General features: G+C 45.6%; 1 protein-coding gene and 1 long non-coding RNA gene across 2 annotated transcripts; both read right to left on the reverse strand.

Annotated features, from left to right (window-relative positions):
- Nucleotides 1–26,693: 26,693 nt before the first annotated feature.
- TFAP2C (transcription factor AP-2 gamma) lies at nt 26,694–37,119 on the reverse strand. The gene is made up of 7 exons (XM_076352171.1): nt 36,927–37,119; nt 34,924–35,400; nt 34,568–34,619; nt 32,787–33,009; nt 32,001–32,119; nt 30,432–30,573; nt 26,694–28,567 (listed from the first exon to the last, which is right to left on the reverse strand). Exons 1-7 carry the CDS (start codon nt 36,972–36,974, stop codon nt 28,282–28,284), a joined length of 1,347 nt encoding a protein of 448 aa, XP_076208286.1. The 5' UTR covers nt 36,975–37,119; the 3' UTR covers nt 26,694–28,281.
- Nucleotides 37,120–42,157: 5,038 nt separating this feature from the next.
- On the reverse strand, nt 42,158–51,369 carry LOC143166993 (uncharacterized). Its single transcript, XR_012996479.1, has 4 exons — nt 51,154–51,369; nt 49,945–50,189; nt 48,701–48,785; nt 42,158–42,843 (listed from the first exon to the last, which is right to left on the reverse strand). It is a non-coding gene; the product is annotated as an uncharacterized LOC143166993 (long non-coding RNA).
- Between the last annotated feature and the right edge of the window lie 9,579 nt (nt 51,370–60,948).

A 60,948-nucleotide genomic window follows, 5' to 3' on the forward strand; every position in this document is an offset into this window, starting at 1 on the left:
GTTTCTCACTGTTTTACATAGCTCCCTCGTTTTAAGCCTGTTAAGTGAGTCCAGCCCCCCAGGCAGAAGGGTGGTACCTTCCAACTTTCTGGCTTGCCATGGTCGATTTATCAGATCTAATGAAGACATTTATGGGTTGATGGTCTGACAGATGCTCAATTTTCTGACTGGATGAGGAAGTCAAACTGTTATATAAGAAGCCAATAAGTACCATTCATTCCTAAAGCAATAAAACACTGCCGCATTTCCAAGTTAATTGGCACAACTGAGCCAGTTTGCTGGGAGTGTATTTAATCAAATTTAATATTTAGTTAGGGGCTTCTGTAGCACCCTGCACTATACTATCTGAGGATCTAGAACAGTAATGATTGCTGTTACAATACACTGTTTTCCGTAGCCATATCCAGGATCAAAAAGTATTGCTAACACAGCAAAACATTCCTGGAGACATTTACACCTTTTACCATTTGCATACGTGTTGGGGGTTAACACAGAGGTTTCCTGACAAGTTAAAGTTCAGAAGGTTGTTCCTCTCCTTTACCCAGAACACTTTGGTATTCTTAAAAATTCTGAAAATAGTTGAAGATTTCCCTATTAAAAAAATCCATTCCCTAATAAGGTTTTCTCAGCTCCGGCTGTCCTAGGTGTTTACTAGAGGCACCACTTTGCCATCCACCATACATTAAATTCAGGAGTGTTTTGTGCTAAAGCGCTAAGGCTTGATGGGGCACGTTTTATGGGTTCATTACAGTGTGCCTCTGGAGCATTGCAAGGCATGAGACCAAAGGCTATGTCCCATTGGCTGCCTGAGTCATTTATTAATGGCCCCATTAAACACTCCCTCAAGCTTTCAATTGCAGTTATCCAGTTTTCTTTTAAATTATTTTTTTCCTTTTGACTTATGCTTCCACAGCTGAAGAGTATCCTTAGGGAGTCACAGCAAGGCACCCCAGGTCTGGCATCTGAAAAGCCCTAAGCCCAAGACCTTGCTGTGGAAGTGTCAACTCCACTGCCGGGCTGGAGGCCTCCTGCCATCTGCTCTCCTGCCTTCAATCTCAGTGTGTACTAGCCACAAGAGGGGGACAGAGGCTCACCCTGCCTTACATAAACACAGTATGTGGGTCAGGCAAGGGATAGCTAGGCCACTCTCCTCCTCCTTCCGGAGCTCCAAAATCTCTCCCTTCAAAGACCAAGGAGCCACCTTTTCTCTTGCTTAGCATCAACATTCACACTCCCATGCACAGCAGGAATAAAGCATTATTGTTAATTGCTTTAAGTGAGTGCACAGGAAATCCAGTTCAGGAGTAATTCACCTTTCTTGCTGCCATGAACCAGTGATGCTGTGGGATGCACAGACAACAAGCCACACAAATGCCATCATGTTGATCTTCAAGGACCACCTTCCTCTCCAGAAGATTTCCATCCTCTCTGCCACTGGATTAATTGCATTCAACAGACAAGAATTAATAGCAGTACTGAGCTTTGTGCTACCTCAGGAGATAAGCACCACTACTCGGAAGTGACAGAATAAAGGGAAAACTCATAGACCCCTAAATCACTCCCCCAACATTTACCCTGTTGCTGCTGTATTAGGAAATGTCAAGCCGCATCTTTAAGAGCGGACCTGTCTCTTGCAGCAAAAGCACAGAAAGTTGGCAGTTGAGAAAGCAGAACGGATGACAGTTTTTGGCAGCAGTTTCAGCTGTCTTGTTGGGTTTTTCAGATTAATCAGCCCCTTTGGAACACTGAACAGATCATCAGGACAATCCCTCAATCCAAGATCTTTTGCAGTGGGGGAAAAAAAGTCATAAACTGGGACAGCAGCATAACAGAGGCAGCTTTCTGAAAGGGACTCGGTCTTGGCTCTGAGAAAGGTCCTTATCAAGACAGTGTCTAAAGCCAATGGCATGTCTGCACCGTCATCCCTCTGTATGTGCTCACACATGGTGTGGGTTTTTTCAGTGTGATTTTTTTCAGGAAGTCATGAACTGAAAAAAAGCTTCTCTCCATGCCCCCAAATCCCACCATTCCAAGCTTTGTTAAACACATCTTGTTTCTGCCAGATGCCAAAAATAATGATAATTTTCTTTCAAGGAAAAATCTTCCTTCCCCAATATCTAAGACTACGTGCATATGCTCAACATATTTTGTTTGAAATATTCAGTTTTACTTTATATAGGAGACAAATAATCAAGAACCTTGTATGGTCTTAAAAATCCATCCGCAACAGCAAATTTCCAATATCTTAGTTTTCCCCCAAGAATTCCAAATTCAAGATAGTTATATGCCTAACCCCCCCCCCATCAATTGGTGTTAGAAGTTACTTTCCTGTTTCACATTTTTACTTCTTCAGCACCTAGACGAGTACCTACCAAAAGTCAGTGGGTGTTAAGGGCTGCCTCCTCTAACCTGGATGCAGAACAAGGTCTGCATTTTATGGATCAGAAAAAGTATATGCAATTAAGAGTCATATAAGCTATTTGTTAGATCATGCAACCAATATTTTCTTATTGCCCTTGCTGGTAGGAAGAGAATTCTGTAGTGTAAGAGCAGCAGAGTTTATTTATCAAGTGGTTAAACCGATACATCTGGTATAGCTCTTTATAGTACTTCACAGTGTTGGCCCACAGCATTTGAAATTTAGGCAAAAAAATACAGTAAGCAACTTTGCCAAGGAGTTTCACCCTTCCTCCATTACACAACAAACTAACAATTAGCTGTTATGCAAGTTTCTACTCACCATGAAGTGTGCACTGCTTTCAGTTTGCCTAAGATAGCAAGCATGCAGGAGCAAAAACTGAAGTTATATTAATACATTGTGCTCGACCTAAAGGCTGAGCTCCCTGTACTGATCACCATTGCTTTCAACAAGGATTTTGTATCATCTGTGAAACTGCTGTACATCTGAAGATAACGCTTCGCTTTACCCCTGCATCTCTCTGTGGCTTTCACTTCCACATCACACCAACCAAGTGCTTTAACATTCAGAGTGGAGACGGCCAGGCTTGAGCCATGGCACCTCCAGCAGTTTCTGCCTGCGCCTGGCCCTGCACAACTGCTCACTGCATTACTGGGATAAGGGCACTCGGGGCCAAATCCCCAGCCGTTCCCAAACCACACTGGCATGCCACCTATAGAGCTGATTACCCCGCAAGAATGGATCCCCAAGCACAACTGTATATTCAAGCTCTTTCACTGGAACAAGGGGTTTATTTCCAGTAGGAATGGGCACAACTCACTTAAGGGCCAGCCCAATGAACCAGAACTACCAAACTGCCTTATGCTCTGTCAGACTCCCATGGCATGGCTATAACTTCATTACTCCCACCAATTCCATCCAAACATGCCCTCCATCGAGCACCCCAGTCCCTGCCCAGCGCAGTAGCTCACCAGCAGCAGGCTAAGCCATATAGGTGCTAGTCCTACGCTAGTACAATTCTGCCATCTCCGTCTAATCAGTGTGCGCTTGGCCTGCACGCAGCTCCCCTGCTAACCCATGGCGGTGTCTCAGCTCCTGCTTTTGCCCGATGATCTTACTCGCTATGTCCAGTCACCCACCTGTAGTCTGTGATGAGCCGTGGCCATCGCCCGGGAGCTAGGTGGTTCAAATAGGACATGCCAGGGTTGCAAAACACACTACCAGGGAGATGTTCTTATCACAAGCAGTTTTTACAGCAATAGCCCTGAGAAATCCCATCAGAGAAGAAGAGATGACTCAGTCTCGTACAGACACTTTACACATCCAGACATTCTTGCATATGAGAATCTACTGCATATAAAAAAAATGACCTCTGACTTTTTGTGCCTCTCCTCTACACTGTCATAAACAAGAATATCATTTCAAGAGATGCTGTCAACTTATATTTAGCCCAGTTCTCTCTTTTGTTTAAAAATAAAAGTCTTCTGTAAAGCATAAGATGAATAGAATTAAGAAAACAATTCCTTAAAACAAAACAAAAAATTGTGCTGTTGCCTGTCAAACCCTTACCCTGTAGCACTGAAAACTTGGAATTGTCCACAAACGAATATGAGACTGACGTGATATTTATTATCCAAGCTTAAAATAGTACAGAACAAACAGAATACAAATCATGGCAAGTAAAAATTAATTTTAAAAATTCAATTTAATAATCTAACAGTTTAGGGGCAATATGTGGTTTATATTGGCAGTGGCCTTTTAATTTTGCAAATCATATAATTAAGAAAACTTAATTAGTAAAAGCAGTGTTTGAAAATTAGAGCCGTGAAAATCTCTCAGAAAAAATTACAAGTATTGGCTTGAACTTTTTCTAAGCCTCAATTCTGCATCTGCATGCACTTCTATTAATATAAATAAAAGGCAGGAATAAATAAATGGCAGAAGTATTCAGGAAATCGTGAAGTTAGAATATTCACAAAAATTGTAACTGCTTGCACAAGGGCCCAAGGCGCAGCGCAGCAATGAGAAGCGGCAGCACAGTGTGTCCTGCTTCTCCACGAAATTTCCCCATCACAGCCAGGTCAGCAATGAGAACGGACGATTCCTTGAGCGAGCACAGGCTTCCTCTATCCTCTCTTCCCACCATCCGTCTCAAAAAAACATGCAAACTACTCAGCCATGAAGAGAAACTAAATAAAATAAAGACAGCTGCCTGATTAATAAAAGTTGCATGCATGTCTATTTGGAGAGAGCCCTAACTTGTTTCATACGCCCAAAGGAGAACAACCAAAAAAACAAACAAAAAAAAAAGGCTCCTGGCAATTTTCAATCTTAGAAACCCAAGTTAGCTTCAGAACCGCATTTGAGTTAAAAAGCACCAACACACTATTATGTCTCCCTCTCAGGAGGGGCGCATGAGTTCTCACAAGCTGCAAGTCCTCAGAGCTAAGACATTTATCTCCAGCCCAGCCCAGCCAGCTTTTAGAAGTACGAAAACTATTAAACTCACATTTCCTTTCTCGGCCAGGTAGTCAGGAGAATCTCTACAACATGGAGACTCCAAAGACTTTGTGAATGCAAATGATACAGGCACTGAAATAATGACATCCACAGGCAATATTCACACTACCCTTGCAGCTTTAAACAGAAGGGGGGAGAAAAAAAAATCATAATGCTGTTAAGTGCCAAAACATTCTCATCTATAAAATCCCAGGGAGACATTTCTCTGCCTCAGAAAACCAGAAGTCTGGTTCACTTACTACTGGGCCACTCTAATATTGCAGAAAAGTTACAGTTTGCAGCAAACCATCTTAAACAGATAGAGGGCTTGGCTACATTTAGTTACTTTTGCAATATTTGCTCAAGAGAGCTTTTATTGTTGCTGTTCTGCTTTGGGACACGTACTGTATTTTTCTAAAGAGGTGATTTATCATTGCCTTCAAAAAATAAAGAATCTTTGTTATTATTCTTAAATTGATCCGATTGCTTTGTTTCTGGTGGACAATTCAGTGATTTTCATTTGTTTTATGGACAATTTCCAGTATGGGAATGAAGTCAGGAACCCAAAGCAGGTCCAAATTTTCCACAACAAGCCCCAGGACCTTCGAGTGTTTAAAGTCTCTCTTCTGCCCTTCAAGCTGTGTCCTACTTAATTTGCACAAAACAAGGACCCTCAAAACCCACATGTAATCCAGGGCTTCATCCTGCATCTATCCTTCCCCATCCAAGTTCTTTTCCTTCCAAAGGTGCAAGATAAAATCAGCAGCAACTACAATAAACTGTGGGTTTTTTAAAAAATAAAAATAAAGACATAATAGTGTTCTTGGAGCCCTGATTTTTGTTCTTCTCTTCTCAGAGGTCATTCCAAGTAAATATAACAGAGACAGACTTCTGCTGCTGTAAGTCATACCACCGGGTTATTAACTGTAGCAGAAATCAAGAGTGACTGCTAGGTACCATTAGATGTATTTACTGTACAAGTCACGTGGCATTCTGAGGTCTCTAACAGTAGTGGGATGTTTGTGTATTGGTGGGTTAACCAGCACAGAGAAACCCTTCGTTTTGCCGCTCACTCAGCCCCCATGTCCCTTCGCAGCGCGGGTGCGTCAGGGCTTTCCCATAGATCTTAAAACCCGCCTGCATAAGGAGCTAACGGGCAGCAGTTATTCTCTATGTCAAACGTGCCTTTTCAACAAGCTCCTTTTTTTGACTTGTTATCTGAAGAGCGCGGTGGTGCTTGGCAGTTGACATCCGGCCTGAAATAATGACATATTAAAGGTTTTAATCTCCTGTAATTGGGAAAGGTTTCCAAAGAAAACAGAGGTGTACAAATAGCACCTCCCCATCTTGAACGTGTATTACCCAAACAGATGTCACCAAGTTAATCCATGCGAGCCACTCCGTGCTGCAGTCAGAAAGCAGGGCAAAGTTGTCTGCTTCTCAGACAGACCCTGCTCTGTCGGTCTATGCAGACATCTGTGCTAAGAGCGTATCCTGTTCACTTCACCTTTTTCTCTTCCTACAAGCGCACCACATTTTACAAAGCAAACAAAACAAAAAAGACCTAGTAGTTTTTAGTCGTTGCACATATGCAAAATGCCCCAGTATTAGCTGAAGTCTGAACACTGGGTATGTGCACAAATCTAGTAAGAATTAATTGTGGATTTATTCTCTCAGCTGCAAAACTATCAGTATGCCAGGGAACACCAAAGAAAGGAGAAACAAAGATCTGGTCCTTATTTGTACCTGTCAGAGGACTCAAGGAACGAGGCTGACCAACCAAGAAAATTAACGTTTGTTTCTGACGGGAATCTATGCAAAGGAACAAGGTTTTAATTTAGGGCTCTCTTCATCAGAACGATAACAGCTGTCATCTACTGTGTGAGTGCAGTAATTACTGAATCTCGTACATGGAAAATGAATACCTGATGTTTCATTTACACAATAATATCTCAATCTGCAGTCCCAGAGACAGCCAGCGACATTCCCACAGAACGACTAACATGTACCCCACCTCTAAATTCCTGCAATTTTACAGCCAGCTCCCCCCAAAACCTCAATAGTTTTCATGTTCCTTCCAACAAAGAGCAAAAGAGTCTGTGATAACATTTATGGCCCTAAAGTTTCAAAATCCAGCCTGATTTATCCTATTCTTTCCCAGGCTACTTGAAATAAATCAAGTTTTATTGAGTAGCGTGAATATCCTGTCTCACCTACAATTTTAACCTATTATTTTTAGTCTTATCTGCCACACACATGGAAGAGAGATTTTTGGTCCATTTGCCATTACAATACCAGCACAAGAAAATAAATAGGAAGCCACAGGCTCAGGATTCAGACATCTTTTTGTTTTGTTTTAAAGAGAAACATTTGTATATATTTATCAATCATATTGTAACTGACCTGAAAACAGAGCTTGGTTATAGATCTAATTTTTCCGAAGCTGAGGAACTTTTTTTTTTTTTTAAATAAGCAGTCCTGATCAGCAATTCTGATTTCTTAATAGAAACGAAATTGGATTTGAAAGCTAAGCAGCCTGACGAAAGAATGCAACACTTTTGCTTACTAATAGAACAGTCTAGCTAGCATCATTATGGGAACAAAACTAATTTTAAAAAAAAAAAGTATTTCCATCAAAACACATGTAATTGCACAGCAGAGATCAGTTTAAAAGTATATGTTTCCTGATCATTAAAACAAGGGAAGTAAAATTATGTGTTTTGCAGAACTGCTTGTACCAGCCTGGGCTGTATTATGAGGCAGGGGGCCAAGCGCCAAGTGCTTCCAACCACTGAAAAGTACCAGTAATTCCTGTATAACCTCACACCTTGGAGAGCAAAATAGTTTTGGTGTATTGTGTTGTTTTTTCATCAATTGAAGAGGATGTGGAAAATAACTTTGGATTAGATAAATCACTTGGAAACCTATTTCAATCAATCATTTCCCCCTTTCTAGCCATGCCCTGAAGATGTTTTGCCTACAACTGGTTTGCGTTCAAATGAGTAAGCATGTATCCCTTTTGCATACACTACCATGCAGCAGCATGCTTCAATTTGACAAAAGGTGCCTACCGCTCCAAACTGCCTGCATGCAACTGCTTTCCTGCTTAAAACTACCATGTAGCAGTTTCTAATTTTAGAGTTTGATTAATTGTCAGCACAAAAGCAGGGAGGTGGGGTTCTAAATGATCTTGGTTTGATAAAATCTAATGAGTTTCGTGTTAGGCAGCAAATAAATATGAAGCGCCTAGTTTATCTAAACATTTTAAGGTATGTGCTTAAATCCTACCAATTCCAATGCCTTTTCAGCCAGCTCTTGACTGTCTTGATTAACGTACAGCTTGGGTTTTCAGAGAAGCAAAGGAATTGGGCGTTCATATCCTTCAGAAATCAAATGAAGCCCGGATGTACAGAAAAAAGAGTTTGTATGAAGAATAGCTGAAAGTCAGCCTAAATATAACAGAGATGGCCAGAAACAGGTTTTCTATTTGCAAAATAAAGCCAAGTTTGAGTGAGAGACGGACAATATGATTCTTTTCTATATCAGCATAATTCAAGATTTTTTTTTTTTCTTCTCTCCTTCAGGACAGTATGTTCTGTTAAATGCTTTTTTTTTTCCACCAATAGGTGGTTTTCTGTAGAAGTTGGTGAAGAAATTCTTTGGCAATTCCCTGCCATATTTCATTTAAAGAAAAATGCTTCCACAGAAGAAAAGCTTGCGATCAGGGACAGGAAAATTAAGCTGACAGGCTTGCTTAGAATAAGGGGTGATTTTTCAGTAACTGAAGTTACAACCTTTTAAAATTACTTATTCTAACTCATGGTGCAAGAGTGCTTACAGCAGTTTTTATTTTTTTTTAAAAATACATATAATCATAAAAACAGAAGAACAGGGCTGGAAGGAATCTCAAGGAATCTTCCAGCTACTCCCTTTCTTATTCCAGCTGATGTTTGTCTAATTTTTTCCTCAGCCAAAACTCACAATCTATTACAAATATCTTCTTACTACTAAAAATGTTTTTCCAATGTCTAGTTGTATATTCAAGAAATCGCTTCTTGTGGGTGAATGGATACAGAGAACAAATTCTCTTCCTTCTTTCTGAAGGCTTGTAATGCCTTCCTGGCCTTGCCTGCAAGCAAAGCAACCCCAAGTTCAAGCTTTTTTGTAAACTCTTTTCCCCAAATTTCTTATCTTTTTTCCTTCCTCTCTAGACACTCTTCATCTGGTCCATATCTTTCCCAAAGCGCAGTGCCTAAATCTGGATATAGTCTTCCTACTAATGCTTTACCAGTACCAAGAAGAGTGGAAGATTATCTCTGCTCTTTTCTGCATGGTTTAGTCCATTTATAATGTTTAACTTTTTCTTTTGGTAACAGCATAACGTCAATTCATGCTCAGCAGGTGCAGGTACAGCCACCGCATCCCTTTTTCAAAACGCAGACACAGACAGGTTTTTCTGTCGGGATCCTCTAAGAATAAGATTTGTACTTCAGAGAGCCTTGTCCCCAAAAATTGAGCTGAAAATCTGAATGGATGGTGAATGTCTTTATTAATAAACATAAAACTGTGCATCTGCACGTCGAAGATGATTTCCAAGTGTTCTGCAGAGATGCAATTAAGGAGGTTCACTTGTTTTAAATATAGCACATAACTATTAACATTTTGTTCCTTATTACCCGGTAGTTGCTCACTTTGAGTAAAACACATGGTCAGAATGCTACTAAGTCATCAGTCACTGCTCGTTGATTTAAGTCTGCATTTGGGTCTCAAACTTTAAAAAACAAACCAAAACCACAGTAATGCAAGTGGGATATGATCTTCTAGATTAATTTTCAATGTTACAGACAATATCTTTGCTATTACAAAACAGTGATTTAAGCAACTAAACTAATTTTAGATCACCACTTATGTGCAAGTTTGCCTCTGAAAGCACACCTTAAATACTAGTCATCCTTCAATTTGGAGACTCAAAGAACTATTTCATCAGCAAATGGCTTTGTTAGGAGCACCACTGAGTAATTGCAGGGCCTTCGTAATGCTGTGCTGTGATACTTGTATGTTGTCACGCAATTTACTATCACACCTGGGTGATCCTCGAGATGGACATCTCAACTTTTGGCCTTTCTACAACTATGAAGTTACATATATGTCATATATGACCATACAACTATGGTCAGCATCATCACTTATTTCTCATTCACTCGACATGCAAGATTAGGAAGACAGATGGTAAAGAATGCAGAGTAAGCAGAAAAAATAAGCACGTTTGTCAGCTGCATGAGGAGTTATATACTCCACTTACTGACTATTTTGAAACCCACGGCAAAGGGTGTCCTGTATAGTGCTACATTGTCCATGCTATGCATCTCCAAAGCCTAGAGTTAAGTTTAAACAAGAAAAAATTGACTTAAGAGGTTACATAAGCAAACATTAACAGCAAGTAGTAAGTGTTTTAAACAGAGTTACTTCTTCAGTTCTCCAAACCAGGAATTTTCATCAACGCAGATTCCTGAAGTTTAGAAAATGACACAGCCCTGCTTTGACACCTGTCCTCCCACACTACCAGTCACAGTACAGCACACAAGGGACATTCCCATGTCCTGTTGCCAAATCCACCACTGCCAACGTATCTACAAGCAAAAAAATTTCAAAATAAAACACTGTGTATGACAGGTTGGTTCATTTGCTTAGGAAATGTCAATTTTCCCATTTGACACACGGTTGAGGAGTGATCCCACTTGCAAAGGGAAGGCAATTGCTCAACTGAGCATGCACTGTGGCAATTTTTGCATAATTAGCAGAATACATTTAGTCTTAACCTTCTTCTGATTAATTCAGTCACACCTGTTTATGTGAAATCAATTAAGAGACCTTAATCTTCTTAGACAGTTTCCAGCACTCCATCCACAGGTTCAGGCCTGTTTCTTGTATTGCAAAGTTTAAATTATATTAAAAAAGAAACAATTATCCTATAAACATGAAAACCTAAATTATGCCGTAATAATTAAAACCAGTTATACTTTTAGTCTGCAGCATCTCGATGGCCAGGCACATAGCAAACAGTGCTGTCCACTTTGGCTCTGATGAGCGGAGGACCGAATAGAATAACCCCAAAGCAAGGTCAGCATGAGCATGTCTACGTGCCCGCCCCGTGCAGGTGTGCGCCAGAACACACATTCCTGTGCCTGGATCTGCTGAAGACTTGTGGAGTGATGTAAGGGTAAAGTCTGGTAATGGGGTCATCCAAGGAAAGGGAGCCCAGACTGCCCCCCCACGAGCATCCACAAGAAGCTCGGGTTGGACATCCAGAGTTTGATGAGATAAATCCCACCATTAGTGGGGATGTGCAAACAGCACCGACATCTAGTGAAAGAACAAAGTATATGAATCCCTACTCACCTGTGAAGTCAGAAGCTACCTGATTAGTTGAAGCTAAAAAAAGAATAGTGTTAGTAGTCTCCATTGGGCATAGTTTGTGGTTTATGGCATGAAGAGTCCTGGCAGTGTTTTATGCCAGAGGAGAATTTAAATCTCACATCTGTGTTTGTTTCTTGGATCTACTATGCTGGCAAGTGAGTCATCCTAAGAAACCTTAAATTACTTTTCATCATACATCAAACATTGTAAAAAGCATTGAATTAGTGTCCAGAAATAGTTCAAACTGAAGTAGAAGTATGGTCTTAGGACACACACACATATATATATATGACATATATAATGTGCTTGGAATACCTTGAAGATTTTGGAGCCAAATCCCTGTTTAACCTACAGAGCTGCACAAGACTGCATTGAGGTGAAACAAAATAATGAAAATTGATGGCTTTGACCGAGGAAACCCTGCCATCTAGTATGTGTCATGTGTGAAAACTGACCCGCTCCACTAGGCCTCCTTGGAAGCTGAGATCCTGCTCAGTGTAAATAAGGAGTTTCTCTCGCGGTAGCATACATGCTATCTTTCAAGCCATGTTCTTTACACTGTTTTTAGAAGACAGCTGAAAGAAATGGGGAAGGGGGGGGAGAGAAACACCCTTTTTCCCCCTTCAACCTCTAGAAAGGGAAAATATCAAGTAGCAGCTAAAATCTGTTTGAGATCAACTTTTGATTTATAACCTTTGGGTTTCATTCTAATTGTTAGGGAGACACATAATAACTGGCTTTAACATAATTTTCTTTGGACTATCTCCCCAAAGCCACAATTAATGTAAACACCAGTGTCTTGTTAGTAATTTCCTTTCATTGGTAAATGCTGAAATGCAATGATCCAACCACAAATCACAAAGCAAATAAGCTTGCAGTGCTGTTCAAGCTACATTGTTATCATGCAGTTTGTACACGAGAGAGTTGATAAGGGAGATGTTTTGTGAACAGGAGAAATCTTTGACTACTTGGAAGAGTTTCATTACATGAGAAAGCAGTAACTCTCATACCCTTCCAAGAAAGGGAGACAGCAGCTTCTAGAGGCGCTCACACATAAACCTGCTTGAAGGGGTAAAAGCAGTCAGGTGTCAGGCAGTCAGGAGAGACCTGGTGTCTGTTCACAAACCTGAAGGGATTTACTCTTGCTCATGCATTTTCAGTTTCTTTTGAGGGACCTCCGGTGATGGACAACATACACCCACAGCAGGAGATGACTGCCAGCCTCTGTCTCTCTTCTATATGCTAGGAGATCGATGGTGGAGGAATAAGGACCCCCAGCATGCACAGGTCTCAGTCTTTCTAGTTTTGCTGTCGCTATGCATCTCGTGTTTTAACATTCACTTGCTGGTACGCAAAGATACAGGTATTTTAATGCCCTATTTTCACTTTATAACTGGATACCTGTTTAAAAATACACATCTCCAGTCAAACAAACAGAAGACTGAACATCCAAATAACTGAAGTAGATTCCAGTCTCCCATCAGCCAAGATCCCTCTTTGCCAAATCACCTCTTCCCTGCCAAACACTCAGTCACAGACAGAAAGAGAGAGATGCTGCTAAAATATGCAAGAGTAGAAGATGCTTTCCAGGGAAAAAAAAAAATGAAAATCTTTGCCTGAAATACAATTGGCACACGCAGAGCAAAACAAGATCTGACTCCATGACCAGACTGCCATACTTGGTGTGGCAGGACCATTCACTGCAATATGCACCAGGGACATGTTTCCAACACAGAGTCTTGCCTTCATACAACTGCAGCCAATATCACCCTGACCAAGTAGAAATCCTTGTTTTTAACTTAGTGTTTTATAAAGGGAATAGTTCTATCCCCGTTCTTCCATGCTGCTCTATCAATTAGTCTCTCAAGAGTGGCTACAGAGCCATCACTCGCCAGCAGGGCAGAGCTGTCCTTCTCCCGACAGGGCCTCAGGATTCTGTTCCCAGGCAGGAAAAGCTGTCACTAATAGCTATGAGTAAGAAGATGGAGGGATAATGAAATTAATTCCTTTGCCTTTCTAAGCAACCTAAGTAACATCCTTCCATATCTACGCATCTTGCGGTTCAGAGTCTACCTCTCTTCAGGGTGAGCGTGCAAAATAGACATGATACCTTGTTTTCAGTGATAAAAAGGGTACATGCCAAGAGGAGAAATAATTTGCTTGTGGCCATGCAAGACATTTGAACATGAGGAAATGAGGTGCACAGCTGTATTGTAGGCTACGGTTTTCTGCCGAGTTACTTTCTGGACTCTCTAGCATTGATCTCTGCATGAGTTAACTTACTCTGCTGGGGGAAGGGAAATTTGCTGCCTATACCTCAAAGTGTAGAGCTAGGTTATTCTGCCAAATAAGCTAGTCACAACCAGCTGAGGTATCTCTGTGCTGCAGTACAGTCTGCAGCATAGACCTTCACCACATCTTCTCAGGTCAGAGATTAGCACCTAATCCCTTTGCCATGTTTCCCTGTAGGAACTCCGCAGTACTAGGGTTTTGCTCATCTCTACAACCAATGGTTTTGCAAGGCCCAAACTACTTTGCAAGGATTGCAAAACATGTTTGAACTTGCACATTTTCCCAGTCACAAAGGGTTGCTCAGCCCCTCCCCCAGTACCACAGCACATTGGCACGAGGGCTGGAAAACAAGCCAAAAAAACCCCCACACCATCTTGGAAACCAATAGCGTCTCAAAAACTGATCAGATGCGTGTGGATGCAAACACATAGAACATGAATTTATCATCCTTGTGTATTCTTACATTCCCTTTCCCCCTGTCATTTTTCCTCTAGGCTATTTCTATATTCTAACTCCGGCTCTAATTTCTACTCTGTTTGGGTTTTCATTATGCTCCTGGTGTAGGAGCCGCACATCCCTTTCCATCTTGTTCTTGCCACGTAGTTAGAAGTACCTATAGATGATTTGCAAAGGCTTGCAACCTCGCTGCAGTACATTTCTCAACATTAAGCTCCTCCAGCTCCCTGTTGATCCAAATCACTCTGAATTTTATTACCCTCCTTTGTATTGCCTGACTCCCCGACCCTATAGTTTATGGTTAGTCCAATCCTCGCGTTTCCATCAGAAGACACTTCTCAGCTAACATTAGATTCAAGCTTTTAGAGCTGCTGATACAAGAAAAACCCCTGAAGGGTGGAACTGGGGATACTAACAGCACAGGAGCAATAAGCTTGTTCCCTAGCAAGGATGATCAAAATGATGGATCTTGCCAAAAGTGTCAGTTGCCCAATTTTTGTTCTTACCAAAGCTATAGGGTTTCCTTCACACCCTTTAATTACTCAAACCTTACTTAAGGAACGTGGTTCAAACAAACAAACACAAAAAAAAAAGTTACAACAACGTAGCATGATCTTGACATACAAGATGTCAGAACCATTATAAACCCCTTTATTCCAGAATGATGTCTTTTGTGCTTAGAGGCATGCTTGCTATTCATAGATCTACTGCTCAGCTGTTCCAGTTTTTAGTTCTGCATAAATGCCCACTCATTATGTCCAGAGGGTTTTGCCTGTAGCTTTGTGTTTGTAGCCTTGAGGCAAATGTCTTGATGGCTTAGGGAACTTGTAGCGAATGACCAAATAACATCGGATTTTCCACAGCAACGAAGCTATTATGGGACAGCATTTCTATGTAACAGCACCCTTCAGTGTGCAATCATTATAACTAAGGATTTAACCAGGCTCTGGGGACATAACAAAATCACTTTGAAGCCAAAAATCCACAGTGAAATCTTAAGCATTAGATTTCTGAAATGCTTCTCAGAACTGCTTGAGTCAGGCAGCTTTGTCAGTTACAATAAAACCAAGCGAAGGGAAGGAGTTTTATGCACATCTTAAGAATGAATCCAAGTATTCAGACCTGTGCATGCAGAGCTGGGGGTGCAGTGTGCATTCGTTGCACATGCAGTTTTTTGCACTTGCATATGGAGCCATCATAAGCACACACACAAGTCCTGGTTAAGGTTAATATTTTTAAGGGCAGAATTTTAGCAATAGCTAAAATTTCTAAGTACGTTGCTCACAATTTTGAGGAAAATCTGTAGTTAGGCTGTAGGAGATTACAACAAGCCTTTGTAATCCTCATAGCCCAGGGAATCCAGAGCCCGAAACCTGGCCCATTTCAGCTGCAATACTCCCCACTGACTGACTAAGGAATTGATCTGGCGGGTTCCTGCTGAGTTAGAGGTCTGTGCAGATCAGGTTTACAAAAGAGAAAGAAGGAAAGTTTGTGATAAAAAGAATCAAGGATATAGCATAAGCGCTGGGTGAAAACAGTGTTGTGCAAGTGTGGTGGGTTGACCCCACACTTGGGGTGTGGCAAGAGCCACTCTCTCGCCCCCCTCCTCAACAAGAGGGAAAATAAAATGAAAAAGCTCATGGGTCAAGATAAAAAACAGAGAGAACCCTTACCAATTACTGTCGCAAGCAAAAGACACTTGATTTGCGGAAAACTAATCTAGTGTATTGACAATTCAAATAGATTTGGACGGTGAGAAACACAGACAAAATTAAAACACCACCTCACTCCCCCCTTCTTCCCAGGCTTAACCTCTCTCCTTCATTCACCACTCCTCTACCTCCCACCCAATGCCCCGAGCAGCACGGAGGGCACGGGGAACAGGGGTTCCTCCCTGCAGCTCCTTCCCCCTCACACTTTTCTCCTGCTCCAGCCCAAGTCCTCCATGGGCCATGGGGGGGGATCTCTGCTCCAGCACCTTGAGCGCCTCCTTGGGGATGGCAGGGCTGTTTCTCACACTTTTTCTCTCTCTCCAGGGCAGCATTTTGCCTTTTCTTACACCTGTTTTCACAGGGATGCCCCCAGCATCGCTGCCAGGCTCAGCTGTGGCTGCTGTGGGGCCATTGAGGAACCAGCCGGAACCGGCTGGAACCAGCACGGGGCAGCCCCTCACCTCTCCTCACACAGGCCCCTGCAGCCCGCTGCCAGCACCTGCGCACAGACACCCCATGCAGCAAGTGAAATACAGACTTTGAGAAGCCATAAAGGAAGGCTGCGTCTCTCCAGTGAGAGAATCTCTCAAACTGGAAGGGAAATTATAGCCGAAACCTGTCAAAACTTCCTCCCCACTCTTTGCTCTGTGAGGACCAGACCGCACCTACACGGCTGTATATACACGCAGGCTTACAACAGGATAGTCCCCCCACACCCATCCCAACCGCCCTCAGTACCAAGAGCTGGAAAAGGAGCTCATGAGGATAGAGTGGCTGTTTTGATGGGGAGCATGCGGAAATAATCATATGCAGAGCAATCTGTGCAAGGCAGCCCACACCCCTTGTCCACAGACCTCATGCAGGGCCATCGTTAATGAGCTCCCAGTCGTGGCACATGAGAAACTCCACCAGTGCTTCGAGGAGAGGAGGCAGGACACCTGCCTGCTGCACATATGGCCACTTTCTCCCAACAAAGGCAGGGAATGAAATTCAGCTGAGGACAGAACATGGAATGGCGTGGTTCAGAGAGCACAGTGCCCCAGTTCCACCATTATTGGGAGAGGAAGAATAAGGCACGAGCTTCTGGCTGGTTCCTTCCACCCTGTAACACAAAGCACCCCAGAAAAGCCAGCATTTTACCCAGCACACGTCTCTGAGGACAAGAAGCTGTGCTTTGGTAAGTCTGCAGAGATGCTAAGGGTTGGATAAGGGCTGCATTGATGAGGCAGGAAGTTGAAGCATGGATCAGAAATGCATGACTGCATGGAAAAATCGGAGGTGTACTGAGACAAGTGACCCTCTTGTATAATAAGGTGATGTGGTCCAGCACTGGAATGCAATGGAAAAGGGAGTCCCAGTCACATCCCTCCCCAGTTTGTAACCCTTGCACACAAGGGCTATCATATTTTGACATGACTCAGAATAGCTAACTACAGAGCAGGGATTAATCTGACTGCGCATCTCACCCCAGATACAGCATGAGTTTTGCATCTCCAAGAAGGCTGGATTAATAGCAGCAGCCAGCAACATCACTGTCACAACAAGTTAGTGCTGCCAAGAGAAGTAACAGGAAGAATAACCTCTATACTACAGAGGCTTACAAAATGGTTCAACCCAGCGGCATCGCTAGGCAGTGTTTTAGCCCAGCAGTGACTCACCATAAATGCTCACATGCTCCTCATGGGCTGGAAAACACAGTGGAAGTCTCCCCTTGGCAAGTCCTGCAACAGCCCCTCTGCAGCCAGGCTGCAGTTGGCACAGCCTGGAAGAGCAGTTGTGCATCTTGCCCTCAGCTTCTTCCCTCCCCAGGGATGCAATTTCCTACCTGCCCTGGTGACTCTGGATTTTAACCCTGATGGAAGAAAGAGTCTGGGCCTCGGGGGGCGGGGAGGTTAGGTACATATTTTTGAGAAGGGTCTACATTCTTTAACACCTTTCCCTTGTATTGTAAAGGTCAGCTAACACATGCCAGAGGGAATGCTCTCCTTTCATAGTGATTTAAAAAAAAAAAAAAAAAAAAGAGAGAGAAAGACATTTAGTTCTTTACATTATTTGCTCAGTTCAGGCTTCGTAAGTTTTCAGGTTTCTTCCTCAGACACAAGAGTCTTCTTTCCTTCAAACTGCTCTTTTGGATAAACTGGGAACCACAACTTTTGCTGTTTACAAAGTACTTGGGACACAGTCCCAAAGTTGCCTGCATATGACAGTCTTTCAAGCCTCAGAAATAAGTACAGGACACAAGAGTCAACTAAAGAGATTTTCAGCAGCCAGACATCAAATCACCAGCTCCAGGAATCAGCTCTCACAGCCCACAGCATCAGCACAGACTGGTTTGCTTGACTCGTTATTATAATGTGGCTCATTAAACTCCCAAGAGAGGATGTTCCACAACATCCCAGCTCCAGCACATCATGCAATAACCATTTCCACCTTTCTGAGTGGAAGGTGTGTTGACACCCCTAAACACACACTGATCCAGGCCATATTTAGGGTTCAGGGAACTGCATGTAGGAACCACAATAAAAGTCATCTTTTCTTGTGTCATCCTGATAACAGCAGTATAATCACACAGCCCATCCTGGATCTGTGCAGGGACACACTTCAAAAGGCAGGGATATAAACCCCAGGGAAGACGGGAAGAAAGGGAGGAAAGAAGCAGAAAAACATAGAGATACAGTGCAGCAAGTTAAATGAGCCATATTAGCAGAGGCATGGAGCTATTCCTCCATGCAATCCTCTTTCAACATGTTTGTGTATTTCCTTTTTTTCCTGTTTTTAAGTTTGCACCCTGGTACAAGGCAGGAGATTTCCTCCTCCCCGACTAGTAATTTTATGAGGCTTATTTCATAAGAGATGTGAAAGGGGAGGGGGGAGGAGAAGAGTCATAATAAAAATTTTAAAAAGTTAAAATTTTTCACCAGACACAAGTCCAGTTCCTTGTACAACCACTTTTTATTGGCCATGCTGACAGTACAGATTTCCTGTCGGTGGCACTTTTCACCCCAGGACCACAGTGCAGGCCCATTCACACCCCTCACAACTCTCCTATGGCAAGCAGCTATTTGCCATTTCAGACACGTCTTCTTGATCTGCAAAGTGCTTAGGTACTTCACTGCTTTTTATTTCAGTAACAGTTAGAGGCCCTAAATACGTGCCTGATCTGACCACAGATGCTTCAGATATAGCTTACTGTAACGTGACACAAATTTACATCTTCTGCATCCAGAGCAAGCAGCTGCCACTGCCTTTCCCTCTGCACAAAGGGATGAATACACCCATGTACATGGGCATAGCCATGGACACCATTGCCAAGTCCTGGGGAAAAGCTGAAGACCACAACTTTGGGAGTCCTGCAGGGAGTGGTTGAGTGAGAGATTAGTAAGCCAAACCCTGCTAAAACAAAGCCTCTCAGGAAATCCAATACTGCCTCTCATTCAAGTCTTTTCATCACCTACAAGTACAGGGCTGTGCTGGAAGCAGTTTGGTTGGTTCAGTTAAACCAGCTATTAAAATCATAGCCAGTTCCTTAAGCAACAGCTGAAAATAACTTCCAGCCAGCTCTGATGCCCAGCCTGGCCACCCTGTTCCCAGAGAGGGAGCTGGGCACCTGCCCTGCCACAGCCCAGGAGCCCCATGTGCCCCCAAGTTTCACACTTTTAGGGGAGCAGATAACTTAATTTCCAAGCCCACATTTATATCCAGACAGAAGGGACATTTTTTGCCTTCTGCCCTCCCCAAAGTGGTGAATTTCTCTGGTTTTTTTTTTTTTTGGATGCAGCAGCTGTAGCTAATGAGGTCCATGGCCATAGCTACACTCCGGGATATTTATCAGACTTTCACAAGCACCAGCCAGCATTTCCTAATGCATCGCAGCAGAGACAATGTCCAAGCTTTGCAATTTCCTGGAATTTTTTCCCCTCACCTCCACATATTTTTCCACTAAAGAACTTGTGCAGGATTAGCCCCTATGGGAAGCAGTAAGCCCAGCGCAGGAGGCACATACAGCTGAACAATAAGTCATCAGCAGACTCATCCACATGGCGGCCTTTGCACGAAATCCACACGCTCCCAGTGAGCCAGCACTGGCCATGTCTGCAAGTAAGGTACATTTCTGGAGATCACAGGCCATTTACTGACCTCTGCATTAGCATCCGAGTCACCCACTGTAATTAAGCAAAGTAAGAACGCCTTGGTTTTGTGACTCGACAAGCTTTGGCAACCCTCTCCACGCCACAGCCCTGCTGCGGAAGGAGGGTTTTCTCCTACGTGTGGCATCCAACAGGTTTGGAGAAATAGCTCCTTCAAAAGGAATGAGTTTCCCCGTCACTGGTCCAATACTCGCTTTCTGTTTATGGTCCTACCTCTGGGTTGTTGTTTTCCCCAAGTACACTATGACAGATTTCCAAATTAGACGGTCACCCTTGAAATCGTTTCAATCCCAATTACTGATACAGCCATTTTGGAAACCACAGGTTTCTGATAACCCATTTTTGTAAAGCTCTTTCACCTATTTTCTTCCCTTTTATGCAAAAAGAAAAAAAAGTTTCCTCAGTTTTAATCTTGTAAAACACATTATGCAAATGTATGGGTTTTATGTAAGATGATGGCCTGCAGCCATATCACCCCTGGCCCCGGCTGTGATCTCGTTAGATCTCCCAGCCCGAACAGGCTGGGGCCTGCTCAGCACTGGCTGCAAGACCTCCAGAGCGAGCCAGGTGCTGCCGAGAGCCAGGCGGTGATTCAGTAGGTGGCCCCCGCCGCTGTGAGTCAGCACCCACGGGGTGCCTGAGCACGACCCACCCGCTGCAGCTGGGGTAGAGCCCAGGTCCCCATGAGCACAGGCTTCGGAGCATCCCCGCATCTGTCACTGCCCGCACATCACAGCTCAGAGGGCAAAGCGCTTCCAAGGTGAAAACCTTGAGGTTTTCAACAAAGTGACAAGGGAGAACGTTTACTGTGTCCTGAACAACCCAGGCACACAGTGCTGTTTGAAGCAATCCAAACAGCTGATCATGCTTTCTGCCCCCCCAGTGTCTTGAGCTACATGAGAAAAATGAATGGAAAGGAAATACCGTAATTGATTTAACACGTTTCTCTCACCTTTTTAGCTAGCACCCAATGACACATTCCCATCTTTACCTTTCTGATGCAATTTGCTACACCATACCTTGCTGGCAAATATGGAAAAAAAAAAAAGGATTTATTTTAGCTACACTTATGTTGCTTTTTAACACCACAATCACACAACTCCTGAAAAATAGCAGGCAGAGATCATTTTTACTTCAAACGTTAACAAAGATCACTGATCACTTTGAATCCTTCCCCCAGTCTAGCAGTTTTTCTGGAGTGAATCCTTGGAAACACTCTCTGCAGGGAAGTTAACAGGAGTGCCTCACAACAGCCTTACCAGGACCTTATCAACTTTTATCTTCCACCAGACAAAGCCACTAAGTACAGGCGTTTATTTGCGAGGACAATACAAAGATTTCCTACTATTGGAGCTAGAAAACAGTACTTGAGGCTCTGAAGGGGAGACCCTACCGTTTACCTAAAAGCATGCATAATTTTCCTCCTCCTTTAACGTCTTCACAACGACCTCATACACATGCAGATGTACCCTGTCTACAGCCACTGTACACGCTGTTATCAGACACCCACAGCAGACGAAGGAGAAGCCTTACCTTTGCTGGAGCGGTGGTGCTGGCAAGTACCAGGGAAGGAGCTCAGCCTAACAGTGCTCAGAAAGAAGCGTTTCAGGCTCGAATCTGCTGCACTGCTGAAGTCAATCAGCCCAAAACCCAGCTGATCCCCCTCACTTAATCGGATGACCTCATAGCCTAATTTCTAAATGTGCTTTAGCCTGGGCTTCTAGGAACTTGTGTGTGAGGTCTGGAAAACAGTAACCTCTTCAGTAAGGCAAAAATGGTAGCTCTAAAGTAATACCTCTGTCCACATTACATCTTTGCCTGAGTCACATTAACTGGTTACAGTCTATTTAAAAGCTATAAATTTTTAACTTAATATAATAAGACCTCAGCTGTGAAAGGGCTTTTTCCTCTTATGAGGGCAGGGCCAGAACCCGTCTGCACTGATGTTTTCAATAATATCCCCACTGGGGTTTCTTGTTCAAGGTTGTAAAGAACCAGAGCCTTGTCCAATGCGCTTCTGGTAGTATAGAAAATACCCAGATTTGGGCTTAAATCCCAAAGGTTACTTGGCTTTGGGGTCTTCAAGTAAGAACCCCCTGCTGAGAGGTTTGGTGGTCATTGCTTTCTTAGGACACCCAAGGATAGATGTCTAAATACTGGACAGTGACTTCTGGCAGTTTAGGACCTGCCCTAGGTCTCACTGACACATTGAGCCATCTGGCTTCCTTTGAACCTACGTGCACCTTGATCTCTGAAAACGCACGGTTTCTCGGCATCTCCAGCTCTGAATATCCTCCAGCTTCTCTCATGTTTTCTCTGGGTTTCACCACACCTTAGCCTTAAATATAGAGCACCGTTTGGGGGTAATTAGAGATTCTTAATTAATTAGAGTTATAGATTTAAGGATTCAAAGCTTGACAAATGAGCTCAGGTAAATTTTGCTGCAAGAGTTGGAGAAAATTACTGGTCCCAGGTACCTGCCCTACTGCTCTGCTGGAGGTTAATTACTGTTTCTCTTGCACAGCCAAAACCACGTGTGCCTCCATCCCAGCTGCTCCAGCTCACAGTCCAGCACCCAGCTCAGCTCCGGCATCATCCAGCCACCAGGCTGCACCAAGGCACAGACTGCGCTTTACCTCTGCCCCTCTGTCCTCCAGCAGACACGGCGGAGGACGACCCCATACCTGCAGCCCTGGCAGCAGGGCCCATGGCTGCAGGTCTTTTCCTTCGCCCCTTGTGGCTTTTTCAAGTCTGTGGGCCTGACACAACGTAAGGGACATCTTACTACCTCACAAAGGCAAAATAATGCATTTCACTCAGTATGCCTCAAAATCTGCACTGTTCATGTGGTTTGGGGGTGGGTGGTTTTTTTTTTCCCTTCTCTTTGGAGTTGATGTGATACAAAGGAGGAAGGACAGGATGAGGACCTGGCAGAAGTGGTTTCTGCTCCCAGATAGACACTGTACTACCGGAGGGCTGCAATCGAACATTTTCCCTTCTCTCTGCTTTAGCATCCCTGTCTATAACAAGGGAGCTGTCATCATTTTAGACCACTTTCTGTTGTTACTGAAGAACTTTTTCAATTGACTAGAAATCAGGTTTTTATTGCAGTGATCAGCTGAAAAACGCTACCTTTCAGATCCTTTTAAACTGCTACTTTTCCCCCAGTTTTATGCAGATTGACCTGGAAATATAAGGTCTAAAGCTCACCTAAAAGATCACTTATGTTATTTTGTTCATTGTAGGTCTCTGAACTTTCTGCTATATTAATAAACAGGTGTTTGAGTTTTATGGTAGAGAGAGCAAGTGTCTGTATGATTACATGGTTTTAATTTTAAATTATGGGTAAAACTGTAGATCAAATGGAATATTCAGAGAATGTGTCATGGAATAGTAGTAGCCTGTGTGCAAGGCCTTCACAAGAACCAGTTAAAAAGGGCTGTTTAGCCAAAAGAGAGGAAAAATGGATTATTTGTGGCCAGCCCTTACACAACAATGGCCCATGGAAACCAGCTGGAACATCCTTGTAAGACATGAAAGAACATCCAGTGAATGCAAAATGGCATCTGAAACTGCGAGAAAGCTTATTTATATAACCCTGTGAAAGTGAAAATGAAAGGAGAAAGCAGCAAATGATACAGAACAGGATTTAACAATTTGTTAAGAATATGGTTCCAGCATAGGCCCCGTGTAATTTTGACAGAGGTGGTCATCCATGCAGCTACGTGGATAATGTGACGTTAGGCAATAGGCAGCAGCAATAGCCAGGCACCATAGAAATGTTGTGACAGACCACAACTGGTCTGGATAACGCACAGATTTTGCAAAGACATGGTGTATCTGGCTGCGGCCAGGCTTCAAGAACAAATTCTCATTTGCATGGTTCCATATGCATTTCCTGTGGCTCACCACCAGGCCTTGGGTCACAATCCCAGGGGACCCCAGAGCGCACGGCAAAACTGGGGCCAGGTTCCCCGTACAAAAACCTGCAAACGTCAATGAACAGAAACATGTTATACTTTGCAGATTTCTTTTAGTGAGAGGGAAGCATCTTTGCCCCTAACCCCACAATGTTCTTTTAGTGAAGTTACAGTTTTAGGACAAAATTTTAACGGCACCCTATTTTTTTTTCCTTTAAAAAAAATAAATTAAAAAAAAAAAAATCAAGCTGTCATTGCAGAACATGTCCCAGAAGGCAGCCCAAGCCCACTGCCAGGACCGAGGCTGCACACATTAGGCCAAAATAACTACAAGGATGTACATAAACACTGCACGCGGGAAAAAAATAGAGAAGGGCCGCAACAAATAAGCACAGCAGACTATCATGCAAGTTAGACCCATTTCAAGATGCATTGCCGAGTTTATTCATATTGCAAAAGTCTGAGGGAGCAGAGGAACAGACAGCAGTAGGGCTGCAGCCAAAAGAGACAGGGTGAGATGAACCATTTGTAAATAACAGTGAAAAAAGTGAAGGGTAAAGCAAAAACTGAGAGTCAAAAATGAAGTTAACTGAAGTCAGTTACTAAATTAAGACAGAAGTTCATTCTTTTTCCTTGTTTTCCTATATATTACTAGTTTTACATCTGAAGCTGTGAACAAAAAAATTATTTTTAAACTGAAAGCAACACTGCCATGAAGTCAGATGATTTCATGAGCTGGGGCTTTGAATAATCATCAGGTTTGTAATTAATAATCTGTAACCATCAGGTTGCCTGTCAGGTAATAGGGTTGCAAAGGCCATGCCCTCAGCTGCCGCAGGTGGAAGGAAGCAGCATTGCTGCCTGCCACGGCTCCAGCACTGCCTGGGAAGACCCCAGCGTCCCCTGATGCCCAGCTGCTGCTGATGGCCAAGTGAGGGATGGTTGAAATATTTTCTTTTTCCACAAGCTGTTTTTATACTGAGTGACATGAATTCAACTATTTTGTGGGTACATATCAAATAACATTTTTGCAGAAGGGCAATACTTAAAATGATCCATTTCAACTTCAGAATTTTTACTTTTAAATCCTAATAGCTTAAAGTAATTTTCCTTTATATGAAGACCAAACCCATTATTTTTCTGGGAGAAGGGCAAGGGATGAGATTGGACAGAGTCATTTGAATGTTCCATTTTCAAAGGAAATGAAAAGTGGAACTTTAGAGGAGTCTTACATTAGAACTTTTTCTTTTAGCCGGCCCGGGAATAGCATATGTAAAAGCAGTAAAAAGCATGAAATTTTGAGGATCAGGAAAAAAGCAAATACCTTCCTGTGTGTTCAGATAACTCTGTGCTTTTTATATTTCCCAAGAAGTTACTAATCTATTAACATTTTCCTTAAGATTAATAATTTTGGATGACAGACAAGTTCAGGTCAGAGTTTAACTGTTCTCTTCAGTGAATGGAGCAGAAGACAGTGTTCTTGTTTCATATTACTGCCACAGCTTATAAGGTAGTTGAGCCTCAAACTAATGTACCATCTAAAACATACAGTAGAGGAAAAGCATTAAGGTAATGGAAACTCAGCATTTCTAATGTTCCAAACATATAAATAGAACCCGAGTCAGTACATTAGACAATTGACTGGCTTTGCTTGAACGCACGCAGGAATAAATGGAAACATCCTTATTTCCTATCCCAAGGGGCAATTATTTCAGAGCCTGGTTTTGTGCATTAATAAAAAGCAAGATTCCATTGTCTGGTAGCTAAAATTTCTTACTATATATGCTGTATAAGCAGTCCAGCAGCAGAAACAGAAGAAAAACTCAGAACTCTAGCATGACATTCTCTGAACGAGCTCTTACCATACCTCGCATATTTCTGTGTGTATCTATAATCAATAAAAGTATATTATCAGAATGGTATAGTTTGTATATTTTAGAAGTTCTGTTAGCTATTACATGTCCTGGCTGCGCTTGTGTCTACAGATGGTCCAAAATGCTTATTTCTGAAATGCTACAATGAGTCTAACAAATGCAAAGACTGGAATTTCACACCTCTTTAGGAGAGCAGCCGACTGGACTGCAACTCAAAAACCAGCTTTCTCCCAGCTCACCACTGATACATTCACGCATTTCTTTGAGCTTCCCTTTCCGTTCTTCTCCCTGCACACCTTCAGTAGTTTGCCTTTACCCTTTAGAGGAAAAATAATGGGAACATAAGAACTTATAAACAAAGAATTCAGAAATTGTACATATTGCCTCTTCTCCACATCTGTGAAAGAAACACATTGCCATGATGTGAACGACATTCTTACTCACAGTTATGTCCAGTGTCATCATTCATAATGTTTGCCCTAGCCACATGCCTGACGGACTAATCAGGTGTTGAAATGCCAAGGACAGAATAAAGCCTAGGTTCATGTTTTTCCTGTTTTAGAAAGCACTGAAAAAGCACTTTTTTTTCCAGGAAGGTTTGCTTGGTTATTTTGCATCCGAGGCACTGAATGCCACTGAAAGCTTCAGATCCTGCCTCACCACTACTGCACAGAATACTTTGGGGACTTCCTGCAAAATGCCATAAACTTCCTCAAATCAGTAAAATTGGGCTGAAACCAGATGGGACACTATCAAATTTCACATGCCAGGATTTTGCAAATATTTGTCATTAGAGACAGATTATTCTAATAAAGTCAGATTCACTAGAAGACAAAGCTGGTAGGATTGATTTTTATTTAAAGGAAGTCTTGCAGTTTGTGTTTAAGCTGCCTACTTAAATAGGCAGCTAGCATGATAATGACATCTTAAGGAAAAAAAAAAAAAGATTCTTGGAGGTACACAACGTGTTTAATTGAAACCATTAGTTTTACTGGCAAACAGCGTCATATTTCTGTTCTGTTAATCTGAACAAAGTGCTGCAATTATGACTCAATACATAGTGTCCTCTAGTGCTACTTGCCCCCCATTCCCGAAGTATAGAAAGAAAACAAAACTGTTTTCAGTTAACAAAACATTCCATGCTTCTATCCAGAATACTTTTATTATATGGTTATCATATACATCAGAATTATATTGGGAACATTTACAAATATGTAAAGATAGTTCAGAACCTCCATTATTCACATACACACTAACTCACACACTCATTTTGCATGTCTAGTTAGTTATCAGGTGAATGATGCACAAAATTATTGCTTTGTGAACATACACCTCAGATTAGATTAATCTTCAGTGGCAAGAATTGAGATATTTAAAAAAAAAAACCAAGTCTTAAATACCCTGTATAACATACCTCTGCATAAACCTAAAGATATGTTTAGCTTACCCATTACCTTTGAAATACTTACCAAAATTAAAATTTGAAACCCATTTATAAAAAAAAAGTATTAAAAAGTTCACCATTATTTACAAATCCGATTAAATTACACATAAATAAATATTTACATTCAACACACTGCTTCCCTTAATACACATAAAGCCTCCCTGGAAATATTTTTTGGCCTTAATAGGCAAAAAAAAATTTTTTTTCAAAAAAAGTTATGTGCCTATTCTTTCAAGTTTCCCCCCCAATTTAAAAACAAGACAATATAAATATATGAATAAAGCTGCAATATCCTTAGACACAGAAAGTGAATTTTCTAAAAGCATTTTCATTTTGAACTATTCCTTGTTAAAAAAATATCAAGATAATATCCACTGCAGCCAACATTACTGCAGTTTTTAAAAGCCTGAATATTTCCATAAAAATAAGCATGTCAAATGCTATCAGATAACTTTTAAGTCTAGCAGGATTTTAGTACTCTCCTATGGTAATCCGAAAATAAAGAAAAAAACCCCACAAACAAAACAATACAAAAAAAACCCCCCACAGAATAATCTTACTATTTTCGGGTGTTTATAAAAAATTTTAATGTACATAAATCTATACCATTGTTTAATACTGCTTTATTGTTACTGTTGCATTTAGAGAGAATAAAACCCTGAAATTGTATCAAATAACAAATAGGCTTCCATCTAAAATCTGTATCTTAAAAACTATACACGAAGCTGGTCACCACTAGATACTTAGATGTGGAAAAGAATCTAAATATATCTCTTTGTATATTTCCATTGAAAACCCTTTATAGCACCACTTTACAGCAAAGGATTTCAATACACTTGTACCAAGTACTTATCTTCTGGTAATTGCTTCCACAGATAAGGGATACTGCAGCTTTTAGAAAGACTTGTCTCATGGATCCAGGGGGAATGAAGATCCTGAATAAGATGGTTTTTTTTTTTCTTTTCCCCTCCTTTCTTAAAAAAAAAACCAAACCCAAAACAAAATAAAAAAAAAACCCACACAAATCTCTATGTTTCCCCCAGCAAGAAGATCCCAGTCTGTGTTTAGGAGGAAGAGTTTAAAGTCTGGTTTCTCTCCTTTTACTTCCTGTGCTTGTCCATTTTATCAATGGTTTTGTTGGTTTCTGCAGGGCTCTGGTCGCCAGCGTTCATGTATGTTTTGTCTGCTATTTTTAATGCTTCATTTAGGTAGTTCTGGACGGATGTCATGGCAGCGCAGATGGCAGCACTCCCAAAGCCATGTGTGATCAGGCTAAAATGAGTCAAACAGCCCTGGATGCCAGGGTCCAAGATGGGACTAGGTCTCGTGTTTCCAAGAGGAGTTCTGTCCTGAGTGAGGAGGTCTGTGAATTCCTTACAAATCTGCCTGCAAGACATGAAGTGATCACACTTTACACCACGGTGGGAATTTATGCAAAAGCAAATAAATAAATAAAAATAACAGAGAAAGTCCCTATCACATATTTGGCAGTTACGTGGGAATTGGAGTTTTCAGAAATTCATTGCTCCATCAGCAGCACTGTCTAAAATTAAAGCTTATTTATTAGCACCAGTTTCTGATGAACCTTCTGTTATATCTGTCACAAAACCACATACACACTCTGCAGAATAATCTCTCCACCCCTGGTGGCTGGCTGGCTCCGCATCATTTGCTCTAGATTTTAAGGGGGGAGTGGGAATCTAGGGCTAGTTTCTGTGAGAACTTCCACAGCTGCAGTCAAGTGATTTATAAAGACTAAAGCAGCTGAATAGGAGATTCAATTTAGTTGTGCATATCATATGTATATGCCCTCTTTAATAGAGACCTAGGCCCTGATCCTGCAAACACTAGCACATATGCCTGGCAAAACATGAATGGTTAATAATGCTCAAACATATGTTGTTTGCTGCTTGTAAATCTGTCCCCTTGATGGGATTTCACAGGAGCTGAGCAATCTTAACAGAATCATCACTTTATCAGAATTTCTCAATCACAAACATCCTCCAAAAGATGATTGTTATTAGCGCTAATAACAATACCAATAATTACAATACTGAAGAGCGGAAGGGGTAGTGCTCAGTAAAAAGCATAATGTTCAAGCTATAGGAGAGAGAGACTATATTTCTAAGAGATATTTTTGTAAAAGGTGGTCTCTTTTTCAGGGAAAGATGTATTAATTCAGCAACAGGAGGAGTATGTTTTGCACGCCTGCTCTGAGCCCAAAGTCAGGGCAACTCTTAGCAGTTTAAGCAGGCTTTTCTCAGATCCTCTACAAGAGCAAGGGTGCCTTCAAAAGCAAGGAATTGCACCAACCCCGTCCCAGAAAACATCTCAGACCGGAACGGATCATGAACTGAAGGTTCTGTTAAACCTCAGCCTGGGAAGGCTGGGGGGGAAGGGGACAGCGAGCACTCCAGCCACCGGTTTAAGATAAGCGTAACTCAACACAGGTATTTTCTACCAGAGACCTGTTCACAGTACGTGGTTTATTTACAGGTACAAGCGTCTGCAGAACAGCCATAACAAAGCTCCTCTCCTTTACCCTTCCCTTCCCTGTTCATCAAGCTTTGCAATAGGAATTTAGTTAAGTACAGGGACGTTTCACATCTACCGAAGGTTGGCTTTCACTGAACTATAAAAATCTTCAGCTATAATAGTGAAAAGGGACTATCCACGGTTCTTGACTCCTGGTGTCCCCTGGGGGAAACCTGTGTGCTATTGCCAAAAGCGGTTACGAGGACATGGCAGCGGAGCTTCCCTTGCACCCAGCATGCCCACCAGTAACTCTCCAAGGAGAGATGCCCCTCTGGGCTGCACGTATGCAGAGGTGGGGGGTGAACCATCTCCTGCTCCCAGTCCTGACACTGGTTCACATTCCCAGGCCACATCTGTCCTGCAGGTCCTCAACCCTGTCAGATCTAGGGACATCTTAGCGATATAGCTGTCCCGGTATAGGACTTTTTCTGAAGTTTTTATTATAGTTAAAAGAAAAAAGAACAGAACTGTTCCCAACTGCTCTAGAGTTATCATACGGGATTATTATTATTATTGGTTCAGACTAAAATAACTGCTGCCATAGTTGAATTCAAACCAAAAGCAAATAAAAAGAATTGCTTCATCTCCCTGATTAAATTTACACATGAAAACGTACCAAACTGTCCACAGTCACAGATACTCATGGTCAGACAAAAACATCTTTAAAAAGGAGAAAGGGGGGGGGGGGGGGGGGAAATCCAGGCCCAAGACTTACTTTGCAGCAAGAAGCATATTCTTCCTGTTTGCCATTTCATTGCGGCCCATGTGTGGTCTAGTTAAATATTCGGCCACTGCTTTGGAAGGAAACTCTGTCTCACAAACGTAACCAAAGTCACGAGCAAGATGTACAGCTTCACCTGGCGTGGGTAAAAGGGAATGCTTATTAAATGTAGTTACATCTATTTATTTTAAGGGGATCAGGGAAATTAAGCAAAGCGCTGTGAATTTTTGAAGCATATTCCTATTTTAGAAAGGGACACTGCTATTTTACCACCATATCACTCATTACCATTTTCTAATTAATACAGTGTTTCTTTGTAAATTTGCATCAAGGAAAAAAACCCCCTACATAGTGACTGCTACAAAAAATAATTCTCTTGCCTTTATACTGGAAGGAAAAACTCCTATCTCTATCCAGATTAACTGTGCAGCAAAGACTACAATTCAGTCTAGATCAAATTGTCCACTGATATTTAAAAAACCTGGCAACTAAATTCCACTTAGATAATAAAGGGTTTATCAGTTTAGTATATTTTCTAAATATTTTCTAATAAGCATTTTCATATAGAAAATAAAATTGTAAGGTATATGACTAGGCCACTTTTTTTTTCATTAAGGCAATTCGATCAGGCTTAGAAAAATGGATTGGCATGATCAGTGCGTTACCTGTGATGTACATGTGTGCATGTATGCACACAGAAGCTCTCTTAAACCCAGCTTCCAAAGAGAGGTTTTAAATGGAAGTTGCTGCATTATTTGAGCTGATGTAGAAGTGAAATAGCAGTAAGGTATTGTTAGAGATCATTTTTCACTTTTCAATTGCTGCCTCTATTCCTGTTAGATTGCACCACTACCAGAAGCTGCTTTAAACAAAAACACAACCACACACACACACACATACATATACACCTTTCAAGCCAGCTTAACTGATAGAGGGTCCACGTAACATGTTACAGATTAAAGGGGCTCCAGTTTCCTATCAGGAAGTCAAAAGCTATAAATCTCACTTTATATGCTTGTTTATTAGAAAAGCCTCTGAGGATACCGCTGAGGTAGGGCCAGGCATTGGAATCAGCTGCCCCGGACTTTTTAAGTTTCCCAACAGGGAATCAAACCCACTAGTGTGATGAGTTGCACCCCTTTTGCCTTCCCTGCCTGTCCCTGCACACACCCTTACAAAACCCCAAACAACCCAGCCCCCCCAAGAAACGCAGACTGGACAAACATGCATTTTGAACAGCTTGGCATAAAGGAGTTACTGCATCCCTGCTAGCATCCTTGCCAGGCAGCCGTGAGGAAGAGGAGTATTAGCCGGGTTTGTGCGGGTAGGGCTCTCAGGCCAAGGGCTTAGAGACCAGATCTGAAGGGAGAAGAAGGGGAGAGGAGCCCCCCAAAGGCAACACAGCTGTTAGTTGCTGCAATGTTCCCATCATGCTCACTTTAAAATAAAAAACTCTCTATTACGTTCATTGACTTTCTAGCCTTTCCACGCTTTGCCTAGAGGATAAAAGCTGTACACAAGGGGAAAAAAAAAGTTTATTTTTAAGACACATTCAAGACTGACCTTCCACCAAAGATGTCAATAGTGTCACATTTGCAGCTTTCCTTCTACCAGCAGGAAGATTCAAGCCAATTTTATCCAGTTTTTCCCTTAATGATCTGCCGCCATTTTTAGATTTGGCTCTGTAATTAAAGAGAAAAACAATGGCCTTATTTATCTTCAGGGAACACTTCTTTTTAAAGATGAGAATTTCCAGTTACTGACATTCAATAGGGTTCTACTGGGGGGAAGATAAAAAACAGGCTCTTTTCAAGTGACCTACTTTTTAAATGCTCTACTACAAACCAGCCAGGATGAAACACAGCAGAGGTCAAAATCAAAATGTTTCAAACTGCACCATCGAAACCAACAGCTGTAGAACGATCACAAGCTGAATTAAGCGTGTGCAAAAAAGGACAGATAAAGTCTCCTTGTAATGATTAATCAAGACCATGAGATTTAATCCAAAAATCATTCCATGGGGAAACAGTTCGTCATGGGAATAAGAAAACTCCATGAGCCGTTTTTGAGACAAAAATCCAACTTTAAACAGAGAATGCGAATTGCTGTCAGAGCTGTTAATAGCACTTCTCAAGAAGCAGCAGAAGTGCAAAGAAGTTTTATTTCCAAAGCCTATTAGGATTCAGTGTTGTTGGGCTTCTTAAAAATCAGAAATTTGCCAAAAGGCTTTCTTAGCTCCTTGCTGTGCTAATCTGGCTGCTCACACACACACAAGCACAGGGAAAATTAAAAGAAAAATCACAAACAATAGACACGGTGGGGATGGTTGTAAGGGGAGTCGCAGCCTACCTTCTGAGTACTCCTCCTAGCAAAGAGGCATTGAGACACTCGGGGGGCGAGAGCCGTCTCTGCACCTCTGCTACCGTCACTTTGTATTTCGACGTGGAGCTCAGGAGGGAAAGTCTCCCCGGAACAGAACAAAATACTTCATTGGGGTTTATGACCACTCCAATTAATCCATCCTTTTGGCAGGGGAGACTCAGAGCACTGTTTTTCGTTAAGGAAATGGGACCTGCGGGAGGAGGAGGGAAAGCAGGTATTTTATAAAAGGGAAAAATAAATAGGAAGTGGCAAGTGAATTTCCTTTCTACAAAAAGAGACCAGGGGACGGGATTTCGTTTTGCGATAAACGCTCACACCACTGACCCCGTCCCCAGCGTCTATCTGCAGCACGGGGCTCGGCTGCAACCGAAAGGTCCCACAACTATTTTGCCACACTAAATTTCAAGGAGCTGCCGAACACAACTAAGAATACTTTTGAAAAAACGCACGAAGAACACATCTCTGAAGCAGCATGCTGCAAGTTAGCAAATCCATACTTATAAAAAGCCCAATACAACTGCAGAGTCCAAATTAGCATCCTTCAGCTACTGCCAAAAGCTCTTTCCGAGCCGGGGCAGGGAGAAGCCTCCCAGCTCCTGCTGGGGTTCGTCTTCCGCCTCGCACACGCGGATGTAAGAAACCGCCTTTGGAATTTAATCCCACCAAATTCATAACAGACAGTACAACAGAGAGAGGGATGCAGCCCAGAAGAGAACTGAAAGTAAAACGCTGCTCGTTAATGGCTTCAGCCTTTAGGTGAATAGGGGCAACAAAGGCTTTGCAAGGAGCAAGCCACAGATCCAGCTTTTCCATGCCCTTGCGAATCCACCCAGTTAACCCCCGGTGGTGTACTGCTGGCTCACAGCACCGATCGGAAAGGGTTAAAGAGCCGAGGTCGGCCCTGCTCCCCGGAGGGGGAAAGATTTTTCAGTGGTGCATCTGACAGCGAAATTATTCTCCCATGAGCTAAACACAGCAATCAGCGCTCTGACAAACACTTCTGCTTTTCCTCAGTTAGGTATTTGTTTGAAGTCTTCAGAAGAAACTTCCACTGATTTTTTTTTTTTTAAATCACAAATTTGTTTAAAAACAAAAGCCGGGGGAAAAAAAAAACCCTAAATGACTGTAAATTGAGTCAATACGTCTTCCTCCTTCCTTAAAACCTCAGCTACAAAACCATTTCGATTAAGATAAAGCCGAGCAGGCTTATGCCAGTGAACTCATTCCCTTCTCAAGTCTTGTCAAGAAGTTGAAGGGGAAAAACAAACAAACAAACCAACCAACCAACCCCAAACTGTCTTCGAGTGCTAGCAACAACAAAAAAACCCCAAACAACAACAAAACACAACAACAACAGCCCCGCGCCACTTTACACACACGTATTCCAGGGCAGCATTAAATTCGGTCCAAGGTCCTGTCCTGGTTTCGAGGACACACAAGAGCAGGGACTCGTCCGTGCGGGGACGGCCGGTGTCCCCCGGAGGAGTCTCGCCGCCGCCGGCGCCGGGCCGGGGCGGCCCCGGGTTTGTCCCCGCGGCACACGGGGACCGGGCAGTCCCCGCCGCCACCTTCCCTCGGATGGCCTTAGAAAAATCCAGCGACGGAGAGAGTGTAATAAAACCCCCTCCACCCTCCCGATCCTAAAGGATCTGTCTTTTTTAAAAGATAGTAAGGCGTCAATTCACCGGTGCGTCATTAAACTTTAACTATTGACAAGGGAAAGTAAACTGCAGTGCCACCTTACTGACCTTTTCTAATGACTGTCTGGTCATGCATTAATAAGTGTTGATCTTCCACATTCTGGAAAGAGAAAGGGGAGAAAGTTTCGCACCTTGAAAAGCTGAGAGGGAACGAGCCGGGGGCTTTTGGGAAACCCACCCCCGCCCCGCGCGTCCCCATTTTAAGGACGGAAAGGGAGAAAAGGCGGGTTTCGCTCCGAGGACGGGAACGAGGCAAGTAAAACTGGGATGTGCAGAGGGGGACGGTGCCTGGCTCCGCAGCGGAGCGCTCGGGTATCCCTGGCAGCCGGGGAGCGCCTGTCCCGCCCGCCCTCCCACGATGCGCGGGGCGGCCCGAGGGGGCGGAGGGGGGCCGGGGGGCTTACCTGCACCTCCTCCATCTGGTGGGCCATGTCGTGCAGGCCCAGGTTATCGGCCAGCGCGGAGGCGTCCAGCCCGTGCCCGTGGGGCAGGAGGAGCTCGGAGCGTCGGTACGTTTCCCTGCGGGCGCCGGCGGAGCCGCTCTCCAGCGCCGAGAGGTGGGGGACGAGGCCGGGGCGGCCGTGGGGGGCGAGGCCGGCCGGGTCCTGGCTCTGCCGGTTGGGCCAGGCGCTCTGCTGCTGGCTGGGGGGCGGCGGCGGCGGCTGGTGGAGCGGGTTGATGGAGAAGGGGTCCCCGAGGTGGGAGTAGGGGTCGCTGGACTGGGAGTAAGGCAGCGGCTGGTACGGGGGGGGGAAGTAGGGGGGCTGGAAGTCGGAGGCGCCCGAGTGGGAGAGCGGCGGAGCCGGGCTGTACAGGTGCTGGCTGACCGCCGAGAGGTGGGGGAGCCGCGGGTTCCCGTTGCTGCTCCCATCGTGCCGGTCCTGGAAAGCACAGAGGGGTGGGGGAGAAGGGAGGCGGCCGTCAGCGGGGGCCTGTCGGGCAGCGGCGGCAGCCCCAGACCCGGGGGGACACGCCGGGCAGCGGCCGCTCGGGGCTGCGGCGCTTGCTGGCATTGGGGAAGAGGAGGGGAGAGAGCCGCCCCGCTCCTGCCCAGGGAGTCTTCTCTTTTCAAGGCACTTCGCGTAAGAAATCAGCCCCGCTCCCGGGGAAGAGATTACAAACCAGTTCTCGCTGCTCTCCTCACCACGGCTACAACAGACTAACACTCACGCTTGTGCAAGTCGTTGGAAGAATCATTAAAATAAGAAAAATTCAAATCGGCGACGCAGCCCCATTTCTGCCGCGCTGCCCCGGCTGGGCAGGAGGCTCCGAGGCCGGGGGCTGCGGACCCGCTGCCCTTGGAGAGAAGGGCCCTGGGCAGAGCAGGCCGGAGGTCCCCGGCACCCCGTCCCTCCCGAGGCCCCGGGAGCCGTCCGGGACGCACAGCCCTCGCCCGACGGCTGCTGGCGCGGCAGGGAAGGACGGCGTTTCTCCCTCCAGCCGTCCCATCTCTGCTTCTTCCCCGATTTCAAATCTCAGCAGTCAAAGCTTAAATGTCTGCATTGAGCTGATCCAGGGATTTAGCAGCTTCTGGCTTCACGGTCATTAAAATAACAGGGCTAGTTAATAAGAGGTGAATGGGGTCCCAATGGAGCGTGAAGCGGGGACTGCAGCTAATCTGTAGGAGCCAAGCAGGCGGACCGCGACCAATGGAGCGGGGGGGGGGGGGGGGGGAGGGAGAGTGAGGGGGGGACGGACACACAGCCGCTTTCGGAGAGATCAAAACCCGGGAGCACCTCACGGGGGGTGGGAGACGCTCCGGCGGAGGAGGGGAACGTGGGAAGGAAGGTCCGCTCGGGGCGGGCGGCCGAGCGTTGCCCGGCTCATCCCCGCGGCAGCTGCTACCTGCCGGCCGGCTCCTCCGCATCTCCCGGCCCTCTCCCACCTGGAGCGGGGCCGGCGCCGCTCGGCGCCTCGCAGCCCGGACCGGTCCGACAGGCTGGGGCACTCGGCACCGCGCTCCGCCGGCGCGGCTGGGGGCTGCCCGCTTCTGCCTTTGGCCCCGGCTGTTGCTTCTCCCACCCGCTCCGCGGGGGGACACCCCTCTCCCCTAAGGCGCTGCTCCACCGGACGGGTGGGGGACGCGGGATGCGGGCTCGTTTCTCCCAGCCGGGGCTTTCACCCGCGTTTTATTCAAGAGTTCAAAACACTCGGGGGAAAAAAAAAACAAACAAACAAACCAAAACCAAACCTCCAAAGAGAAGGGGGGAAAAAAGAAAGAAAAAAGCAAACCGGGGGTCTTCGGGAAGGGATAAATCCTGCCCGGCGGGGAGGCAGGAGAGCTGGGCGCCGGCTGGAAGCGAGCGGGGAAGGAGGGCAGCGCGGCTCGGGGGGGGCGGCGGAGCTCCGCGCTGCCCCACGCCGGACCCCCCCTTCCCCACTCCCGACCCCTCCCCGCGCTTCTCACCTCGCAGTCGTCTTCATACTTGACATTATCTGCTAGTTTCCACAACATGGCGTCCAGCGTCCAAACCAGGTGTGTGGTGCCGAAAACAGACGAGAGCTCAGGCCCCCCCCCACGGGCGGTAAATCCACGTCGGCGCTGGGGAAGAGGAGCTGCCCCCCGGACGGAGCTCAGTTGGCAGGCATGAAGGCAGATGACGGACTAAATCTCCGCGCTAGTGGTCACTCGGGTTTTTTTCCCTGCCCAGACGCCCTTAATGGCAATAGGATTATCATAACTCCTCCCCAGGGATGGCTTGGGAGCCGCGGCCGCCAGCCACTCAGGAGGGAGCGCGCAGCCTCAAGCCACTCCTTCCGCGCTGCGCTCCGCGCCCGCGGAGGGGTGGGGAGGCAGCGCAGAGCCGGACCCCCCCCTCAGCGCCCCCGGGGCGCTCAGGGCGCGGGGGGGCAGTCCTGGCCCGCGGAGAAGGGGTCGTGCGTGGACATCCCCCCCGCACCCCCACTGCAACGAGGCTGCCCCGAAACGCCCCCCCACGTGTTGGATATTTTTTTTTTTGGCGGGGGGGGGGGGAGCAGCGTCGGGTGTTGTTCCCCCCACACACACGCGTGGAAGGACGTTGCCAAAATCCGCGCGGGGAGGCGCAGCGCCGGTGCCCCCACACTCGGCGGGTCCGACGGCTTCTGGGCGAAATAAACTCGGAAAAAGTCCTCCTTGCAAAAGCGAGAAAGTCCGAGAGCCAGCCTGCGCTCAATTTGCATAATTGTCAAGAGTTTGAATTACTGATTACAACTTGTAAGCTACCAATGTTTAAGGTATAATTTACTTAATTATCCGACGAAATTATTGCAGTTGTGTTGAATCCCTGGTAGGTAAAGCAGCACTGATTCAGCGTCCCCGATTCGGGTCTGTGTGAACTGTGCCACTGGTTCCTCGCATCATTATTTTTTAACGAAAATCCCTCCTGTCTAATCTTTTCGCGCAAACTTGGGGCTGAGGAAGCAGGTGGGAGGTGAGACGGGCATTTTCGGACGCCGCGAGCACACTTTCATCTAAGCTTAGAAAATACTTCCCTGCCAAATTGCTACCTTTCTGCAGCCATTTGATCTATGCAGTTATGTGTCAGACAAAATGAACATCGTTTTCAAAAGCAACGACTTCTCCCAGTGTTTTAAGGTGCATCCGGATCGCTGCTCATTTACATGAGAGGAGCAAGTGTTTGTTTATTGTGGCAGGGACAAAAGATGACCCTGGACAGTGCTGGCTGCGGAGATCTCGGCTATCTCAGTGTCCCGGGACGAGCCGCCCGAGAGCTGCTATTAAAGGCCCGAGATAGACCCACGTCTCGAGATTTAAACCAGTTCACGCTTCCCTCGCTTTTTCTCCTAAGGATCAAGGAAGAAAAATAACAAGAAGAAGAATAATTGAAGAAAAAAAAAGCCCACACAAAAACCCCACCTCCATCCGACTAAATGAATGATCTAAAAATAAAACCGAGGAGGACGGGGGTGCTGGAAGTAACTGTTGGAGGTGTTATCTGCCTTATCTAGCACGCAGGTGCTGATTTGCAGCAGTTGCATTAAGCCCATCATCAGCAGGGACTCCGCATTATCATTTTTGGTGGAGTCTCTATTTATGTATTTTTAAACGACGGTGTTTTTCTTCCAGGGATGTTTCTTTGAAATGCAGTTCGCGACGATTATTAGCGAGTGTGCTTGCGCTGCTCCTGGCGTCATTAAGACTAGGAATCTAAATAATAAAAGACAGGGGGAGCTTAAAGTTCATTTGTATTAAAGGGACAAGATGGATTTAGAAAGAAACGAAGGGAACCGTCGAGCTTCACAGGTTTGGGATCAGCTCTTTTTCCTTCCAAAGAGACCCTGCATCGTAGCAACGTTGGTATTTTTATCATAACCTCAGAATCCAGGTTTTCTTTCTGCTCAGAAATGTCACACTGAGAGGCGACCATGATTTTCTCATTCTTTAGAATTGTCAAGGTCTGAACACCTTCGCTTTGTTTCTTTTGGTGGCCAAAATCACGAGGATGAATTCAGTTTCTTATTTGTTGTGTATATAAAAATATTTATAAATATAGGCGTGGAAGAGGATGAGGAATTTATAAGAAATTACCTAAACAAGGCGACCAAAATAAGCACTTGGCTTCCTAGAAAACAAACCGAGAAAGCAGAGAAGAGGCTAAATACGGGGAAGCTTGAGACGAACTTTCCCGTACACCCACTCGCTCCTCGGTCTCCGCTCGCAGCACCGGCAGCCGCCGGGGACCGGCACGGGGGTCTGGGCTCCGCGGGGAGCAAACAGCCGGGCAAGGCAGGGCAGGGCAAGGGCAGGCACCGCCCGCCGCCTCCCGTGGGGTGTCCGGCCCGAGTGGGGCTCCCCCCGCGCCCCGGCCGCCGCCGCGCAGGTGATGCCGCCCCCGGGACCGAGGGAGGCTCCTGCCCGGGGTGCTTCTGTCGAGGGGTGCCTTGCATAAACCAGGGCAAACGGTCCGGCATCTGGGCTCGGGCCTTTTCGGGAGGGGTAACGTTTTTTGAGCCGCTCTCCCTCCGAAGCTGGTTTTCCGCAATCCTCTACATTTCTACGCAGACCGACAGAGAAGCGGGCTGCAGCCGGGCGGGCCGGGGGCCACCTGCAAAGCACACCGGCGGCAGCGCCCGTCCACCGCCCGGCTGGTGCCCTCCCACGCCCGGCGAAACTCTCCCTTTCCAGGGAACTCCCGGGCGCAGGAAAGGCGCAGGCAGCCGGGGCTGCCGCAGGGACACGGCACTACCCTGGGCACTCCTTTTGAGACACGGGTGAGAGCTGTGCAGGAACCGAGGAGCAGCCAGGGAGGGGGCTCCTGACAGGTGGCAGCTTTATTTACTTAAGGGCACCAATTATTATTATTTTTTTTTTTACTTTGGGGACATCCCCTATTTCCAAGAAGTGGTTTCTTGCTTCTTGAGGGCTTAGTTCCCCCGCACACCTCTCTTTTTACGAGGACGCAGTTTCCCATGGGGGACCATAAAGCACCCCCAGGTGTGAACAGGCTCTCGGGAGGGGAACCAGAGCCTACTGCTAAGCCTCTGTCACATTCAGTAGTTTTCCTATTTGGCAGCAATTAAAAGAGAGTGTGGGGATGCTAATTAGTTACATCCCCTCTTCCTCTAAAAATTATTTAAACACACGCATATCTGTATCATTAATGAGACTGCAGCAACCTGTCCGGATTGTCGCCTCGGCTCCTGCAGAGCTTTACAAAGGGAGCTGCTGCCCCGGGAGACTTTCCGCGTAACTTCCACACCGAGTCCGCCGGGAGGGGCGGAAAGCGGGGTGTCCCCCCCACCCTCGCAGCGGACTGCCACAGCCCGGAGCGGCAGGACCCCCCCCCACTCCCCAGTCCAAAGCCGGGGGAGGGGGCAGAGCCTCCCCCTGCCCCGGCCGGGTTGCGGGGCGGGGAGCTCCTGCTCAGGCGGGACGGCTCCCCGGGGGTGGGGTCCCTGGGGGGGCCAGGACAAGTGCAGAGGTACGTACTTGCCAGTCGAGCCTCCCCAGCAGAGCCATGGGGCGTGCGGCGCCGGCGGCCGCCTCCGTGGCGGAGCCGCGGACACCTGGGCGCGGAGCTGCGCGCCCGCGTACCGCATCCGCGCCCCCTGCCCAGCCTGTCCTCCCCCTTCCCAAACCCTGGCCCCGGCAGCCCCCCGGCCCGGGAGGGGGACGAAGAGACGGTCCCGCCGCCGCGGGGCTTCCCCCGCCGGGCCTTATTCTCGGTGGCGGCCTCGCACGGTCGTTCCCCGCTGCTGGACGGATCCCACCGGGCGGCGGCAGAGCCGGGACGTTTTAAGGAGTTTTTTGCGGCCGATCCGCCGTTTCCCCTCCCTTTACGGCGCCCCGGGGGATGGGGGGGAGGTGTGTGCGTGTGTTTCCCCGTGGCTGCTCGCACCGGGAGCATCCCTGACCGACGGGAGCCTCTTCCTCGCCCTTTGGCCCCCCCGGGGAGGGCAGCGGCCGCTCGGGAGGCGCTGGCTCGGTTGCACCGCCCCGGCGGCGGTCCGGGCTGCCTCCACCTCCCCCGGGGCTCCCGCATCCCCGGGAGCTGGCAACGTCGGACTCCAGCAGGGCTCCGGGCACCCACACCGGTATTACACCAGCATTTGAGGTGCGGCGGGGGAGCCGGAGCCCCGTCGGGGGCTGCGAGTGTGACGGCCCCAGCCCTCGGCCCTTCCGCGGTTTGCCCCCCAGCAGAGAAAGAGAAGATGATGGGGAGCGGAGAGGGGATGCACTGTCGAGCACTCGTCACTTGCCTCAGCTTCCAGCCCCCGCTTCTGCAGGAGGCGAGAAGAAAGCGTGCCCACACCGCGGCTAGTTTTTTCCCAACCTATTAATTTGCTTAATAAACACGATTCCAGCTATGTTTTCTTCCTGCTCCTTCCCCATGGAGCTGGAGGAGCAGAGTCCCCTGGCCATGGCATGCTGTGAGCCTGCAGCGGAGAGGATGTGTTTAGCAATTCACAGGCAGAAGTGACAGACTTTGACACCAGGCACTTTCGGGCCCTAGGTTAGATGCTGCATGGCATGTGGCAGAGGTTCAGCAGCGATGCACAGCTGCCTCGGGCTCCTGTAAGGAGTTTCTCTGGCTTTTGTACACAAGAAGTTTTGTTGAGCTGGATGGTTCGCGGCAGGAGATGCATGCCTGAAAGTGAAGGAGGGAGCTCACACGAGCCTGCCTGCAGCCACAGCATGGGACATGGGTGAGGAAGACCCAAATTCCCAGCCTGTCCCTATCCTTGAGGCAGTGGATGACCACAAATGTAACTGCAGCTGCATTTACCTCGGTCTCCTAATTCATAAAACAAGGGTAATAACCCCAGTGCTGGCGAGAGCTGGATTCTTAGCAGGTGGGACCAAGGGAGAAGTGGGAGCCATGGTCCCCAAGACCCTTGCACCTCTGCCCAGTGATCCTGAAGTACCTCCTCAGGGCTCTGACATTTTGCCTGCAGCGTGTGATCACTCTGTGCTGGAGAGATACTCTGATTTTTTTTATTCCCTCCATTTTATGTCCATTAGGAGCAGCAGTGCCATGGACTTCATTGCTGTTAGCCAGAGTGTTGCTCCAGAGGATGTTGCTGCTGGACTGTGTGTAATTGAACTCGGTTCGTTAGTGCAGGAAGCAGACTCCACATCAAAAACCAAACACGACCAAAAAACAAAACCAGTCAAAACACCACAATGCTAAATGTGAAATCAGGATTCATACATTTAGTTAGGCTCTTTTTAACAGGCTCTTGGCACAGTATACATAATTCATACTTCAAAAAAATAAAGCCTTGGTGGATCATATGTTCCTACAGCTAATTGCTTATACTACTACTAAGAAAAAAAAAAAAGCCCCGGTACCACAAAAAGAAAGAATCTCATAGGCTAAAACAGCAGAAAAGCACATATTTCAAATACAGACACAGAAATGAGCTGAAAAAAACATTGCTCAGCTCAATTCAGGCTGTAGCTAACACAAATCTTTCAATATGAGCCTCCCATTCCTTTTGCCCTTTTAGAAAAAGTTTCTTGAAAACTCCTAATCCCTCTAGATAGCCAGTCTTCCCCAGAGTCCTCCATCAAAGCTCGGCTGGACAAAATCTGAAATGTATCACATATGGGGAAAACGCTCGGAGGGACAAAAAATTTAGACAAATACAAAACTCCCAAACTCTTTGGCCTTTTTATCACGTAGCAGCAAAGACGAGAACAAAGACACTCTCTTCCCTTCCATGTCCCCGTTAATAGATTACCACAGGCGTTTGCTTAACTGCGATGCACTGGAAAATACAGAGGGTTTGGTGGCACCATGTTTCCTCCTTTGCAGTGTTTCTCCATTGCTGACATGCTGGTGAGCTGCAACTCCATTACACGGCAAGATGAAGCAGAGCTGTGTGGGGAAAAAAATGGAACTGTTGGCAAAAATTACATCAGTCAAAACTCTACACCTAATGCACTCTGTCATTTATAATCAGGCTAATAAGGTACCAGTGAAGGGCTGTCAGCATTATAAAATATCAGGTGCCAGCAAATTCCTTCAAATTCTTCCAAACCTGCTCCAAGCTGCGTTCTCAAGGACTTGATTTTGCAGGTGTATCTGCAGAGACAGGAGTCCAGGATGATGTTGCACGGTCACTGTAGCAAATATATGCAGGCTCTGATTTTTTTTTTCTAATAGCTCTATTTTTTCTGTGTAAAATTATTTGCAAAACATCATGCAGCACTATTGCTGCAAAGGCACAAAGGAGATACTTTGTGGTGTAAGAATTCACACTACTTAGAAACCTCTTATCTGTGTTCAGCTAATTGCATGCAGGTATGATTGCAGAAGGACGCAGACTTGCGATGTCCAGATAATTTTGCTTCTATTAAAAACCTGCACTCTTCGCTATTCAGTAATAAAATGGAGGCAATACGATTCAGGGTGCTTCGGTTCAAATCTGAATTCAGGCAGCTTTTCAGGCATCTTCATTTTTGGGTTTCCAACTTTTCCTCTGTCATCCCTTTTGCCCTCTACCTGTGCACATGCACCCATGCTCCAAGATTTCCCATCACTGCTGTTATTAACAGAGTTTTGCACAGGAACACCACTGTGATCAGGCAGCTATGGCTCTCCACGCCCGATCCCTAGCTCTTTGCCTGTGCTACATTTCTACCTGCTGGAGTAGTGAAAAGTGCCCAGTATGTATCAGTCCAGAGAAGTTTAAGTGCTGTTAACAAAGGTATTTGCTGGATTTCCAACTTCTGACATAGTTGTTTCAGGAAAGAGCCAAGAGTTCCCATCCCGTGGGATTTAGGAGCCACAGTCCAGACACAACCGGGCAACACAGTGCAAGCAGCTTTAAATCTCCTACTAGTAGTACAAAAATCCGTCACTGGAAAGCACTAAGTCAGTATAAATTCACTCTACCAATGCAAATGCATTAAAAAAGAGGCTGACATTAACTTGGTAGCAGCAGTTTTATGCTGCATAAGATCTCTCTTGCCCACAGCACTGCACCAGACGTGGTCCATCATCTGTCACCAAAACAAATTTACAAAAACTCCAAAGCTGACTCTAACCACGTGCTTTGACTAACTCAGCAAAAGGGGAGCTGTAGGTCCACACCTGATCCAGATCAAATTTATACTGTTAGATGACTTGGTGGTCCAGAGAGCTGAGATTAATGACCCTGGGGGCACGGTCTTGGGCAGCAGCCGAGGGAAGCCTAGGAAGGGACATGAGAATAGCTGCTCCCTCCCTCTGGGGCATGGTGAAGTTTTGCTTTGGGGAGCCATGGGGCAAGGGTCTGTCGAGGAATGAGAGGGAACTTGGAGGGCAGGGAAGGCAGTTTTTACAATTGAGAGTCGTATCGGTGCAAGATGGATGGTTGCCTTTGAAAGCCAGCCCTGATGCTGAACGAAGCCACCACTTCCTTGTGCTGGGCTGCATTAGAATCGAAAACAATCTCAGCAGCGAAACAAAACCAGCTCAGCTGAACAGATGCAAATCCAGCGGCAGACACGGGCTCAAACCAGGTCAAGCTGCACCCATGCAAATTACGGGTTACCCCGGAGCGCACCGTGTCCACACTGAGGGTGTGTGCTGGTGTGCTGCCAGAATGACCTGAACTCCAGCCTGGGTCCAGGCTGTCGGGCAATGCTTGCCTCGGGGGGGAGCCTGGCAAACTGCCCCGTGCAAGCACGGCGAGGCTCTCTCGCAAGTCCCCTCGCTGACTGCCAGATGCATCTCTTCTTGAGACTCTGCCCGTACAGCTACACAGCAAAGCTGCAGAGAGAAGACTAACTAGCCCGAGGGGAGATTTGCCAGTATAGCTAGACCGATAAAGCACTCCTCTTGTGTAAACACAGAATACACCAGCTAAAGTGCTCTTCTGTCAGCATAGCTTATCCCAGCATAGTTTTGCCAAAGGAATCCTCGCTTGCGTTTCAGCGAGACTGTAAATCTGTTGTAGTGTGGTTAGGAGCCGCTCAGAGCAACATCACCACGAACAGCACGAATCTCTTCACCAGTTCAAGTTGGTTCCCAGGTTTCCAAGGCACAGTGTTGTTCTCTGGTGGGGCAGGTATCGTCTGCTCTTTCCCAGCCAGCATACAACGCCACTGCAGCCACCACGGTGGCCAGCAAAACATGGCCGTGAGGCCAAAACCCCCCAGAGCCCCCAGTGCCCTGGGAGCACCCAGGCTCCTGTCCATACCCAGGGCACCAGTTGCCACTTACGCCTGCGGCTTGTTCCAGCAAAGAAAGCCAAACCTCATCAAGCCCACAGTGCCTTCTGGAGCCCAAACCTGGCCCTACTTAATAATGGTGGCATGTAAATAGTCACAGGGAGGGTTTGCAATGAATGGAAGGGAGGGATGAGTTCACGCTTCTGCTGCCACAGCTGTTGGCCAGTGGTGGCTTCCTGGAAGACTGGGTGAAAGAGCCCCAGTCTATTGACTTGTCTATATAAAACTCTTTGCACTAACTGGGGAGGAAGAGTACTTGCTTTTTTAAATCCTGAGCCCTCCTTTCCTAAAAGCAATGCCCCAGCTTCTCTGGAGAGCGTGTTGTGCCCCTGAGCCTGGTCAGTAGCGAGGACCATGTCTGCACACAAGTAGGGGAGAATTTACAGCTTCAGCAGTCTCAGACTGGCTGAATGTCTGCCACGCTCTAGTCTTCGCCAGCTCTGCACTACCTACACACGTAGGCAGCATGCCATCTTCCTGTCCCAAAAGTTGGGGGATGCGGTATTTCTTTGTTTATAGTGGGGAAGCAGGAAACATGGAAATGTAAAGCTTATCTACAAGCTACGAACACCTCCAGCTCGCCCTGCCCCTGCCCCAAGCTGGCCAGATGTGATCTGGGAGCTCCAGGAGCCCTTACAGTGCCTGAGACACCAATTCCCTACTGGAGCAGGCACACTGGCTCCGGCAGAGCAATGGCTGGCGGCCTCCCAAACCCGCTGACACACTGAGCCAGTTCAGAGCAGGCACAGAGAAAGCTCCGGTCTCTGCAGATGTGCCCAAAGGGTCTTGCTCAACACAGGAATGCTGTAATGGCAAAGAAGTGATGCCAGGTCTGCCGAGACCTGGGCTGTGACCACAGCCTCATCTCGTCCCTTGGACATGCAAAGACCCTGGGTAGAGGCTGCAGCTGTATCACCCTGTTTAAGCTCCGCAAATGGGTTGTGGCACATGGCTCTCCGCGCACACACCTTGCCGGTGGGACTGGACCATGCCAGAGACCTTTAGGCTCCAGTCTCAGGACAGTCTACCCGAAGCATGCAATTGATGCTCCTTGTAATTTTACCAGAGCTGGTGCCATTGCAAATGCCATTCTTATCTACCTAAGTACAGATCCTCGCTTGAATTGTTAGCAAAGTCATGTAGCAATTTGTTACATAAGCTCATTAAGTTTTTTAATGTATCTATGTTAACAGGAACATAAATATGGAAATCTTAATTTCAAACCTGTTTCTGAAAGCATTAGCTGGGAGACTAGTCTGAGAAAAAGCAAACATGACCCAGGAATACCCAGGGATGTATTCAGGGTTTAGGTATCACTGTGACGAATAGAGCAGGAACGGGGCTGTCAGGATGACCGAGTTACGCTCCTCGCTGATCAGCTCTGTGACCCTTTAAAAGCACACTCTTAACAGAAGAACTTCAGTTACTTTGCACTGTTCTTCCTCTCCTTAGCTATGTCACAGTGACAGGCTGCTTTTATTTCTATTATTTTTTTCTCTTATTGCAGGTGGATGATTAACACAAATAAAAGGACTCTGGTTCTCCAAAGGAAACAGTGACATCGACTGCAGCCCAAGTATCCCCAAAGAACAAATGTAAATAGCAAAATGCATTAAAAAAGGGTTCAGCTGTATTTCATCCATTTTCATTTTCAGTAGTAAATACTGAATATTTATAGTAGTAAATACTTTTTCAGGTGTATTCGTGTTTGGCTTGACCTCTTTAATTTGGTGGTGTAACATGGGAGAACATTTACACACCTCATGATCCTGCCCCAAAAGGAACGGGCCAGTTATGGAGCTCTCAGAGCAGGCTCACCTGCTCTGGTCCCTCCACCATAGCTTCACCAGGAGCAGCTGTATAAGCTGTATTCGTTGTATAGGCACGTGAGATACGCTTATACTGCTATCGATACGTCACCACAACACTCTCAGTGCCTGCAGATGGAAGTTAATGTTACATTACAATGGTATGAAGTTAGCTGCTCCTTATTAATTCTCTGTGTAAGGCTGTGCTGCCAGAAGATGCCAAATCCAGTCTGAAGGCATCTGGGTGCCAGATGAGCAATTCCATGTCCACACTGAAGAAAATTCCCTCTGTTGGTTCAATTTTATTGTATTTTTTAAGGGGTGAATTGGCTGGGGTACTGGCAAAGCGCATACTAGAGCAGGACAAAGCATCGGGCTGGTATACGTGCTACACCATGTGCTCCATCTCAGCAGAGATAAACGTGTCCTGGCACTCCTGATGCTCATCGGATGTGTGATGCTCGACACTGTGGAAGTGCCCGGATTCACTTATAGCGAATGTGGCCTCTGGCTGCTCTTCTGTGAGCAGCTGCACCAACGCGGCTCACCAGTGCCAAAAGGGGGGGGGGGGCTTGCTCTTTAATCTTTTCCTCCTCCCTTTTTTGGGCTCCCAGCAGCAGGATCCAGCTCTTGGCACTTGTTGGACCCCTCCATGCATTGCTTTTGTTGTGTGAATTTTCTGCCAGATCAGTGACTTAAAGTGGCCCATGGAGGACTCCCACGGAGACCAGACACCCAATAGCTAGCTCCAGCCCTCAAACCCTCTTACTCTACAGCAGTTTCTGCATTGCTCTTCCATGCCAGCCACCCAGGACATTAAAATGCACTTCCCTCCCCCACTACATTCCTCATCAGGTAGAGAGGGAGGCTGTTTCTAAAACTCAGCTTTTTTAACAAACCTTTCAACATGCCACAAGCACTGTAAAACTCCTTGGATAGGGAGAGTCGCTCATGAAAGATATGTATATATTTTTATATATATAGGCCACATCACTGGTGGCTGACTGTCCTGACCAGCAGATGAAGTTGGGTGAAGGACCGGGAATTGCTCCTGCTCTCTCACAGCCCCTGCCAGGCCAAGAAGACACCTGGCTCAGCCCAGCCTGGTGTTGATTCAAGCCAAGGATTCATTGTCTGAGACCAGAAACGGTAACGGGGAGGGAATGGGCTGTTCAAGCCCTTTTCGTCATTCCCAGCTTTTATAAGCCCCTCCTGACAGAGCGGCATTGGTTGGAAATACCTGTCCTTAAACCCAGCCATTTCTAGCCATTGTATTTGTGAAAAACTTTCTTCTCGGTGTAAGCGAGACTGGAAGCACCGCTCCTGAGCCTGGAGCCCAGGGGGGAGCAGCAGCAGCAGGCGAGGCATGCACTCAGCCTCTGCATCCCACTGCGGGGCTTTCACACGCTAATGCTGCCAAGTGCTCTGCAGCCCCCACCCCTCAGAACGGCCATCTTGTGTCATTGGCATTGATTGTGAAATATTTCCAGTTGTTAATTAGGCAATAATGACCAATGGGAAGGGCATTTCCTGGCTGTTAGCTGGAGACTCCTGACCCCGAGGTCAGTATCAGTCACCCAGGAATTACTAAAACCTGAAGGAGGAGGAGAAAAGCAGGCCAAGAAGAGCAAAACCCCTCACCTTTCAAGGTGGCGAGTGCTTCTCCATTGCACAACCCCAGCAGGGGAAGGGCAGGGACCTGTGCCTTACCTGCACCCGGGCTCAGGCTGCAGCTCCCTGTGGTGTTCTGGTCTCTGCCCCTCTCTTCCAGTTACTTTCATTTCCCAATTAATCTCTGTGATGATGAAGAAATGGGACATTAAATATTCAAGGATTATCTTTTTTTTTTTTTAATACGGCTAAAATGTGAAGATGCAATTAGCAATAAACTGGGCTCCTGCTGGGCCTGTATGTACTAATCCCTCCCCACTTCTAAGGGGAAGATTTACACCTACTCTTCTGGTTTAAAATTGGGACCTTTCTCCCATTTAACCATGGTGCTTGCTCTGCTCTCCCTTACAGGTGGCTGCATTTCAGTACAATGGCCTCCCTGGGTTAATTAAACTAAGGCGAATTACTGTATTTCCTAAGGGGTGACCATATGAAATACTGTGTTTGTGTTTCTACAGAGCGAAGCACCGGAGTGCAAACTACTTCTGGTTAGAGGGTTGCCAGCAACGCGTTAACCTCTTCAGCCTGGCCCTGGGCCAGAACTCGCAGGCCATGTCTGAAGGACAAGTAGCAACAAAAATTAACATCCCCATGCCCGACTTACCCACGCAGAATCTGGCAAATGAACACCACTCCAAATATACTCAGAAGCGAATGACGTGCCAGAAGGGAGCAAAGAACCAGTCAAACTGACATGGGATGGGAACCCCCCCTCTTTTCCTTGCAGGGAGGATGCTTTTGCTGCCTGGGTGGTGGCCCAGTCACTTGTATTGATACCTGAGTCACCAGCTCACACAACAGCAAAGGGCCAGAAGCCTGACACCACGGCTGGGGGACTCTCCCTCCCTCCCTCCTCCAAATCCTGCATATATTTTCCCTCAACCTTTTCTAGGCAAATCCCCTTATGATTGTACCTTGGTAAATGCAGACAATAAAAATAAAAGAAATAAGAAAAGTTTCTGAGAATGTGTGCAATTGTTAAAGGCAGAGCTGCTGCAGCTCTTTGCTCACCTATGGAGTTGTCCAGAAAGGTTTGCCAGTTCCTGAGGACCTCCATGGGTGACTGCTCTGAGACCTCTTCAGACTAGTAGTAGTAAGTGGTCATACACAGGCTATTAAGGACTAGATAGGATGTTTTAAATTCACATCCTTAACCCAAAGTAGCTTTCATGGTCAAGATTAGCTTTTGGCTAAAGAAACAGTGGTAAGATAAGAATATAGAGGAAATTGCCAGGTTCAGAGCTTTGAACGTTCAGACTTTCGGGGAAAAAAAATAAAATTACCTAAAAGCTCGGCCCAAAGTTTTCAGTCTTTTTTTGTTGGCCTATCCTTGGCAGATCTGCAAGTAGGCAAGGATTACTGCACCTTGCTAGAAGCAGGTAGCGTTGGGCAGCACAGAAACTCCATCCTCAGCAGCCTTGGCGAGAAGATGACAACCCATGGATCCTGCAGCACTGTCAGCTTTGGCCTGCAGCCTTAGCTGCAACGTTCCTGAATTTTATCCATGCTCCCAAACCAAGCTACAATCCTGGACAAAGAAAGAGATATGAACACAGAGAAAGTCCCACCTCCATTACAAAACAAGCGGGTTAGCACTGGGTACCACAGCTGCTCCTACCTGTGGACAATTAGACAACTCTCCCTAGAACATTTCCCATCAACTGATAGCCAAAAATATTATTGAAAAATTAACCCATTCAAGCAAACAGATTTTTTTTTTTTTTTACATAGTATTTCCTTTTCGCCTGAGGGATGCTCTGAACAGCCCTGTTTAATATGCACCGTATCCAAATGATCTGTCAGATCATCTCACCTGGATGCGGGCGCGAGTCAGGGTGTTCCTCTCCTTTCCTGTCCAGCTTTGTCTCCCATTCCCAGAAAAAGCAGGTAAGTCCTGTTATCCTGTCTGGTGAACCCTGATTATTTACTGTGATTTTTCAAGCCAATCATGATATGTTGGCCCCAGAAGTACTAGAATATGAGTGGCTTTTCTAGAACACTTCTTGGGGATCAAAATTCACTCACTTTTTTCCCCGGGTGATATTATTCCCTTGGGTGGGTGTGTTAAACCAGCAGCACCAGCAGGAGAATGAAAGGACCTGTTATACTCTGGTGCAAGGAGGTTTTCCCGTTCTTCATGAGGAGCATAAAGCCCTTGAAACTTATTAGGAATCGTACAAACAAGGATTTATACGCAGCCGAGATTGATGAGCTATGTTATACTACCTTTTTAAAAAAAAAAAAAAAAATCACAAAGCGATCCACACCCAGCACAAATCAGGGGAATAAAGGCTTTTAACAGACAGTTGCTGCTTGTGAATTCTTTAAAAAATATTCCATCCTGTCTCTACAAAAGGTTGGTGAGGAATTTACAAACGTCCTAATCCCCCTCTAATCCTTTAAAATGCCGAGCTGTGATCGCACATGCTGTTTTGTGATTATGTGTCATGGGCCTGTTTAGATACTTATTAAGAGACACCAACTCAACTCACTTTTGTCATAGAAAGCCAAAATTGCTCGATACGATTTCGTTGCACTTTACATTCTTCTGAAAAGAAACATCAGGTCTGCTCGGAAGGGCGAGCCATCCCCATCCTGTCCCATGCCACTGCCACAGCCTTTGGGGACAACCAGGAGCTCTTCTCCATGGAGGAGGCCGCGTACTTCAAGTTCGTTGAAGATGCAAGCAGAGAAATGCTCCTCTCCTTGCTCTCTGCCTCAGCTTCTTCTCCTTTGCAAGTGGGGATAGCAATAGCTCATCTAATTTTTTGAAATATTTTAGGACCTACATAGAAAAAGCTCTAGAGAAAGACACAGCACATTATTACATCGTTTGGTGGTGCCTTTAGCAAGCACTTAATGGGGACTATGGCTGTTTTAAGTTGTGAGTGATACTTCTATGTGCACAGATAACCAGGGCAGAGCCGGCTCTTAACTGCTCATATGTGTTTAATTAGAGCTGCATTTTTAATCCTTTTAATTTGTATCTCTTTCTTAATAACCTCAGCTTGGCAAAGGTTGAAAAGGAATAAGTTTCATTTGAATATTGGGTAAAACTTGGTAACAGCAGAGCAGATTGTTTAGCAAAAAGGTTACAGCATGTTCTTTAAAGACTATGGGTAACAGTTTGGCTCCATTAAACTCTGTAGCTAGCTAAGCCTAGGTTTTCACCCTTTGAAAATAATTTCAGAGGAGCTTAATAAAAATACACTGGAGCTCAGCATATCATCCAAGCTTGCTATGGGAAGTTTAACTATATCAATGCGGGGGGGGGGGGGGGTGTTGTTTGCCTGTAATCTCAAGGCAAGTAAGATCACAGCAACATCGATTCGTTTTTGCAGCACAGTTCTGAAATCTTAATGCAATCGTGTTATAAATTCACATTTAACTTTTGCCCAAAAGGAGAAAAAGTCATTGCAGGCTATTGTAATACCTGCTGATGAAAGGAAACATCCTCAGAGATTAAAAAAAAACCTACAGGAATGCTCCAAGCTGAATTAGTGAAAACAGTTTCAATAATCTCCAAATCTTGAAGCCAGAGCTAATAGAAAGGAATGAACCTATTTCACAAGCACTTGCTGCTTTTTTCAGATAAATTTGAAACTTCATTTCAGAAAAAAGACCTGTCATTAAATACAGTGTAACTTTGAAAGAAGAGCAGATAAAATCAGCAAGTTTTAGTTGTAAATACTATCATGAATTTTACCCAACATACTGTGGACCTCGGCCCCTGCCAATATCATAGGAAGACAGACCAGATTCCTCAGCCAGACGGCTTCTGGTTTAGAAGAAACAAGGCAAAGAGATCACGTAAAAACACAGTGACTTTCAAAGTGACATTTCGGATGTATTGTGTGGCATAACCTGTTTCTTTACCCTTTTGCTGTGCCATCAAAATCCAACATTTTGGTGTTAAAAATGACCACACTGGAGAATTGTCTGTGCCCTTCAGACGACAACCGTTCAAACTCTGTCTAGAATACACAAACAGATGTTTGCTGGTTTTGGTGTATCTGACTAACTACTAATGGAGGCCAGTTCCCCACATGCTTAACTTCGGTGATCTCCAGATACTTTCCAGTGGATGCTAGGGATCACCATATAGCGAATAAAAATTTATTTTTCTTTGTTATCATGCACAGGTCACTTGGAAATAGCCCAGGAATCCCCAGAGGCTGCTGTAGCTGGCTGGGAAGCAGCAGTGTAGATTAAGAAAAGGCCAAGCGTAAAAGCAATGGCTTAATTTGTGCTCTGGCAAATCGCAGTATCCTTATCCTCAGGAAAACTATCATGCTGACAGCAGCAATGCAAGCTTACAGATAACCTCATTTTTCATTTCCGAACATGTAAGGAGATAGCCCAGTTCATAGACGATCCTCAACCCGAGTCACTGCACTGAAGCTGCTCACCACTCCTTCACTTTCGATATGATTCAATATGAATTCTCGTTCCAGATGCAGAAGGCTCACTATTACTTTCAGACAACATTCCTTCCCCTGCGAGTGCCGATGCCTATACTTAAATTAAATATAAAGGCATGTCTCTGCATGAAACTTGCTGCAGCTGTTGCATATCTGCATGAAGTGATCTTCAACAGTCGTCATGCGAGCAGCGTCTCTGCACCACTTTGATTCTCTCTGACGACTCCAATTTTGCCTCGGATTGTTGTGGCCACATAGCACTGGAATGTTTTGAAATCAATAATCAGTGCTCTGGTCAAACTTCTTGCTTAACATTGCTCCATGTCTGTGCTGCCCGTGTTTGATGGGATATTTCATGCTGGGTATTATATGATACTGCCCAGAAGGCATCAGAGTTCTCAGATGAAATTATATAGTTTTCATAATTCCTTTTGTTCATCCCATCACTCAGTTGTTTTCATATGGACCATTTTCTGACGTTGTTGAAGAACAAGAATGACCCTTGTGAACACGAAATGCCACCATCCTAGAAAAGCACACAAAGCTTAGCACACCAGCGGAGGGTTGCGACGTCTTTGTGCAGAGGGATATAGGGCTATTGATACTTGCAAATACCCTGCTTCCACTTCTACTAGAAAAAAAGCTAACTTATGTGATATTGAGAGTTCAGCTGTCAAGGAGAACCTTTTATCAGGGAGAGAAATCTCGGGGGGGACTTTCACATTAAGACATACTGCTACAACATGGATAGGGGCTGGGCCAATGAATATACTTTCTTAGGAGGTGGCAGGTGGTATAATCCCATCTGATGTCCTTGCACTGGGGTGCAAAACAGTGCGTGACAGACACAGCACCTTCAAAATTCCACATTTGCATGTGCAGGGGGCTCAGAGTTGTGTTCTACCTTTCTAAGTGCAGATGGTAGTAGTTTGTCTGATCCTTCTGGAGTGAAACAGCAAAGGATTTCATTACTCTGGTTGTTTGGCAGTGGAGAAGTAGTCCATCTCTGGCACAGCTGCACTGACAGAGTGCAGATCCCCAGGAGAAGTATCCAGTGCAGAGGTAAACTGACAGCAACGTGGGCTGTCCCTCCATCTCACCGGCAGTTGCTCCTTTCTGCTGTTCACCTTTTCCACTGTACTTCCAAAATCTGTACTGCAGCTCTCTACCCTTGTTAGTGGTACAAATTCTTTGAATACCTACCTGCCTTGAATTCCTTTTCTGGCAATATTATTTAGACGAGCATTCAAACCAACGTTATCAACTACACCTGAGTCAGAGCACGATGGCAGCTGTTAGGGAGGAAACATGAGAGGATGACATCTACTCACTCGCCCAGCCAACAGTGCTAAAACACTGGCTTTTCTTAGTTTTGTAATTTTTTTTTTAAAGTAACTCAGCACTGAGTGCTGGAATCTCTCACAGACACAGCCCAGCTTCTGCTGGTAACAGCAAATTCTGCAAACTTCCCCAAATTTGACCTGGAACTGCCCCGACTGTGCAGCACCTCTACCAGAACTGCAAGTGCTCCTCATCTCTGCGACACACACACACACACTCCTACTTTACTGCTAAATCCACACCAACAAGTTTCCAAAGCAGACTGATAACATGTACTCAAATACAAGAGGGTTCGCATCAAGCGTTGCTTCCAGATGCAAATGTCTTTAGTTTGAGTGAACACAAAACAACCTACAACGATGGGAATGGAAGCTAATCACCACTGGCTGTGAGAGGTATGGGCAGTCCAGGCAAAAATGCAATCTGCTTTCAGTGGCATCGTGACTTCTACCAGGACAGCACACTGCTAGAGCAACACTGCCCTTCCAGGATTGCGCTGTGCTGCCGCTTAGCAGAAGGCTGTTTGCTCAGACCACGAAGGTCAAGGGAAGATAGAAGCAAAATTTACCAGACTGTACCATGACGGGTTGTATCGCATGTGGTCAACACGAAGGAACATGACAAAAGCAGAGCAAGTGCCTCCCTAATGCCCTACTGCCTGGAATGGTCTGAAACCACACGCTGATGCCAACAGCTTTAGTAGGATGTCAACCTTGCAAGCAAGCCAGATCATTGTGCCATCTTCTCAAAAAATCCTTCTCTGCCTTTGATATGTTAATCCTGCGTAAGGCAAATTCTCCCATTAGAATATAGTCCATTCTGGTCCCAAAGTAATCTGCATTATCCAGTTCAAAGTTAAATTAAAAATCCCAACCTGTGTGAATGTTGCAATCGCATTATGAAATCTGTAAATCCATTTTTAATGTCTTAATGCTGCTCTAGTTGAACAAGGCAAATAGACTGCTGCATTGCATTTGCTTTACACTTTTTTAGATTCTTATGCACTACTTAAATATTCACGCTGCAGTGTTTGCATTTCCAGTACTGCAAGACCCTAAAATAGAAGACAAGTTTTTCTTTCCCTCTTTTGTTTTTAAAATTCCAGCTACGGGCAACTTGAATTGGGGATCTCTCCAAATCAAATGTTGAGTACGAAACATTGCAAGGAGAGCTGCTGAAAATGTTTCAATGCAATACAGATGCCACAAAATAGGATTTAAATCCCAAACACGCAGCTATTTGCAGTGTTTTTAGGGGGTGATGGAACAAAATATTTTATTTAATTTCAAATTAAATATTAATTCTGTGGGTAGCTTGTTTTTAAGAAAGAAAATATTTGAACATAGCTGGAAGAACTCAAGCAATGGGCCCAGCTCAACTATCCCAAATCAATATTTTACAGAACATTACTTCAGGGAGAAGTTTGTGCTTTTCATTCTGATCTGGAATGGAAACAAGCTCTGAAGCACTGGAATTTTATGTGGAACAAATCCTCTATTTTCTGACCAACTCTCTGAAAAAATCAGTGTATTAGTCAAATAAATCCTGCTGTTTTCACTTGAGATCATCCTATTAAAAAACGGGCACCGTTTCTCCACCCTCTTCTCCCTCTGCAGATGTTTTCCCCCTTTTTGCAGTCCATCTCTTTATTACTGTTAGTATTTCTTCACTCGTAATTACGATGCGCTCCCCGATATTAAGAGCTTGCAAGCTACACGCGTACAAAAACAACTGAGAAAGCAGGAGAGGACAACAGAGGCAACAGATTTATCCTGCGACCACAGACTCTTCAGGGCAGACACCGTAGCAGACTTCTGTGCTACCCAGACCATACGCAGCAGCTCTTTCTGCACCTCGGACCCCTGTGCGATGCTGTAACACCATCTTCTTATCGTCGCACGGAGCTACAGGCAATTAGCGCACATCTCTGCGGCTGACAGGGGGAAAGCTTTAGCCATGCTGTTGTTATCTACAGCCATTTATTAAGCTTGAAAAACGGAGGTGACTTACAGCACGGTCAGGGAGTTTCAGAAACTTTGGGCAGCGAGGGAAGCGAACGCGAAGGTTCGGAGGGGAAGACGTTCGCCTTCGGCCTGGCGGAGGTGCCACCCGGGGCCCCGCTCCGCGCCGCCCGCCCGGCGGGGCCGCCGCCGCCGCCGCCCTCCTCTCCCGGCTTCTCCTTCCCCGGCTGCCCCCCCGCCGGCTTCCAGCCGGCCGCCCTCTGGGCTGTGCCGTTGGTGCCACCGCATGGACGATACGGCCAAGCGCAGCTCGCGTTTAGGCGCTGCGGTATTTGGCGAAAAGCCAAAGGGGGCGGAGGGGGGGGGGGGGGGTCGGGGGGTGAGCCTTAAGGAATAGCTGCAGTTCAGTGACCCACCCTGCCGCGGTGTCAGCTCAGCAACTCCTACTTCAATTCTACAGCACCAGCTCTCCCACCCGGGGATGCTACGGATGCACCTATGCCCGCTCCCTGCTTTGGAGCCTGCGTTCACCGGGAGCACCCCCTCATATACACTCACAGGTACTTGCCGTCAGGTAGTTGGGGGGGTGCGTGACTAAATCTTCACCCATTCAGCCAGATTCCGGCTCTTCCCTGCGGTTTTTAAACGCGGGAGTGCTGGGATGGTTCTGCCGATGGACCTTGCCCTGCGCGGCTGGCGGCAGCCGCTGCAGCCAGTCCGACGGGTGTGTTTGAGACTGTTTAATGATTCCTTAAAGTATGGAAACATGCAAACCAAATGAGCTATGAGTAGCTTAAATCTCAATGGGGAAGTAAACGGCTACAGCTTAAGAGATCCAACCAGCCCAGCATGCCCGCTGCTGACCACAATTCAAATGCAAGCAGATTCTGTTTCACTGAATTAAACAAGAGTGCTTGTTCAAATATTAGGAAAGCCAAGAAAAAACGTTCTTGGAGAAACAAATCCTGCTGTGCTGGATCAGCTCCATGGACTAATCCGGGATTCTGTCCTAGGAGTGGCCAGCACCAAATATCTCTGAGAAAGGTGCGAGATACGGACACCTCATCGCCGAACCGTAGGGATGCTAATAGTTAAGGGACACATTTACAATAAATGTATAAGAACTAGGTAGTCTTAAGTGGACACCATGAAAGAATAGAGTTCAACTTCATAAGCTTGAACAGGCAATGCAGTTTTAATGACTGAGTCTTCATCTTTGTCAGTGCAGTTTATCGGTCTCGGTCAGATCCCAGCAGGGCAGAGGAGAGCCTGCTTCAAAGGACAGTTATGGGCTTACAAAAAATACGTGTAATCACATGAGGAACACCATGTTCTCACAAGTAACACATAACGCAAAGCCTGACCGGCAGCTGCTGCTTGAACAGAACAGTCCCAGGAGCTGGGACACGGCACTCGGCGTCGGACGTGGAAGGGGAATCGTTGGGGGGCGAGAAGAGCATATGCAGGTATTGCGGTTGGCCTGGCCCGTGCTAATAACCATTTCCATTCATAAGCATAAGAGAGTCAAGTATTCCCACCCCCCCAATGCCATTTAAAAGTATCTGACCTAATTATTACTACCCTGTTGTGTAAATTCAGCACTTTGTCAGTCTGAATAAATGTACATTAGCCTTAACATGAGTTAAACAAGTTTAAACAATGAAGGAAGCTTTGTAAAGCTCCCCTGCTTTTTAACTTATTTGACACCACACTAAAGAGCCCATTTAGACTAAAGAGTTCAGCACATTTTGGGACCCATTAAATACCCAGGTTGAGACTAGATATTCCCTTTTTCTTTTTTTAATTTGTCCTACCTAGTTGCTAAAGTCAGCATAATTGAGCAATAAGCTGCTTTGCATTTCTTTAGCTTTGTAGGCAAGTTGAAGCTACACCCATCCCGTTCAATGCAGCCCTTTCCATGCTAATACGGCAAACCCCACTTATCACTGCGAAGTGGATACTAAGTGATTCCTCAGAATTACTTTTAATTAAAAGAGAGGAAACTCGTGGCATAAAAATGTGACATTCATGACTGTGAGGAAAACTTACACTCTCAAATTGTTTCTATTTTAGGCTAACAACATCTTTCCAGAGTCAAGTCAGCCTTTGCCCACGGGAAAGCATTCTTTGTCTTCTGTTTACAAATTACACTGTACCCTGATATGGACATCTTCCATCCTCCGAACATAATAATTAAGTCTTAAGACATTCTCATACAGTGGGGAAATCACTTACATGGGAGAGAAGGGAGTGAAAGATTGGCCATCCATCCAAGATCACAGAAGGAAGAGGGAAACACCTTCTTACCAGTAACATGGAAAGGAAAGAGATGGGACATCTTGATGTTCTCCACCGTGGATACAACTCTGCTCTTTAAAAATAAATCCATACAGTGACAAGCTACGAGCCTATCCTGACTCAAACCGCCATCAAATTCAGGACGTGGCCTAGAAGATGGAGGAAGCTCAGCTGGGTGAGGCAGCCCGTCTTGGCTGCGTAACAAATGCAAATCAGCCCCAAATTGCAAACAGGGCTGCCAAACCAGGGCATCGATCACCCTGATCATTCCCCACTCCCTGCTCTCCTGATCATCATCAAGCAAAGCGCTGTCTGATTTCCGTAGGCAACAGGAATGAAGGAGGCAAATGAGAAGGAACAAGCGAAAAACTGGGTGAAAAAAGTAGTGGTGAGGTCTGACAGATGAATGCTTCTACAGGGGGAAGGGGTTGGTTTTCACCAACTCACACCCTTAACTTTTGAGAAAACCTCTCAGAGACATCGCAAATACTACACAAAGGTTGAGTTCTGCTGGATGCGTTACAAAGAGCTGGTAGGGCAACATTTGAAAAAGAGAATTTCATTTTATTCAATGTCATAGTGAAATTGGTTCTTCCCCAAAAAAGATCTGTGGTGAATTTGCAAATTGAATTCTGTCACTGACCTGTAAGAGATATTTTAATCCACATGAAGTTAAATGCTTGACAAAACCACAGCTATGAAATTGTTAGCAGTACCTCCACAGTAACTGGGCAGTTGGATAGGTATTTAGATTAAAATCCTGGCTTACAGGCAGAATTTCCATCCATCGCAGATGGATTAGGATTCCATCCCTCTTGCTCATTTTGAAGGTTGGTAAAGCTTAAAACAGAAAAAAAACCCAACTCAATTATAATTTCTAGCTGTCAGGAAGGAATTATATCGGTTCCATCTTACAGAAGGAAATCTGCGCTGTCTAGCAGTAATCAGTTCCATATTTGTGAAGCCTTCCAACAAAACACTTTTTGTCTATGATTTGCATTCATCTTAGGACATACTGATTTCAGACCCTCTGTGGATTGTAGTGTATAAACAGCCCTTTTACTTTTAAATGCAACTAAGAAACTATTTGGCAGGGCCACCCCAGTTCTGAATCTTGCGCAAAATATACCAACTGCAACTGGCATCTAGGCTGCAAAGCAAGCAAGACGGGACACTTAAAGACAATTGTGGTCCTTCAGTTTAGCTAAGGATAGGACATTAACAAGAAATACTTAAAACAAGCATCATGTTTTAAAGGGAACTTTAAGCTTTTTTTGGTCAGTTTGACAGGCATGTGATGATCTCATGGCATGCAAGTTGGAGACCAAAGCAGAGAGGTTCTGAGATTCCAATAAAATCTCCCAACCATCTTAGCAAACCACACGCATTTTCCCACTGTATGCCTCTCAAACTTTATTCTCATTAGAGAGAAGATAGTTCTACGATTACTTCTAAAAAAATAGTCAAGGGAAATAAACTTTAACATATCCTTACAGAATGAACTCTGTCCCTTGAGGCTTACTATTCACTAACTACAGAGTTTTATCAGCAGGATGTCACTAAATTCCAGTCTTTCCAGAACAGATACCACGTGTTCCTCCTCTTCAACTCTGCCTTCCCGATGGCTGTTGGGGGTGCTGCTTTTTGTCTGAAGGATTGTAGTCTAAATTTCTAGAGATTCAGGGCTGCTACACCTTCACTTGTATCAGCAACATTATAAATCAATGTTTAATTTCAGCTAAGATTCACAGAGATACAAAAGCCTTGAAGACATGCCGTTCTTAGAGGTCTTGCGGAGAAAGGTGGCTGGAGAGACAAGACCTCCAACAGCAGTGCCCTTACAGAGGGCTAGGCTGCAGAGCTCGGCCGCTACCTGCCAGCAGGCTGATCAGCACGTACCTCCGGCCTGACATGGGAAGGAGCCGATGGTACCGGCAATATGGTGAGGTCAGGACATGCGCAAAGAACGGAGGTACTAGAGGTTAGGGAGTAAAGGAGGAAAGTCACCTTTTACTGCAGCGTGCAGGAGCCGGGAAAGAGCAACCCACCCCAAACCCACCTTTGTCAGCTCCAGGATGTCAGGCGTGCAAGCTCCAAGGCGTGCAAGGTTCACTGTCCTCCACGCGGACAGAAAGCCACAGTGTCGGCACCTCCGGTTCTCTTCGCAGATGAGCACGTGGCACAGGCGAGCACAGGTTGGTGTATCAGCTGCAGCAGGACATCATAGCTGCTGCACGGCGCCTGCGGCTACAGGCAGCCTCACCAG

The sequence above is a fragment of the Aptenodytes patagonicus genome, chromosome 14 (genome assembly GCF_965638725.1).
Source record: "Aptenodytes patagonicus chromosome 14, bAptPat1.pri.cur, whole genome shotgun sequence".
In the NCBI taxonomy this organism is placed as follows: Eukaryota; Metazoa; Chordata; class Aves; order Sphenisciformes; family Spheniscidae; genus Aptenodytes; species Aptenodytes patagonicus.

Excerpts from the sequence above, each read along its gene's own strand:
- TFAP2C (XM_076352171.1), bottom strand. The coding sequence starts at position 36,974 with ATGTTGTGGAAACTAGCAGATAATGTCAAGTATGAAGACGACTGCGAG. Across the intron at positions 34,620-34,923 it reads ACCAGATGGAGGAGGTGCAG|AATGTGGAAGATCAACACTT; the intron begins GTAAGCCCCCCG and ends TTCTCTTTCCAG. Across the intron at positions 33,010-34,567 it reads CCAGACAGTCATTAGAAAAG|GTCCCATTTCCTTAACGAAA; the intron begins GTCAGTAAGGTG and ends CTCCTCCCGCAG.